The sequence below is a fragment of the Adiantum capillus-veneris genome, chromosome 26 (genome assembly GCF_014529385.1).
Source record: "Adiantum capillus-veneris isolate H3 chromosome 26, ASM1452938v2, whole genome shotgun sequence".
Taxonomy (NCBI): domain Eukaryota; kingdom Viridiplantae; phylum Streptophyta; class Polypodiopsida; order Polypodiales; family Pteridaceae; genus Adiantum; species Adiantum capillus-veneris.
The window spans coordinates 127948605-128020693 of record NC_140956.1 but is presented as its reverse complement, the minus strand read 5'-3'; the positions used below and the strand labels follow the sequence as shown (position 1 = coordinate 128020693).

Genomic DNA, 72089 nt, shown 5'->3' with positions numbered 1-72089 from the left:
ACTACGTTTACATCAAAAGAAAAATTATAGTCTATGAGAGGTAGTATGATGGGATCCGGTGATAGAAGTATTTCATTGAGCCTTTCAGGGCCGAAGAGAAACACTATACGTTGGTGAAATTTTATTTTACGGCTAATCCATACATTAATTCTAATAGATTGTACAGAGTGAAAGCGATAGAAATGATCATCATGTGGGTTATTCATCTAGGATAGTATGTGAGAAATGTAGATATGAGAGAAGTGACGAGATGATAAGTTTCCCTCCCAAGCCCTATCCTTATCCGTAGGCAATAAGGATACTGCAGGGAGAGATGTACCTGTAGCAAAGAGAACCTAGAGAGGATGAATTACTAAGAATGAGAGAGATAGGTTTGGTTAAGTAGATGAGATTAGATACATATATATATATATGTTGGATTATAGATGAAAATGAAAACAACAAGAAATCAAGAAAACATCAATGTAGAACACATCTTACTTGAAACCCTTCGGCACCATTATTGATGGGAGAGAGAAGAAGAGGGGAGAATTCAACGTTGATTGATACGCCAAGTACAACACCTTCTTTGATTAGAGTTGATCTTCCAAGGATAGCGTACAAGAATGTCTAGTCTTCCTCTAGGAGAAAGTGTAGGCTTGGGCTTATGTTAATGGGGCTAAGTACAATTAGGCATTACTACTCACTCCCTCAAGAATTCCTCTCATCAATGGCTTGAATGCTTGAGTTCCTTTTCAAGGAAGAAGAGGTCCCCTTTTATAGGTGAAGGAACCCCCAAGTGTTTACACAAGAAGAGAGGAGCCAATGTGAATAGGAATTGGAAAAGTTGGAAATGAGCTGTCCCTGCATGATGTGGGCAGACTAGGGTCCAGTATTTTGATCATATCTCCTTAACCGTGGCTCCAAATAAAAAAGTAAAAATATGGACACAAACTTCAGCTCATTAGCTACGATTTTCATTTTAAAATCATTTTCCAATTCGGATTGGAACCTTGTGTTAAAAATTCATCAAAATAGGATCCATTTCTGGCAGCAAAAGTCTTCCCGTGGTCCCCTTAGCTTAGACTTTCATTTAATTCCAAAGGACACCTCATGCCATATGAAAGCATGACATTGCTCATTGACAAAGTTTTGTAATCATGCTTGCAATAATGCATTAAAATAAGTGTATCTTTGAAATCATGCCACCTAGTGTCCCACTAGGATTTGATTCCCTCCTAGTAGCTATTTAAAAAGAAATATAAGAAAAGTATAAAAAATACATAGAATATATATATATTGGAGTTTACCCTAGATATAGGATCTAGCTAGGGTGTGAGATGATAATGAGATAGTAGAAATAAAGAATCAATGCTTTTTGCCCCAAGTTAAAGAGGCGGAGCTATTGAGCTTTTCCCATAGTATTTTCTGATGGTAAAGTAAGGATCGGTTATCCTTGAGAAAAATAATAGGATGAGATAGAAGGCTTATTATTATACTTAAATATGCATATATACATTATAGGAAAGATAATTATGTATCTAAAAAGTTACAAGATAGATCTTGTAGCATGCGTTCCCACTATGTACGTGTCACAGCACGACAACGCGTAGGATGTCTATATGCTCAGAATTTAACAAAATTTGGTCCAGAGACTCCCCTTAAGTCCAGAAACACAATGGTATCGTCAGATTTTAATTTGGACCTAAAAATGGCCTTGAGACATCCTACGCGTAGGATGTCTTTTTGCTCTGATTTTGTCCAAACTTGATCTGTAGCTTCCCCTTGATGTGTTGAACTCATAGCTATTTTTACTTTTTGATTCTGACACCTATAGGTTGGTCAAATAATCCAAAATCTGCTCCAGAAGCCTTATGTCTGTTCTGATGAATTCCCAAGTCAAATCAACTCCAAATTGGACTAAATTTTCCTAGTAGGCTTATCTAAGGCTATATGACAGCATGGTATGATCACATTAGAATTTTGGTTTCAGGATCATGCATTAGACATACTACGCGTAGGATGTCTTTTTGTTCAGAATTGCCCCAAATTTGAACCACAGACTCTCCTTAAGGTTCTGATCACTGTGGTATGCTCAGAATTTTGTTTAGAGTCCAAAATCACACAGATGACATCCTACGCATAGGATGTCTTTTTGGCATGTTTGACCTTAGACTTGTCCCACAGCTTCCCCTTGATGTCAGCAACCCAGTGATATGCTTAGAATTTGGTTTGGATTTCAAAAGTCCCAAATTTTAGCTGCTCTTGCTTTTTTTCAGTCATAAGTGCTAAAGTCCGCTTTGAACCCAATTTTCTCACCCAAATGAGGTGAAACCCCTTTCAGTCAGTTAATATATCATTCAAGACATGTTCATGCAGCCATATTATGGTTTTGGTCTCAAAATAATGCTTTGGCACAAATTGGGTTGGATGTCTGGCAATTTCAGTCTATCTGGCCTTATCCTGTCAAGATATGGTCAAATTTCCACTTTCCAGGTGAAAATAGGGTAAAACCTACCTTCTGAACACACTGGTCAACTCAGAATTTCAAAATTTCCACCAGATCACCCTATAGACATCCTACGCGTAGGATGTCTACTGCTTATTTTTTCAGACTGAAGTGTCCCTTATGCTTCCTTATGCTCTCAGCAAGTGCAAGTATGCTTCACAATTGCAAGAACATGCAAAAAAATCACTCAATTTAAGCTATTTTTCATATTTTACGTTTTCTGACTCCGCTTGTTGGCTTTTGGTCAACAAAAATAGGGAAAAACACCCAAGTCAATATGTTATTAGGGTAAAACCTACCCTTCAAACCCACTGGTCAACTCAAAATTTCAAAATTTGGTCTCTAGAACCCCCTTGAGACATCCTACGCGTAAGATGTCTATGTTTACAGAATTGCAGGTTTTCTTCACATAACCCTTGCAAATGCTCTTTTATATGCACAGCATCAGTCAGTCATGCAAAACCATCCACAAAAGCTTATTTAATGCATTTTTACCCTCAAAAGCATACTTTTCGGTGATTTCAAATGCAATCAAGCACTTTAGCAAATAATTCAGTGTTGAATAGATCTAGGTCAGAATCGGATCACTTACCTAAAGCTACTCCTACAAATCATATGGGGTTTTGCATCTATGAGTAGAAAAACGCTTCATTGCCACACACGGACTAGTAAACGCTTTTATCACCTCACAAATCACTCGACCACCAACAACTACTCTAATCCACATATCCTAACTAAACCTATCTAGTCGCAGACCCTCGGCAAGACACACGCTTCCAGGCTATCCACTTGATCGCGGAATATCCTCTTCCGGATCCACTTAAGAAAAATGCTTTCTTTAGCCGAAACTAAATCAAGCAACCATCACACGAGTGTTATTAGGAAACCTACTTAGGTCCTTTTGTCCCCGGCAAGGGCGCCAATGTTGGACAGGAAGCGACTCACACACCCATGAAGTGCATGTAAACACTACCTAGATCAACATAATGTCAATCGAGGACATAGATGACACGATAGGCACACAGAGGAAATCTCTTTAGCTTGTCAGGCTGAGACCATCCTACACATACAACACTCAGAAAGGCCAACTAAACCACAATCAAGAACCTCACTACCCTCAACTACACCACCTAGCCACATACACACATACGGAAGGTAACTCACCTAATCATGCTAGATTCATACGAAACTTAAGGAACACCATCCCCTCACTAGGATACACCTGTCCCTAATCTTCTACACTCAAAACCCTCACTCTAAACCCATCTACGGAAAACGCGTAGGATGAAAGAACACAATTTTGAAAGTGCCTGAAATTGAAATTTATGAGTACCTATGCGTAGCTTATGTCGCCACGATTCTATAGACTACTAGCACGTAGAAAACAGACATTGTTTGATACACTTACGGCCACAAATAGCTCGTAGATGCGTCAGCGTGTGCGCTTCGTCTCGCGTGGAATGCTTGGCATCGTCGCGTAGCTCTCCTCGAGCCTACAGCAATGGTGCAGTCGGATCTTCAATGTGTTGAGTGAGCCGGGCGTAGCGTGAGGATGAAGCTCACGCTCACTCTCTTTCTCTCTCACACACAGTAGAAGGCAGCGCTAATTAACTTTGATTATGAAAAAGTCTTTCTTACAAAATGACCTAGGTACCTTATATACTAAGGCTACCTTAGGTTTAACCAAAAATGGGGTTGAAAGGGTCAAATGGCTTTGTATTTACAATCTGGAAGTGCCATTGCACCCCGGCTTCTGAAACTAGAATAACTACTCATTACAAATGACATTTATAGCCATAATCCGTAGCATTTCATAAGTCGCAAAAGATAAGACTTTGGTACGAAACTTGAGTTATGTTGTGTTGTTGACCCAACGGTCAACATACATGGATTGCGATCCATGTTGGGCAACATTTTGGAAAACTGTCTGCTGATACCATCTGGTAGGGTTCATCTTGATTATGACTTGGTCCAAAAAGTTTGGGATTTGGATCAATGGTTTGACACTTGGGCTAAATTTTGAAAATTAGGTACAGATTCAGAGATTTTGGCTTTTAAAAGTGAATTTTTAGGATTCAAATGGCTTGACACTTCATGGCTTGGCTTTAATTTCTTGATCATCCTGTTCATCAAATGGCATGGATTTTACTTATTTTGGATAGAAAGGTACATGGATCGCGATCCACGTTGAGAAGCATTTGAACACAGTTTTTGTGCACATTGGTTCCTATATATTTTCCTAGTACACTGGTGAAATTTTGTCAACTTTGGATATGTTTTTCCATAGTTTGTCCCATTTCTTAGTTTATGGCCATGTTTTTTCCGTTTTGATCGAATTTGTTTCTGGCCAGCACTTTTGGAGTCATGCTTTGCCTGAAATCTCCCCTTGTATTGATTTTTGATGGTTGAGGTCTGAAGTTCATAGCTTTGCTTGGTTCCTTGGCAAGTTTCCCCAGACTTTGAATTGTTTTGGGAAGGCACACTGAATCTTGCAAGTTTCACCATTTTGCAAGTATACTTTTGCTTGATTTTGATCCCATCACCCTTCTTAGGTTACCATTGCTTGTTGATAGACTTCGAGGAAAGGTTGAAGTTTTTCAAATTACTTTAGCAGTACTTTTGACCAAAAGACCATTTACAAACTGACTGTAGCAATTTAGGTGGATCTGATGATCTTTAGAGCATTGTTTGTGATCATTTTGCAACCCCCGGACTATTGGTACATTGTCCAGCTAGTGAACCTCTTTGATCCTGATTTTGGCAAAAAGGTACATGGATTGCGATCCATGTTGGGAAGAATTTTGCAAAAAGAGTCATGGGGTTTTGTTCTTAGGCCTCTATAGTTGCTCCTGTACGAGTTTCCATGATTTTAGGGTTTTGGGAGCATGGATCACGATCCATGTTCCAGTACCTTTTCCTACTATTCTTAGTTTGGTTGATTCTACCAGGTAGTTGGGGTCTACTGATGAAGTTTTTCTTGTTTTTGATGAGTTTTGGACTCCCACATTGGCCCTGTGAGTTTGCCGATTTTGTGACCTTGTACAGCTTTGATTTGTTGTTTTGGTATTGTTGATGCAATATGGGTCACACACACATGCTCTTGCAGGGTAAATGATCATACCTCTCAAAACTAGTGTAGTGAGATCCACCGAGGTGGTCGTAGAAGGCAGAAGCAATTCCAAAAACACTATGCTCCTGTGGCTCTCTCTCTCTCTCTCTCTCTCTCTCTCTCTCTCTCTCTCTCTCTCTCTCTCTCTCTCTTTGAATGCAAATGAGCTCTTGCTGCCCTTTTTTCACTATATGATCCCAGTCTAGCCGCAATGCCCCATTTATACTTACCTTCATTGCTCATATCTTGCTGAGCACATCACCTATGGTTCGAACATTCGTCATTCTGACACTCGGTTTACAAATGGCGTCTGATCTGCAGTGTTGATCCTTCAGAAGTTGGTCCAAAATTCATTTTGTGTTGAATTTTTCCATATTTGCCATGGTTGTAGTCCTTGCTTTGAACTTTCGGCGTTTGCTTCCAGAAGTCAATTTTGACTTCCCTGGCTCGACTTATCAATTTTTTCTGATTACTTGTCATTATTTGCATTTTTGTAAAAGAAAATTATTTACAATGATTATTAGCCGGCCAAAATTAGCCAGAATTAGTGTCACCTCCCTTATATACATACTCTTATTCTGGTATTAGATCGTGACGGTATGGCTCATGATTATGCCAACTAAGAGTCTATCAGGCTCCGAAAAGTTGTGTTTTTAAGGGAACGGGAAAGAAAGGAATTGAAAAGAAAAGAAATAGGATGATAGTACCGGTATATACAAGTGGTACTCCAACAGCCTTTCCCCCTTCCTTAAGTGAGTCGTCCGCGACGAGCTTGTTTTAGAGTGCATGGGAATAAAGCACGTGTCTATGCATAGCCGTATAGTGTGGCTCTATGATGCTTATGGAGGATATGCATGGGAAAACAATTTGTTGTTCAAGAGATAGGTGCTGAAAAATATGTGCAGTGGTTGCTGGTGGCGAGGTTCCTTGGAAGCTGCGTGGCCCAAACAATAGTAATTGTAGAAGGCGTGCTCTGTGTTTGACTGTGAATTGCAAAAGTTTTGATGTTGCCGATGGTGTCGGTTGTTGGCACTTTTTGGGTTGCCAGTGAAGTTCCCTAGGGGTGGATCCACTAGAAGAGTGAAGGCAATGTTGTTTCTGTTGCCATACCCATTTGAGTGTGGTTGGATGTCGAAGAGAGTGGTCTTTCGGCTTAGGCCGTTTGACAACAGCAGTAGGCAATTCATGATGGTTTAAATTTTTTGTAGGCAATGTAGGTTTACGGGTATTGATTTGGGGTTTAGGTATCCACAATTGCCTGGGATTGGTTTCCATTATTGATTTCTTGACCCATATTTTTATAACCTTGGTGATGGATGATTACCGAGCTGTTGCATGTGGCGAAGGTAGAGGTTCCCATTCATAGTCTATTTGTACAAATGGCGTGGCTAAAGATTGGCCTCATGTTCGATGCGTAATGTGTTGTCCTGCCAGTTTGGTGTTGCCTGATAAGTGCGCATCCATAGCACACCTAGAATAACCGCTTCATTGAGATGATGATCTTCAACCACATGAAATTGATGTGGATACACTGTTCCATCAATGTTGATTGGCAAATTTATGTGGCCTAGATTGTCCATAGTACCTTTGTTGGCGACCTTGAACCCCATAGTCTTTGGCATTAGAGGTTCCTCTGTGATTTTTCTGAAAGTGGAGTAGTTAACCACATTAGCTCTGGCCCTTGTATCCACTAACGCTCTTTCGGTGGTACCGTCGGCAAGTTGTAACTGAATACGTAGATCCATTCCTCCTAACCATGTAGTTGACGTTTGTATGGATGCTATCGGAGCATGCCGATTAGCTATTGCCTATTGTTCTTTCCTTTGAAAGTTTGATTGTTTCTTGTGTTTCAATAGTTTGAGTTTGGCCTCCTGCTGTGCTTGTTCCCGAATGTCGTGTGCTTGACATCTGCGTTGAGCTGCTGCATGGAGTGTTGTGAGCTCGTCTGGTGTCATCGGAAGAAGATATTTCTTTAACCTGCAACCACTCGTCTAATTAGGCATCTCCTCTCCTGCCAATGTTGCAAGTTTAATGGCAACACTTTGCGATATATCATGGATCACAAAAGGCCCCATTCCTCGCTTTTTGAGTTTCTTGGAGTGTTGTTTCAGGGTGTACATGAGAACGTAATCCCCTTTCTGGAACTCCTTACCAATCACGTGTCGATCATGAAAAGATTTCATTTGCTTTTTTTGAGCATATATTCTAGCTATCTCTTTGAGTCTAGTTTCATCTAACTGTTCTAGGGTGTCTAGTCCCTCCTGTAGCTCATGGACCGTCCATCCTAATTGTGTTGCCACCCTGAGGGATTTGACTAGGAATTCCAATGATAGTATCGCATTAATTCCTAAGACCAGGTTAAAGGGAGTCGTGTCAATGGAAGTCTTAAAAGCTACACGGTAAGCCCATAAAGCGGGTGTAATTTCTAATCCCAATCATTTCTTGAGTCACTGACTATTTTGGTGAGCACGATGCATAGGATTTTGTTAGTGCTCTCTGCCTGTCCGTTAACTTGCGGATGATAGGGTGCTGACTTTCGATGGCCACCATGAATTCCTCAAGGAGAGTCTAAATGACGTCGTTCACTATCGCTTACTATTTTGATTGGTAGTCCATACTGTGTAAAGACGTTTTCAAAAAGGAACTGAATTGTAGTCCTTGCATCATTTTTTTGAGTTGCTTTGGCTTTCGTCCACTTCGTCATGTAATCCGTTGCTACAATAATGTATTGTGCGTGTGTCCTATATCGTGCAGGATTGATGGGACCAACGAAGTCAATGCCCCATTTGGAAAAAGCGCGAACTCCCATCATCGGCCTTAGTGGCATATCATCTCTCCATAAAGGTGGTTTCGTGTGTTGACATTCGTCACATCGTTTGACGTATGTTTTTGCATCCATGAATAGGGTCGGTCACCATATACTTGAGTTTAGCACTAGCTTTGACGTTTTATCAGCGAAGAAGTGTCCTTCGGGTTGTCCCGCGTGTGCGTGATCGAGGATGACGTAATATTCTCTTTCCATAGCACACAGCCGTAATTGTTCGTCTTTCCCTGGCCTATACAGTTGGTTGGAAATGAGTAGATAGTGTTTGGCCTCTTCCTCAACAGTTTTCCTTCTTGATTTGTCCCATTCCTTTAGAAAGGTTTTGTTTTTCAAGTACTCAATGATGTGAGAACTCCATTTTGGTGCTTGTACTACTCGAAACATTGTGGCATGTTCCACTGATGGCTGTATTATACATTTATTGTAGGATTTTACATATTTATGGACATTGTATTCAATGTTTGGCCAATAGACACCCCATCTTTATAACCGTTGGCCTGTTTGTATTTCACTAGTGTGAAATCCCGTGTTTTGTATATGAGCTTGTTTGAGGTAGTAGGTGGTATCTTTAGGTTTGTACACATAGTCTCAGTATTCCATCCTTACCGTGTTTGTACAACCGTCCTGCTAAAAGGATGAGATTTTGTGTTTGATGGATCATTGATGGTTGTCTTTCTATCTACAAAGAGCCGATTGTGAGTAGTGGCATGACCTCTTCGCTCCATCGCGGCACTATTTCTATGTTGAATAGATATGAATCAGGAAGTTCATCATCGACACCCGTAGGTGCTTCCCCATGAAATAGTCGTGAAAGATGATCTGCTCTCTAGTGTGTGGTCCCCCTTTTTACAACCACCGTGAAGTCAAACTCAAGCAACAGTATAAACCAGCGAACAATTCTTCCAGTGTTGGAAGGTTTGTTTACTAGATATAGCAGTGCTTGGTGATCCACGAAGAAGACAAACTTGTTTGCTAGAAGGTAGTGTCTAAATTTCTTGACAGCATAGATCATTTCCAGGCCCTCTCTTTCCGTAGTGGTATAATTTTGCTATGCATTGTTTAGTTGTCGACTGGAGTAGCAAATGGGAAAATCCATTTTCTTCTCTCCTTGCTGGGCTAATATGCACCCAATGGCATAGGTTGACGCATCCACATGGACATGGAAGATTTTGCTCCAGTCGGGGCTTGCAAAATTGGAGCTAAAATCAAATGTTGCTTCAATTTTTGGAAAGCCTGCTCACATTCCTCCATCCATTCAAACTTAGTTATGAGGGCGTACAATTGCTTGGCTATACAGCACACATATATATGAATCGCCGGTAATATCCGCAATGCCCCATAAATGCTTGCACTTCTTTTATCTTCATTGGTCTGGGTAGTGTATCAATTGTCTTCACCTTTTCTTGATCAGTTGAAATGCCGTTTTTTGACACTATGTGGCCCAGAATTCTACCTTGTCTCACCATGAGGGCACATTTTTCCAAGTTTAAGCAAATACGATACGTTCTGCATTTTTCAAAGAGTTTACCCAGATGAGTGATGTGGTCACTTCGTTGGCGGGAATGAACACAAAGATCATCCATGTAGATCTCTAGAAATTGTCTGAGATATTCTTTGAATGCGTGGGTCACTAGTCTTTGAAATGTGGCCAGGGCATTGGTCAAGCCGAAAGGCATTACCCTATATGCAAATATACCCCACTCTATCGCAAAAGCTGTCTTATGCTGATCTTCCACCTTAATCGTCCAGCTGGTTGTAGCCTGAGAACCCATCCAAGAAACTATAGGCCTCTTTCCTTGCTACCCTCTCAATAACATGATCAATTATTGGCAGTGGATAGTTATCCCTAATGGTGGCTACATTTACTTGCTTGAGATTTACACAAACCCGCAGTTTTCCATTGTTTTTGGGTATCACCACAATCGGGGACACCCACTCTGTGTGCTCAATCTTGTAGATAAACTCGGCGTAATTTGTCTATTGGGTAGAAGCATGTAATGGTGTCTACATAGCTGGTGTCCATGGACACTTACTATGAAAGTATGGTGCTATTTTTTCTATATAAGGATACAATGAGCTCACATCATGTTATATATTAATGGATAGGTCTTGAAGAGTAGAATTTAAAAATATACACTCCGCTAAGTTTTGAAAAATTTTGTAAAAAATTTACCATGTCCCCATTTTTGTGCTATGCTATATAATAGTAGAAATAGCTTTCCACCTATACATGCTTTTACCCTATTTCCTCCTTGATTTTCTGTGCAAAAGTTTCATTGTACGTGTAAGGACGTTGTCTGCATGGTCTGGCATTGCTCTTAAGGGGAATCGTGTGCTAACATATCTTAGGATCTATCCCCTTTAGATCTTTGTAAGACCATGCGAAGACATCTTTATATTGCCTAAGCGTATTGACTATAAGTTGCTCTTCCTCTTCAATAAGGTCCGTGGCAATATAGGCTGGTTGAGGCTCCTCTCCGGGTTCTGCTAAGTTGATGCGTTTCATGTTTTCAGGTCCATCATATGAAGTTCTTGGTTCTTTGCGATCTCATTTGGGTTTTTGCACCACTATCTTCCTATCCTAAATGGTATACTTCTTATAGTGGGATGGTGCATCGAATTTATCATCATTTGATTCCTCGTCATTTTCCATTTAGGTTGTCCAAACTTCTTTCAGTGCCCGTTTTAAATCATTGTATTTGACTTTACGTTCCATTTTGGACAACTTAGACGGTTTTTCGGTATGTTTCTCTTTTTTTGGTTTATGTTTTGATGATGTTTTCAATTGTTTTTTTTGTGATTATAGTTCATTTGTCGAGGGATGAAATCTATAAAGAGTTTGTATAGATGCAAATTTACATGGAGAACCTAGCACAACTTTATAACCATGTTTTTCGAGTAATTTAGATGGGTCAAAATTGGACGAGTAACCAGACTGCAGGCTGTTCGGGCACATAGTTTGAAAGTCAAAATAGGACACATTTGAGGGTACATCTAGTTATCAACAGAAGTGGTTCCTTAGTACGTTGCCAGTCAACTATGCTACACACTCTTTGACTAGTTTTACTTAGTTAGATCATGCGAGACCTAAATTCTTTTATGTAAGATAGGGGTATAATAGTTTTCTTCATTGATTGTCGTATAAGCGTAGAAAGGGGGATCATATTCCCTAATGTGAGCCATATATAGGGGTTTTATCAAAGTTGTCCGCTTTTGCAAGTGGCATCTTGTTTTGTGTATATAGTGAATCCCCCGGGGTACCCATCTGCTAGTTGAAGTTTCATTCTCGTTTTTCTTAGAGCAGGTTTTCCCCATTTTTTCCACATTGCTTTGGTGGCTATGGAAATTCCGGCTCCACTATCCAATATTGCTATTGATTTTACATCCTTGTACTCTACCGATAGGGTAGTATTTCCTTCTTCACCTTCACAATAGTCCCCTACTTTGTTGACTGGTACTGGATGTTTATTCTGCTTCGAGGGTTGTGTTTTTAATGTGTTTCGAGAAACCTCGGTTGAAGGAATTACAAGCCCTATTTTTTCCAAATTTTTCACGCCCTCTTCCCAAAGATGCGGTCTAATGTTCAACAACGCTGACAAAGTCAGTGTACAACGGATAGGTGATGACATCAACTCGTGAAGAGTTTTAGTGTCCATCATCTTAGGATTGGCTTTCCATTGAGATGGAACTTTCCTTACCTTTGATCGAGTTTCAGGGCTACCAATAAATGAAGGTAAAGTCTTCAACAACTGTGGTTTACTATCTTTCAATATCGATGTGCCTGCATCTCCATACAATGATTGGATGTCATTTGGGTAGAGCTCATGCTCCAAGTGGATTTCTGGGATAGGAGTTGACACAAGTGTGGCACTCCTGTCCTTCCTATTCCTGATCTATTCCCATAGCTCTTGAGGCCAATGTTCTTCTACCTCTGCAATTGGTGGTGGTACCTGAGAATGCGTTCCATGTGTTGTATTGGCTACTACACTCGTGTCCAAAGGTGTTTCTTCGACCAAATTGGGTAGGTTATTCACTTCAATTCCCCTCTCATCTAACTCCAAATATTTTCTCGTATGAGTACCTCGATTTTTGAGTCGTAGGAATTGATGGTTCCATAAGCGCTTGAGCGGCTTGAATGAGCTCTTTGCACATCTTTAGTCTCTCTTTCTCATACCCTGGATGAGGGTACGTTAACCATCAATCCTCTTGGGTCTGGTTAGGCTTTAGCCTTGCTTCGTAAGCTTTTAGAATTGCGTCCAAGGGTTCAACCACCTTGTCTACTAGGACTGACCCCCCGAATGGTAGTTCCGACAGTTTCTTTGTCTCATTGTTACCATTAAGGCCTCTTTCCCTTTGAAGTTGTTCCTTCGTTTTCCGCAATTTGTTTTTCAATGCCGTTTTTTCCTTTTCTCTTTTGGCTTTTATCTTGTTTTGTTTCGCCTTCCAGGTTTTTCTAGGGGCTCAAACAGACAAGTTGTCTATCTCTGTTTGGTTGGCCGGGACACTCTTTGCTACCTCATGTGCTTGAGCGCTAGTGAACGCTTTTATTGGAATATTCCATGGTGTTTCTGATCCACTTCATCTTGGCACAATTCCTATTTTGTTCACGGTTGCCTTTCCTTTATTTTTTGGGTTTGATGGGCTGTGTGGAATAAGATGGTCCGTCGTCCATCCATTGCAGAATCCAAAAAATTTCACCCGCTCTCCTTTCTTTGGACACACTCTAGCCGAGTGGTCCCCACCGCATTCATAGCATTGTCCTATAGGTGGTGGAGAATCTTGAGGAGCTCCCATTGGTTGTTGGTTCTAGGAGGGTAGCCTCTACGTTTGTATCCTGATTTGCCATAAACATTAGCATATTCTCATCGACCAGGTAATGATTTTTGGTTGGTGTGCTATGTATGAGGGCTCGGGTATTTCTTTTGGAATTATCCATGGATTATATCCCTCTGGAGCATATGAATTCCTATCACTTTTCCTTTCATAAGTATTGTCTAAATATTCTAGGTGTGAGATTACCTAGATCATACTCTGATCAAATGGTGGTTCTATGGGTTGAGAAATTCTTAGCATAGCCCTATTTTCCTAGGGTAAAGGAGGTTGATGTCCCTACACCGGTTGAGATTTTCTATGACCCAAGATTGCGTTATTTGGCCCCACTTGGTACCTTGGAGGGGGTGGAAGTTGTTGTCCTCCAGGTGGTCCGTATTGTATCTCTCTAACATAGTTCCAATTGTAGAAACATTTGTGAGTTTCATGGTTTGTCCATTTTTTTCTGTAGCACACCATTTCAATATCCGTCGTGTGTTAGCTCCTGGCCTTTGTTGAAGATTGCACCAGTGGGTTGGATGGTCACCTCCACAAGTATCGCATTTTTGAGTGGGCGGTTGTCGTGTGTTTGGGTTCGTCCTTTTTCCTTGGTTCCTCCTCCTGATCACCTCCTCGATCACTCGATCAACGTCCGGTACAGCTGGGTTTTTCCCTCCCAATTTTTCCGTGGACTCACGTGTAGTTGAAGAGGTGCTACTAGCCCTCTGATATCTATCTTTGGTCACCTCCCCATATGCTTTGCAGTTATCTACAAGATACTGCCTCTTTCGTGACTTGCTCAAAGGTGACACAGGATTTCAGGTGCAAGTCCTTCTTGAGTGTGTCATTCCGCAGTCCCTCTATGAAGAGGACTGATAGTCGCTCATCCTGAGGTAGTTCTCGAGCAGGGCATCTTTCAATGTACTGCCTGAAACAAAGCTATGATTCTTTCACTTTTTCCTTTTCCTTTTGCCTAAATGCATAAATCTGGTAGACAGTGTTATGCTTGATCCCTCTTTTTGAGAATTCCTCAATGAATTCTCAGAGAAGTTGCTCAATACTTGGGAATTCTAAGCTGTTTAATGGTTGAAACCAAGTCAGGGCATTACCTTCCAATGTCAACCCAAATCCTTCATACTGAGTGTGAAAATCAGTCACCTGTTCCGCTCTCAATACTTGTTTGAAGGTTGAAACATGGGCATACGGATCGCCATATCCATTATACTTTTTGGGTAAGCATTTTTCCACTTGGGACGATCGCATACGCCTGGCCTCTACAACCATTCTAACAACTCTTGCTCCCCCTAGGATGGCTTATCTTGGTTCGTAATCGCCACTTGGTACTAACAGTGGTATCCTATCCGCCCTACGTTCATCAATTCGATCTCTTGTGATAGTCGGAGGGATTCCAGTGGTGTAAGTGAATTCAGGAACAGAGCTGCCCCTATGTGTATTCATGGAAGCCCTAGTCACCGTCGACCCTAAGGGTTCTGTTCTTGGCACTTGTTCATGTCCATAAGAATCCTCCACTCTTGTTCTCAAGGGACTCTCAAGTACAATCTCAAGTTTGATGTGAGTGGTCGTGGTTTTTTCAGCTTCCAGATTTACATAGTATTGGTGGAGTGGTCCTCCAAAATATGTATATCTTTCTAACTCCTTCTGGTCCATTGGAGAGTACTTTCGGCCATACTTGTCCATTATGACCACCTAAATACTTCTACCCTCCGTGTAAGTGTAAACATACAAGTTTTTCCGGTCGGTCAATTCTTTGATGCGGGGCTCGTCACATCTGTAATAGAGTGTTTGGTCTTCATTATTGAACTTATAAAGCCCCATGTATGTGTTTTCTGTGTTAAGGTGCTCAGTCTCATTGGTGTGTCTGAGTATCGCATTTTGTTTCTCCATTTTGGGTGGTGCATCGGCCGGTTCATTATCTACTTTGTCCTTGGTGCCCGTCATTCCCCATTTATCCACAATATACGGGTTATGAACCACTAAGTACATCATTCCCTCTCGGTCAAAATACCTATCCTAGCCATAATCAACATCTATAAGGTCTCTGAACTCACTCAGCCTATCTTCCAACTTAACACAATAGCGGTCCATTCCATCCTTATAGATTTTGGCTTTAAGCACATTTTCAAATTGAGACTTCAGATACAACAACTTTACATCAGATGTGGGCTGTGAAGGACCTGCACCCATCAAATATGTTCCCTTAGGGTTTGACTTGTTAGAATCTTCAGTCATGAGTCCGTATGATCTCTCAGACAAAGATTCAGAGAAATTATCCTCCAAAATGGATTCCTGAGGTGGTAGTGGTGTGTGATTCACACTCTCTTCTGTTGAGTGATTACTCCCTTGATCAAAGATGTTGTGGTTCCTATTCTGGTACAATCTTCCTGATCGCAGATTCATGAATAATTGGTAACAATAAAAATCCAAACCAAGTTACCTCATTAAATATTTTGAATCTCCCATTTGTTCTTGCTAGCTGGATAGTATCTTCTACTACCTATAACCTGCCAAAAATGTGCTTGATAGCTATAAGCTTACAACTGTCCTTGTCAGTTCTTGCTTTTGTTTGACAAAACTTGGCACACAATTCCCTACTCAACCTCAACAATTTTGATCAAATTTCAATTTTGAAAGAAGCACCTGGCTACTATGGCCTAGCTCCTTGTGTGGTAAGTTTTTGTCCCTATTCTGGCTCAAAGGTACATGGATCACGATCCATGTTGGGAAGCCATTTGAACTTTTGTTGATACCCTCACCTTCAACATGGTTAAGGGATCTTATGGTATCAAAATTTTCAGAAATGAATCTCTGGAGTGGAAGCTAAGTTGATTTTGTCACTTTGCCTGAGCTCCTGTCAGTTCTGAGCTTTTGGAAGGGTTTCTTGCACCCAATTTCAACTCTCGAAGGACCACTAGACTCTCTATGATAATCTCTAGCTATGGTACTAGTTTAGTGTCAATTTGTGTCAGAAGAACATGGATCGCGATCCATGTACGTTTGTGTCAAAATACACTGAATTTTGTCCTACAGCCAGTCCTTGGCCTATTGATGCTGCCTATATGGTTTTTGAATGTTTTAAAGCTTTTTAGGATAGGCAAAAGTCAGTTTTAGGGTTTATGTCAGTGGTTTCCTCCCTTGACCTGCTTTTTTCCACCTTTTTTCCTCTTTTTGAGATTTCCTGATAAGAGTCCTTTAGGAGAAAGTGCTCCAATTATTATCAATTCCTTGCTTGTCTTTTATCAGCTCAAACTTCCAAAAAGGTACATGGATTGCGATCCATGTTCGGCATGATTTTGGGCTGACACTTTGTGAGCTGATCACACAAGCTATGATGATGCTATTCCCCAAGTATTTTTGGATTTGGTCAGTTTTAAGTGAAAAGCAAAGTTTTGTGTCTGTTTTGCGGTTTTTTGCAAACCACTCCTTTTATGGTATTTTGACCAGCTTTTTTCACTTTTTGTCTATGGATCCTTTTGGAAAAGTTGTTCAACTAATAATCAGTACACTGGTCAAATCTTGATGTCAGATGCCTACCTGGAACATGGATCACGATCCATGTTGGGAAGCACCTAGGCATGAAATTTGGTTCAGTGGATTCCTTGTTTCTAGTTGGTCCCAATTCTCATCTCTTTTTGGATTTGGCCAATTAAAAGTTCAATTTTTCCTTGTTTTCCCCTTTTCTCCAAGGTTTTTGGTCTGATCACCCCAATCTTGATTTTTATGATCTTCTGGTCCTCTTCTTCTCACCAAACTCAATGTTCTGATGCCTGAGAGCTTGTTCTAAGCAGAGGAAATAATTTTAGCACATTTTGCCAAAAAGGTACATGGATCGCGATCCATGTTGGGCAAGATTTTTGATAGGTTTTTGTAGAGTCTTTTTCAACAAGTGTTTTTATCCCCTTCTTGAAAGTTTTACTGGGTTTGGTCCAGTTTTGAAGCTATGACCATCACTTCTTCAATTTTCCCGAGTTATGGTCTTCAACACCAAAATAAGGTTTTCGATAGTTTTTCCCTCGATCCTTTTGGCCACAAATGATGGTCTAATTTTTTACCTAACCTACTCCTACAAATGAAATGAATATGCAAACATAACTGAACTTAACAGTACAAAAATAACAACAATGTGTGTGGTGGAACAGCCCTTTCTAAGCATGTGAAAAATCAAAGAATGAAATACTATCTTGTACCTCACTCACAACTTTCTTTGATCTTAAGGAATAGCACTGGCTAGTCTCGGACTCTAGTCACTATTAGGCACTAAACCTACGTCTAGCTACTTCACTATCTATGGGTAAACGAAACGGGTATCAAAAGCTTGAAGGGAGATTTCTCTTTTTGTTCTTTTGTACACTGAGCCACTCACCACCTAAGGATCTCTTTCCCTCGGAAACGGTGCCAATGTTACCGGGTCGCCGCGAGACGGACGTCTACAACATAGCTCTTTTGTACTAACATAATGTCAATATGCAAGGAAGCGACTCAGGGTGGGGCACGGAGACTTAATGAGAGTGTCGATCTCACCAAAGTGAACTTGAAGACTACTCATTCTTACAACAAAATCAAATCAATCACTTCCTAGTCAGACAATCAGTATGCATCCATTCTCAACACTCAACACAATCACACCGTTTCGGTATCCAAGCGGATCCATAATGTCACGAAACTTAAGGAGAGGTATCACAACACTTATGTGCTCAATCCTACCAAGTTCTGTCACCATCTAGGAAGGTACATAAATCACGATCAATCACAAAAAATGTGCAGAAAACAAAAACAGAAGTACTTGGAAAGATCCTCCTTAAGCATAGAAACACATATCCATGGTCGTGAACCACAACAAATTTGGAAATGATTACACTTAGATTAAAGAGCAAGAGACAAGGAACACAATGTACTATTCGGAATAGAATTCTGATTACCCGTTCAAGAGAAATGATGATTACAAATTGTAGTCACAAGAAGCTTTAGCAGCGCACGTTGTCGTGCTGTGACACGTACATAGTGGGAACGCATGCTACAAGATCTCTCTTGTAACTTTTAAGATACATAATTATCTTTCATATAATATACATATGCATATTTAAGTATAATAATGATCCTTTTATATCATCCTACTATTTTTCTCAAGGGTAACCTATCCTTACTTTACCATCAGAAAATACTATGGGAAAAGCTCAATAGCTCCGCCTCTTTAACTTGGGGCAAAAAGCATCGATTCTTTATTTCTACTATCTCATTATAATCTTACACCTTAGCTAGATCCTATATCTAGGGTAAACTCCAATATATATATATTCTATGTATTTTTTATACTTTTCTTATATTTCTTTTTAAATAGCTACTAGGAGGGAATCAAATCCTAGTGGGACACTAGGTGGCATGATTTCAAAGATACACTTATTTTAATGCATTATTGCAAGCATGATTACAAAACTTTGTCAAGGAGAAATGCCTCTGCTTTCATATGGCATCAGGTGTCCTTTAGAATTAAATGAAAGTTTAGGCTAAGGGGACCACGGGAAGACTTTTGCTGCCAGAAATGGACCCTATTTTGATGAATTGTTTACACAAGGTTCCAATCCGAATTGGAAAATGATTTTAAAATGAAAATCGTAGCTAATGATCTATAGTTTCTGCCCATATTTTTACTTTTTTATTTGGAGCCATGGTTGAGGAGATATGATCAAAATACTGGACCCCAGTCTGCCCACATCATGCAGGGACAGCTCATTTCCAACTTTTCCAATTCCTATTCACACTGGCTCCTCTCTTCTTGTGTAAACCCTTGGGGGTTACCTTCAACTATAAAAGGGGACCTCTTCTTCCTTGAAAAGGAACTCAAGCATTCAAGCCTTTGATGAGAGGAATTCTTGAGGGAGTGAGTAGTAATGCCTAATTGTACTTAGCCATTAACATAGGCCCAAGCCTACACTTTCTCCTAGAGGGAGACTAGCCATTCTTGCAACAAGCTAACCTTGGAAGATCAACTCTAATCAAATAAGTTCTTGCACTTGGTGTATCAATCAAAGTGGAATTATCCACTCTTCTTCTCTCTCCATCAATAATGGTGCCGAAGGGTTTGTCAAGTAAGATGTGTTCTACATTGATGTTTTCTTGATTTCTTGTTGTTTTCTTTTTTTATCTCTAATCCAACATATATATATATATGTATCTAATCTCATCTCCTTAAGCAAACCTATCTCTCTCATTCTTAGTAATTCATCCTCTCTGCAAATTCTAGGTTCTCTTTTCTACAGGTACATCTCTCCCCGCAGTATCCTTATTGCCTACGGGCAAGAATACGGCTTGGGAGGGAAACTTCTCATCTCTTCACTTCTCTCATATCTACATTTCTCACATACTATCCTAGATGAATAACCCACATGATGATCATTTCTATCGCTTTCACTCTGTACGATCTATTAGAATTAACGTATGGATTAGCCATAAAATACACTTTCAACAACGTATAGTGTTTCTCTTGGTCCCAGAAAGGCTTAATGAAATACTTCTATCATCGGGTCCCATCATACTACCTCTCATAGACAATAAATTTTCTTTTGACGTAAGCGTAGTTATCTTGCTATGAACCAAGAGGATTTGTACACACAATTAATCCCAATCACTAGACAAAATATATATATTATGGTAAGCACAAAACTACAATTCCAAAGAACAATTCGTAGCCTATTTGGCTAGCCAAGATTGAATGCCATTAACTCATCTGTTAACCCTTTCATATTACCCATGATACGATATGACCATAGCCTTGATGTTCTCATTTTCGTATTGTTTTGACATTCTCTTTTGTGTTCATTCTTTGTGTGTGTGAGTGCAAGAGAGAAAGAGTGAGTCTTCTTTGATTGCACTTCTTTCCAAACCCTAGTCTTCATGGCATCTATGGTTTAACTCCTTCATATAGTTTTTGTTGAGTTCTCTCACAAACTCTCACAGCCATAAGCCCGGTGCTTTCCTGGCAAGACCACAAATTTCTCAACATATTTTTGGTGAACTCGACGCGAAACTGCCAGGGTGAGATTTTGTGGATAACCATGGGTGATCATGATGAGAAATAGGGTATGCATTTTGACCCAACAACAATGCAAATGTTTTAAGAATTTGCAATGTTCATGCAACAACAACATGCCATTGAAAGAAGGGAGATTTCAGCAATGAAGGCCATACAAGCAGTCATGAATAGAATGGATCAGTTCAATGCCAAAGATGTAACCAAGTACTTACGTGAGTATGTGAAGGAGATGGAGCTGCATCGTGTGTCAGAAGGTGAGATGATTCAAAGATTTGAGCTAGTTGTTGCTCCAGAAATTAGAGAGCATGTTAGGGTAATTAAAGATGGGCATGGGAGAAATTGGGAAGAATTCAAAGTAGCTTTAAAGGAGGAATAATTCATGGAGGACTCTGAGAGAGTGACCAAAAGGACATTCTTAGAATGGGTAGTCAAGCCAAAGCAAGGACTATCAATAACAGAGCTACTTAGGGAATTTGAGTGGCGCTATGCACAACTCACCAGGACAGAAAGGGCCACACTAGATGCAGAGAAGACAGATCTTTTCTTACAAGCTGCAGGTAAAGAGTTTCAAGAAACTTTGGAGCTTCTTCTTGAAGATAAAGATGAGCAAGGACTAAAGACCGACTGGAATGAGGTTGAAGGTGTTGTCTCACTGCTTGCCAAACGACAAAGAAGAAGGGACAAGATGGTAGTAAACACTAGAAGTCCTTCCACCTCAACTTCTGACAAAATGGTAAAGCCTACTTTTATCGCTCCTAAGTTTGATGAGTCCATGCTAGATGAGCTTGTGAAGGGAATGCGTGACTTGAAGGTGAAGTTTGCAAAGCTTGAAGAAAAAGGCCAACCATCAGGGCCACTTCCTAGGCAAAGACAATAGCCCAAAGAAGGGTTTGTTAATAGATGTATTTGGTATGATAGTACAGACCATGTAAGAAGGGATTGTGATGATTTTAGTGATGCTTTGTCAAAAGATGTTGTCTTTTTTAAGGATGGTAAAATTCACTTAAGAGAGACAGGTCTACCTTTGAGAACTAACTTTGGGAAGGAGGAAATGCAAACCTTAGTTGAAGATATGGCAACTAACCGTGCTAGCTCTTCAGTTGAGGTAGCTACTTATGGAGTAAAAATTGAGCATTTTTGTGATGAAGAGGTGATTGACCATCATGGTCAAATTTGGCCAAATGTCATGCAATTAGCTAAAAAGGGAAAGCTTACAAAAGAGATTCTACATGAAGCAGGTGATTTCATACGTCTAGAAACAGGATGGAATGATCCAGTGGACTCATTGTCAGTGCATGCCTACATTACAAAATGCCAACAGAATGAGGCAATTGTAGAAGAGAAGCGCAGGCGTGAGAATGCTAATGAATGACCATCAAAAAGAGCTTCTAGAAGTGGGGGAAGAAGCGACTCAATGCATTCTCAAACACCCTCAACACAAGGAGCATCTCCACCTGAAGTACTCATGGAGGAGTCTACAACAGGAAAGAAGAAAGAGCCAACGAAAGGTAAGACAAAAGGCCCAACTTATAAACTACAATCTGATATTGAGGTTGCTACAGATTTAAAGAAAGTCTTGGAGGAAAGGATCTTGAATAGCAAGATTGAGTTTACTATGGGAGAAGTTCTTGGCATTGCAAAGCGTGAATTCCATGAGGAGATCATTGACATCATCAAGAGGAAGAGGCAAACCCTTGCTGAAGTTTCTCGTCCACAGGTTGAAGGGGAAACCTCAAAGACACAAGGGATGCAACTGCAAAATAAGGAGAATGATGGAGCTGTTTTAGGATGCTACCAATCTAGTGGGAGAGTGAAGCAAGTGCATTTCTCAAATGATGATGAAGAAGTTGAAGATATTCCTAGGAGTTACTATTCACGAAGTCATTGGGCAAGGGCTACTACAGAAACTTTGGTCAAGGTAGGTGATCTTGAAGAGCCATTTGTTGCCTTGATTGACCATGGTTCAGAAATAAACATAATGTCAAAGAGTCTCTACAACAAGTGCAAATGGTCGATGGACACAGATCACGGCTGGATGGTAAAAGTGGCAAACAATTCATCCGGTGAATTGTATGCAGCATGTCCAGGTGTGAAGGTAACAATAGATGATGTAAAGATTGACCAAAACTTCTTTGTACAGGATACATCTTCATATCATCTCATCCTTGGACAGCCCTACATTGTGGGAGTTTGAATGGAAACAAAGGTAATGGATGATGGTTCAGCATATGCTAGGATACGTAGCAAAGATGGTAAACGAGCTGTCCAATTTCTCACAGTTTGTGTGAACCATGAAAGAAATCATGACAACCTCACAGAACGTCCTCTACCAAAGGTGAGCAAAGAGTTTCATGATCATAGAGAAATGATGGGTTTTGGCCAAGTACCATTGTAAAGCGGGATTGCAGTGGTACAAAAAGAAAAAGGGTCTCGCCTAATCCAAAAATAGGTGAAGCGTTTTCAACGAGCTCCTTGGTAACAAAGAATGGATCAGTATGTTTTACAAAACTTGAAGATTTGAAGAGATGTGAGAGGCAATATGTGCATAATGTACAAATAGGCATGAAAAAGAGTGGGTTGCTAGAGCCTACTGAAAATGTTTTGGGTTTGTGTGAACAAGTTTCTTTTGTAGATACTATGGGTGAGCTTGATGCTATAATGGGGTCTAATTTGCATCTTGAAAATGAAGCTGTGGAAGTTTGCTCTATGGAAATGTATCAAGTAATAGAAGCCTTTAAAGAAAGCCAAACAATTGGCCCAGAAGTCCATGTTGAAACTAAATACAAGAGTGTAGCAAATAAGGTGAAACCAGTAGCTTCATCCTTACCACCCAACAACAGGGAAAAGATTGAGCAGGCTTCTCTACAACCAAGTTTGAGGAATCCTAAAAAAATTGGGCATACCTTCACAAAGGAGTCTTTCCAAGACTTGCAGATTGGTCGCGAGGAGTTTCTAACACAGGAGGAGACAAAGTGCTTCAAAGAAATGCTTTCAAAGCATGGTAAGGCTTTTGCATTTGAGCCACATGAGATAGGATGTGTTGATCCTTCTATTGTATCTCCTATGGTAATTTTCACAATACCTCATGTGCCTTGGAATCTGCGGCCTATTCCAGTTCCAAAGGCTCATTTGCCAAAGTTAGTAGAGCTACTGAATGAGAAAATCAAAATGGGAATCTTGGAGCCTTCTTGTGCTCCATACTCAAACAGGTGGTTCACAGTTCCGAAGAAGAATGGTTCTCTACGCTTCATCCAAGATATGCAACCAGTGAACAAGGTGACAATTAGAAATGTAGGTACAGGTCCAATTGTGGATGAGTTTTCAAAGGCATTTGAAGGGAGGGCAATCTACTCAATGGGGGATCTCTACTCGGGGTATGATCAATTTCAGCTTGCAATCGAAAGCAGAGACTTGACAACCATGAGGACACCTTTGGGTTTGGTAAGGATGTGTACCTTGCGACAGGGAGCAACCAACTCGGTTGCACATATGATGAATGGGATGAACAAGGTCTTACGTGACTTTATTCCTCAAATCACTACAAGAGGATATTCATATTAGCGACGCTCACACAGCGACGCTCAAAAAAAAATTTCCCGGCGTCGCTATGAGCGTCGCAAATTTACAACGAAATTTGCGATGCTCATAGCGATGCCGACCGGGCTAAAAAAATAACAGAGAGCGCCCAAAAACTCAGATCTCAGATCTCAGATCTGAGTAATTCGGCGCCCTCAAGCAAGGAGCAGGTAACGCTCTCCCTCTCTCTCTCTCTCTCTCTCTCTCTCTCTCTCTTTCTTCTCCACACACACACACACACACACACACACACACGAGGAGAGGAAAGAGAGCCAGGTATGCTCCTTCCCTCTCCTCACTCTCATGTTCCCTTCCCCTCTTTCTCTCTCCCTCTCTCTCTCTCTCACACACACACATACACACACACACATAGTGTTTTTGAGAGAGAGAGAGAGAGAGAGAGAGAGAGAGAGAGAGAGATAGAGAGAGAGAGTACAAACATAAACAAAAACGCACACACACATACATAAACAAAGAATGCACACACACATTGAGAGAGGAAAAGAGAGAGAGAGCATACATAAACAAAAAACGCACACATTGAGAGAGGAAAAGAGAGAGAGAACATGCATAAACAAAAAACGCACACATTGAGAGAGGAAAACAGAGAGAAAACATGCATAAACAAAAAAACGCACACACATTGAGAGAGAAAGAGAGAGAAACTAATTTAACGTCATAGGAAACTAATTAAAATTAAAAGACCTAAAGATCTAGCCGACGAGGAGTTGAACTCAAGACCTATTATTCAAGAGGGAAATGGCATAACCAATCTATCATACTTGGCATGGGTGATAGAAAGGTAATACCATTTATCTCTTTTTATTGGCACACACATCCACACACGCGCACACACAAGAAGAAAAGAGTTATAACGTCGTAGGAAACTATCCTAAAAGACGTTAGAGATTAGGTTAGATGTAGACTTACGTTAAATTAGATTTAGGTTTATTTAAGTTAAATTAGATTAGATTTAGGTTTATTTTTAATTAGATCTACGTTTATTTACGCTAGATTTAGATTTACGTTATATTATATTAGATTTAGGTCTCCATAGACTACGATTCCTGCATGAAGCGGGTGAAGAAAGCCCTCAATGGAATATAGGGTATTGCTGCCTTCACTCATGGTGGGCTCCGTCGATCCAAAAGTACTGATGAAATGTCTTCAGAAGATAGGGAAGAAGGTGGATCTTCATGGCGGCAAGAGTCACAAAATCCCCGACACAATAACCATCTAGACAACCTCTAGTCATTCAACAGCAACTTCAAAGTTAGTAACAAGAGCAAGAACGGTCTAAAGGGCCAATTGCTGTCGTCAGATGTGGATGGAGATGAGGCAGCGTCACCGCCGGAAGTTAACTCTCACATCTTTAGTGATGAGAATGCCAACTCTTGCCGAGTTATGTGTTAAATCAGTTTTAAGGTTCTTATAATCCCTGTTAGTTTAGTTCTTTGTTTTTAATATAACATAATTTACGTTAGATTTAGATTTATGTTATATTAGATTAGACTTAGGTTTATTTAGGTTTACCCACACACACACACACACACACACACAAGAAGAAGAGAGTTTTAACGTCGTAGGAAACTATCCCAAAAGACGTTAAAGATTAGGTTAGATGTAGACTTACGTTAAATTAGATTTAGGTTTATTTTTAGTTGGATTTACGTTTATTTAGATTTACGCTTATTTACGTTAGATCGAGTCCACACAAGAATTACTTACGGTTTAGGGTTTAGAGTTAGACGAACAGTGAAAAGATCTACTGTGAAAAGATGTTAAGATGCTGTGAAGTGCTACAGCTAGAGAAGAGGCAAAGGGGTTTTGTCCACTACATGCAGTATCATGTAGACGTGGGTCTGTAGATTTCTTGTACCCACAAATATAGGTATTGACCAATAAAGACGAGATTATAACCCGATGGTTCTGATCTACGTGCACCTCTAGACCGAGGTGTGCAGGGATTGGACATGACTAGAGAATGTGAGGTAAAGAGAGAGAGAGAGAGAGAGAGAGAGAGAGAGAGAGAGAGAGAGAGAGAGAGAGAGATAAGACGAAGAATGCCAATAGAATATTAAATTTGTTGTCCAGGTTATAAGATTTTTATCCTCATTATGAGTAGTGACGAGGATGTGGGACCGTCCAACCGAAACACCTATCTCTCAACGAGGGTCTTATGTCCTTGTAATCAATACAAGCATGCTGTGCGACGGACAAGACGTGTTTCTTTGCAACACGTTCGCGAATTTGGCGAGTTCGATCCATCTATTATAGATCGAGTTGTTGCCAATTATAATTCGTTGGACTCTGACGTTGGCCAACAAGCAGCAATCTTGCAACCCAATAGACGTGTTCGCAGGCGCTTTGCTCAAGCAGCATATGTGAGGCCACAAGATGTAGCCTCTGACAGCTCAGGGGATGATCATGCAGAGCACATTCCCAACGAGGCAATGTTTGAGCCCGAGATTGATGAAATGATCGAGACGATCATGGATTTAGAAAGGCTTATCTATGATGATATGAAAAGTGAAGCCGATACGCCATTGTATAATGGAGCACGTATGTCTAGATTGAAAGCACTCCTGGTTCTTCTCAACATGCAGACAAAGTTTGGATGGAGTGACACTAGCGGCACAACGCTTTTCAGGTGATCTATTACAATTAGTTTACTTTAATAAAACTCTAAATCCGATAGATTTTTACACGACTGTATCGTATTTTTATGTTGTGTAGATTGCTTAAAGAGCACATACTACCAGCTGACAATGTGATGCCAGATTCCCGAGATGAAGCAAGAAAGATTTTGCAAAACTTGGGGATGGATTACAATTCTATCCACGCTTGTCCTAATGACTGCATTATTTTCAGAGGGGAATACATAGACATGGATAAGTGTCCGAAATGTGATTCCGAAAGATATCGAGTAGATCTCCACGGGACAAAAATTCCACAAAAGGTTTTGTGACATTTTCCTCTGCTTCCTCGCATCAAGCATTTCTTCGAATGTAAGTCCATGGCCGCCCTAGCATCATGGCATGAGGAGAATAAATCTTTGGATGGTGTGCTACGAATTCCTGCAGATTGCGCAGCCTGGAAACATATAGATGGAACATGGTCGATTTTGCCAGGGAAGCACGAAATTTGCGCTTAGGCCTGGCTATGGATGGCGTAAATCCATTTGGTCAAAGATCAACATCTTACAGTGTATGGCCCGTTGTCATCGTCAACTACAACATTCCCTCGTGGTTGACTACGAAGAAGGGGCACCTATGGCTAAGCTGGATTGTGCCAGGGCGATATAAAGTGGGGAATATGGATGTGTATCTTCGTCCACTATTGGAAGAGCTACAACAAGTGTGGATTGGCATAGAGGTGGTGGATATGAGCCGACACACAGGACAACGGAATGCTTTGATCAGAGGCATTCTAATGTGGACCATGCATGACTATCCCGGGCTAACAAAATGCTCAGGTGATCTATTGACACTCCTCACTCAGACACTGTAAATCTTGTTTTTTCCCATAGTTGATCTATTATCATGTGTATACATGCAGGGCTTCAAACAAGCAGATACAGAGCATGTGTCACATGTGGACCTAGACTGAATGCACGTAGGGCGCCCTCACTGAAAAAGCAAATCTACGAAGGTCATCAAGCGTATCTTCCAGAGAATCATGTGTTACGCGATGGCTTTTTGGGAAGAGAGCCACCAAGGATGTCTCTACAAGCATGGTTAGAGCAGAAGGAGATGTGCGATGATGGATTGCCTCCAGGGATGAAGAGACTATCTCTATGGTACGAGTTACCATACTGGCCCCGACTCATGATCAATCACTTGCTCGATCCAATGCACATATTCAAGAATGTGGGTAATCTACTATGGGACCATCTAACCGGTAAGAAAGATACTTTGGGAGACAGAGTTGACCTTAGAAATGTGGATCGTATGGAGCAATATTGGCCGCAAACAGCGTCTGATGGATCGATAAAACTCCCTAAAGCACCATGGATTTTCACAGGAGCCCAAGAACGCAAAGTAAAAGAGACCATTCGATCTTTGCGGACCCCCACTAGCGTAATGCACTCGCTCCGAACGTGTTTTACTAAAGAAGGAAAGCTTACCGGTTTGAAGTCACACGATTGGCATAAAATGTGTCAGGTACGTTCATAGTGGACTTTAATATCATTGCATAAAATGTGGACTTTAATATCATTGCTGCACATACTTTACAGTTTATTTTACCGGTTTCCATTGAGGGATGTTTGTCTTTCGACATCCGTAACACAATCTACAAACTTGCAAAGCTGGTGCAATGGATCTCACAAAAGGAGATCAACGTAGACATTTGAGGATCGATTACAGAGGATTTTTTGTCGACTTGTTCGACGTGCAATGGTTCAAGATAATCATGGAGGGTCGCAACGCTACTGTGCGTAGAGGAGAGTCTGGTTTTCTTGAGGTGGATTCTACTAAGAAATGGACTGACCTAAGAGAAACTTTCGTACTACCCGAGCATTGTGAACAAGTAAGTATGTAAATAGTTAACATCCCCCTTTTCCAAGTCATGTGCTTGAAAGCTCTCATGTAAGTTATGTGACTCTGGCAGGTAATATTTCATCCTACAAAGTCTACATCAAACTGGTGGTACGTCATAGAGGTAGCCCCTCGTAGTGCAAGGACGTATGAAGGCTACCATGTGCCAATCACAACGGCATCAATGGAGGAGATCAGAGAAGATGATCAATCAGAAGCCGCTGCGGTGGTGCCAGACGAGCATCAAGATGCTACTACTCTATATGGGGTGCATGCAGAGGAGCTACAAAATGAAACACAGGATATGTGTTTAAACGGAGAGCTCTATATAGATATAGGAAGTTATGCTGAGTTATGCGAGGATGAGAGAGAGATCTCTTAAAGCCACAAATATTGTATTTGAACAATTTTGCTCCGTGTTGTAAAAGCTATGGCTCTCTAAGTACCTTCCATGGTGTATAACGCTCTTTTCTACTCGCGCTCACATCTTTTGATTGAAAATTCTGAATTTTCGACTTGCCTCTTCTATCACTCAATTCATTGCGTCATTGTATTTATATGCGTTATTACGTCATTGTATTTAATGGTCTTTGCGTCATTGTCTACTCTATTCATTCAATATTAAGTTTAAATATTCGTGTGTTTAATGCAGGTATGGATAATGAGGAGTTTCTTTCTTCTTTGTCACCGCAGCAGAGATAGTGGTACGTGGAGTGTCATCGCTCTGGCGCATCATCGCGCGTTCCTACTCCATCCGCATCTCCCTCTATTTCGGAGCTCGACGAGACGAGCTTCACACTCGTCTAGACACCGGCGCTCTAGTGGTGGCGGTGGAGGTTGTTGTGGGGATTCCGCCACCGATGCCTCCACACCGCCTTGTGTTCGATGAGGCTCTTTACCCTCCCCTTCTTTTCCCGCCCCCACACCAGCCACAACATCGCCATCTACGCCAGGTTTTGCACGGCTGACTGTTCCTAGCAGCTACACACCTCTACCTACTTCGCCAGGAGCCACCCCACTCGACACTCCTCGCTTCGGGGCCCAGACGTCGGTGGAGACACCTGACGTCCGTACCCCCATCGACACGCCGCTAGAGACCCCTGCCGGGACACCCAGGTTCACGCGTCACCGGCCAGAGGGCTTGCCTTACTCCGTCGACTTCAGCGGCAGCATCATCATGGATGATGACGGCAAGAAGGTGATCTCGCGCATGCGTGGTCATTGCTCTCAGCTGTTTAGACACTACATACTAAACAAATGGAGTGAAGTACCAAGTGATTTAAAAAACAGAGTCATCAGCATACTTCATGATGAGTTTCCCGTTCCAACACGGGATCAGCGCTTCAATGAGGACCTGATGAAGATTCGAATGCGCGAATACTGTAAACACAATCGTTCCGAAGTGCAAAAAGCAATCAAGCATGGGTGGAACAGGCCAGATTGGCTGGCCAAAGAAGATTGGAAGAATGCGAAGAAAGCAGCGCGCGAGAATCCCGACAAGTGGAAGCAACAAAAGGATGCAGCCAGAGCACGAGTAGAGGCAAGGAGCTCGCACCACTTGGGGAGCGGTGGATGGGCATCATTTGAGGCCGATTTTGTAAGTGCTTTCGCATTGCTCTTTATGTTTGATAGTTTAGTGTTTATGAGTTTTTTAATTCTAACATAATGAATTCTTTGTATGTTTTGACAGTGGTCGATGACAGGACGTGATCCCACACCGTACGAGCGCGAGTACGCAGGCAGGAAGGGCTTAAATGCCCTGATGGACATTCTCAGTTCTCGCGGCGGCATGGTTAGTATTATGGTTTACTCTTTTCTATTTTTTGTATTGTTTTATAAATGTCGTTATATGTTTATACTTACTGAAAGCTGTCTTATTATCTTTTTTTGCAGAATCCGACAGATACGCCGCTTGGACGCGATGAGACGTTTGACTAAACGACGTCAGTTTAGCCATAGCTAGATAGCATTAGTTTAGGGTTTCTCATAGCTTATGTATCATGAGACGGATTTTATACGTCTTTTTGAACCATGTATATTATTACATTTGTCACCGCAGTTCATTTTGCCAATCAATTCTTTATGCCTATGATGTTGTACAATTGTCATTATTACATTTGCCAATCAATTCATTTTGCCTATGATGTGTACAATTGTCAATTTTACGCTTGTCAATTTTGCAAACAATGCATCTTGTGGGTGACTATTTTGGGTCTATTATCTACCCTTGCACTTTTTTTAAAAAGTGAATCAAGTACAATATGGTTGATGGGTGGCAGGGCATTCAATGCCCTGTCACCAAAAAAAATTTCTCTCGGGTGTCGCTATAACCGTCGCTATTTATGGCTCTGTAGCGTCGCTATAGACTTCTGTGTAAACGTCGCTATGACCGTCGCTATGAGCGTCTCTATATAGCGACTCTTATAGCGACGCATGTAGCGACGCATATAGCGACGCTCTCTTAGCGACGGTTTTAGCGACGCCGGGGGTTATAAAAACCCAGTGTATTTCCATCGCTAACAGCGTCACAAGAGCACACAACCTCTTGTAGTGAATCACAATGCCTTTCATTGATGATTTGCCTATCAAAGGATGTGAAGAAAGTGACAAAGATGAAGCTTTGGATCTCAAGGGATGTTGCAGGTTTGTGGTAAATCACATAAATGATTGTGATAAAATTTTGTCTAGGTTGGAAGAAGTGAATCTTACATTGTCAGGGAAAAAGTGTATGTTTGGTGTCAATGAAGTGCTTATTGTGGGGCACATGTGCGGGCCATATGGTAGGAAACCTTGTCCAACAAAGGTAGATGCCATCCAAAGAATGAAAGAAACGTGCACTAGCATCACTGAGGTTAGAAGGTTTCTGGGAGCATGTGTCTTCTATGTTATTTGGATTCCACATTATGCACATGTAGCTGATCCTCTTTATCAGCTGCTTAGAAAGAATCAGAAGTTTAAATGGACAGAAGCACATGTAAAATCCATGAAAAAGCTAAAGGAGTTGCTCCAGTCAGCAACAACTTTGAGAAAGGTAGACTATGAGTGTCAAAGGCCAGTAATTGTGACAGTAGACACCAGTCCTACAGTGATTGGATGGGCAATAGGGCAAGATGACAAAGAAGGACACAGGTATGTGGTAAGATTTGGAGCAAAGGTGCTAAGTGCTTGCCAAAGAAACTATCCACAGATAAAGAGAGAGTTATGGGGTATGGTTACAGCCTTGAAAAGTGGGAAAGAGTACCTAATTGGTGCATGTGTGGTTGTAGAAACAGATTGTCTACAACTTCTTGGGATGATTACAAGCTGCTCAACTCCAGACATTGCTATGTTGCGGCGGATTGCCTACATTAAGTCCTTAAATCCTGAGTTTAACCACATTGCAGGTAAAGACAATACAGTGGCAGATATGCTATCAAGGGCAAGGTATGAAGATAAGTCACAAATGATTGATGAGGGAGATGATGTAGGTACAAAGTTCTATTCTATCTCTCATATCAAAGGTATCAATGTCTGCATGACTAATCTACTTGAATCATTCTTGAAAGAGCTTTATGAAGGTGATTGGCTTCTTATTGGAAGCTACTTGAGTACTCTAACAAAACAGGATGATTGGTCTGAACAAGAATTCAAGAGGATACACAGGAAAGCATATGGGTACTTTTTGAGGGATGGTTACTTGTGGAAGCATCCTAAACAAAAGGGTGCTACACCACAAAGGGTTATATGTAAAAAAGAGACTCAAGTAAATCTCATGCAAGAGTTTCATGAGAGTCTATGGGCTGGACACAGGGGTGTATGGGCAACCTTCTCCAAGTTGAAAGAAAAATACTGGTGGAAGGGTATGTATAAAGATGTATCTCAATTTGTAGAGACATGTGTAACTTATCAAGTGTATTCAAATTTTCGACATCGTGATGGATTGCACCCAACATATCCACTAGCCATGCACTATAAATGGGTTGTGGATCTAGTCACAATGCCTCTAGGACTCTGGCAGATAAGATACTTGGTTCTTGCACGAGAGGACCTAACTAACCAGGTTGAAGGAAGAGCATTAAGAGATAAAACCACAGAAACTGTGTGCAAATTCCTTCTTGATGAGGTGATTTGCCGTTATGGTTCTGTGGGAAAAATCACTGCAGATAGAGGTGAACTGGATGCCGAAGAAGCAAGGGAGTTCTTTTCTAGATTAGGAATTGATGAGTGCGCGTATGCGTGTACGGAGTGTGTGCAAGAGAAGGGAAGAAGAGAAATGGGGAAGGGGGAGATACACATGCAGCCTGTGTGGGTTAGTGGAGAAGAAAGAGTGAAGTCAACACTTCCTCTTTCTCTCCCTATATTGAATAGGTGAACTTAAGTGTACAAGGGTGGTTTCCCACGGCCACCTGGCCTACACCCCAACAACCTCCCACTTGAAGGTCATGGTGGCCAATAGTGGCATTAGTATAGTTAGTCTATACAAAATTGATGAAGCATTGCCGAGGCTTCATCCTACACCCATAAGTTCTATACAATGTGTAAATCGCTCCGAGGCTAGGCTCTTTGTGAGAGCATCTGCGGGGTTGTCATCAGTGTGAACCTTGACAAGCTCGATACGCTTACCACCCAATGCATCTCGTATGACATAGTATCTGACCTCTATGTGTTTCGACTTTGAGTGAAACACTGGATTCTTTGCCAAAGCAATGGCACTCTGACTATCACAATGTAGTACTGGAACCTCGTGAATGCCCAAATCTCCCACTAGACGAGCCAACCATATGGCTTCCTTGTTGGCGTCAGATGCAGCAACATATTCTGCCTCAGTGGTAGATGAAGACGTACAATCTTGGAGACACGATCTCCAAGAGATAGCTGCTCCAGCAAACATGAACACATAGCCAGATGTGGATCTTCTACGATCCACGCAACCCGCATAATCCGCATCCGTGTAAACTACAATAGATGCATCACTGTTTCTGAAGCGTAAACACTTGCTAGCTGTATCGTTCAAATATCTGAGGATTTTCTTCACTGCTTCCCAATGCTTCTTGCCAGGGTTTGCCATGTACCTACTAACCACTCCCACTGCATGTGCAATGTCTGGTCTTGTGGCTACCATAGCGTACATCAAACTGCCAACTGCTGAAGAATATGGTACTTTCGCCATTTCCTCTTTCTCAGCCACTGTCTTGGGAGAGTCTTCCTTGCTAAGTTTGGAGTATGCTTGCATTGGGGTACTCAATGACTTCCCCCCCTGCATACTAAAACGTTGCAAGACTCTGTGAATGTACTTTTCTTGAGTTAATTCAAGAATTCCACGTTGCCTGTCTCTCTTGATGTGCATACCAAGAAAGTGATTGGCATCTCCCAAATCCTTCATGGAAAACTGAGTGCTTAGCATCTTTTTCAGCTGATTGATTTGCCTGCGATAAGCATATCATCTACATACAAGATCAAGATGATTAAAGAACCATCGTTCAACCTTTTTGTGTATAAGCAGTGATCCTGTTGACTTCTAATGTAACCCTGAGAATACATGAATTTGTCAAATTTTTGATACCATCTGATGGCTTCGATTTGCCTGCAAAAGCTGCAAAGCTTCCCAAAGCTCTCACTCCTTGTTGTCCTCTGCTCGACTTCAAAGACTTCGATTTCCTTGCTTCTCCAAGCCAAGCTCGCAATTTCGGATCTGCTGCACACTGCCAAGCTCAAGCTTGAGCTCCGAGCTCCGCCATAGCCGGCGAGCTCTGTCGCTTCCGAGTCGATTTTCAAAGAGCGGTCGCACGTACGGTTTGCTGTCGTAGCTCTGATACCAATTGATGAGTGCGCGTATGCGTGTACGGAGTGTGTGTGTTTGCTTGCTTCAAGCCAGCTCGCTGCACTCTACCAGTGCTGCTTGAATGCATTAAGTGTGTGTGTGTATCCGAGTCTGCTCATGGCCATGCTGCCCGGTTCTACCCAGTGCTGAGAATGCCCGGCTCACGGCTCACGGCTCACAGCCCGGCTGCCCGGCTCACGGCTCGATTCCACCTACTGCTGCCCAGTTATGCCCAGTGCTGAGAATGCCCGCTGCCTAATTGGCTCAATGTCAAGATTGTCAGTGCTTTGGCCTCTCGGTGCTGCCCTGTGTGTGATCCCTGCCAAATCGACGAGCCGGCCCGATTATGCTTCGATTTGAAGCTGTCGATTCCTGCTATGCTTTCCTAAGCTGCACCTGATTGCTCTCCAAGCTCTGCACAGTTCTCAACAGACTACCTCTGATGTCGATTTCCTACTATGCAGAGCTTTCCAAGCATCCAAAGATTCCTCTCAACAAGGAGAGCTACACACACGGGGTAGTCGGGGCTCGGGATCGGGGTGCCTTTTTAAGTCTACAAACCAATTCTGACCTCGTTGGTTTTTGGGTTTCACATACGAATCCCTCTGGTTGTTTCATGTAGACATCTTCATCTAGATCCCCGTGAAGAAATGCTGTGTTCACATCCATTTGGACAAGTTCCATGTTTTGGATAGCAACCAAGCCAAGCACGGTGCGAAGTGTAGTCATCTTGACTACTGGAGAGAAAATCTCATCAAAATCCACACCTTTTTGCTGCTTGAAACCCTTGGCAACTAGATGAGCCTTGTATCTAGGCTCGGTATCTTCCGCTGTATACTTCTTCTTGTATACCCACTTGCAAGGTAAAGCATTTTTGCCTTTTGGTAATTCAACCAAATCCCATGTCTCATTAGCCACAATTGAATTGTATTCTGATTGCATAGCCTGCTCCCACTTAACGCTATCCTCCATTTGTATAGCTTCTTTGTAGCAGGTTGGCTCTCCACTGTCAGTGACGAAAATGTGGTGTATACCCGGCTCAAACCGCTCGGGCGCAGGTGATACTCTCTCAGAGCGTCTCAGTGCCTGACTGCTAGACTCGGCTCTCTCCGGAGCAATAGTAGTATCTTGCACTTGAGGAGTGGGTGCATAACTACTGAACTGAGTTGGTTCGGAGGCTACATCCTCAAAATGAACACGTCTGTACTCAACATCTTTGATGGGCTTCTTGTGCATTTTTGATTCATTGAAAATCACATGTGAGCTACGAATGACTTTGTTTGATTCTGGGTGCCAAAGACGATATCCCATCTCTCCGTGTGCACCATAGCCAATAAAGATGCATTTGTGTGATTTAGGATCTAACTTTCGACGAAGTTCTTTGGGCACATGTGCATATGCCTCACATCCAAATACACGTAGATGCTCATAGCTTGGCCTTTTGCCATTCCATAATTCCTATGGAATTTTGAAATTCAAAGGAGAACTAGGTGACCTGTTGATGATGTGCACTGCTGTTAGAACAGCTTCCCCCCAAAATTATGGAGTAAGCTTTGCCATAGACATCATAGAGACAACTCGCTCTTGAATTGTACGATTCATTCTTTCAGCTATCGCATTTTGTGCAGGTGTGTATGGAGCAGTAACCTGCCGCCGAATGCCTCTTCTATTGCAAAAATCCTTGAACTCTATGGAGACGTATTCTCCACCATTGTCCGTGCGAAAAGCTTTGAGCTTTGTTCCTGATTGGTTATCAACCATGGCGAGGAATTTTTGGAATGTCGAAAAGACTTCTTCCTTACGCTTAAGGAGATACACTCACACCTTTCTGGTAGAATCATCTATGACTGTGAGAAAGTAGTGCGCCCCCCCTAGAGTTTTATGTGGCATTGGACCACACAAATCACTGTGCACCAAGTCTAGAGGTTCGCCTAGTTTCTTATTCAATGGCGAAGATGTCAATCTAGTCTGTTTTCCATACAGACAATGCTCACACAATGGAAAGTCCGTGTAATCTAACACAGGTAAGTAGCCAAAACGCTGAAGTGTTTTCATTCCCTTTTGGATAATATGCCCTAGCCGGCTATGCCACAACTCAGGAGACGGCGGCTCGGCAACATAGATAGAGTGTTCGTCTACACTCGAAACAAACAAAGAGTACAGGGATCCGGTTTTATTGCCTTTCATCATGATAAGGTTGTTCTTGCGGATCATCCAAGAACGATTACCAAAAACTGTAGTGTAGCCAATGTCATCCAATTGCCCTATAGAAAGCAAGCTTTTCGTAAGCTTGGGCACATGTCTGACATTCTGTAGCACAAAAGTAGTGCCATTATGCATCTGAAGTTTTACATCACCAATGCCAATAATGTCAAGCTCATAGGAATCACCAAGCTTGACTATTCCATGCATGGATGCATAAGAGGAAAACCACTCTCTATGCGGTGTGACATGAAAACTTGCACTAGAATCAAGGATCCAATTCTGTGCATAACCCTCATCCTGTGCAACCAAAGCATCTGGAGTGAGATCGGAAGTGAAAATGAGAACATCGGAGGCATCTGCTGTCACCTCAGCATGAATCTCTGTGGGCATAATGAGCATCACTGGAGGAGAAGCATCCTCTACTGCAGTGGTAGGCATGGGAGACTCAACAATATTGAGCTCCTCAATCTTTACTGTACTTTTTCCTTTGCCAGAATTATCCTTTTGCATGTTTTTATGATCTCTTAGGAAATTGCGACAATTCTTTTTGTAATGACCCTTCTTGTGGCAATAGTAACACTCGACATTTTTGGTAGTGCGGTCTCTACTTTGGTTTCTGTGTCTGCTAGGACTACGAGGATTCCGCTCTCTACTTTTGCTTTTGAATTTGTGCCTGTCACGGCCTCTTGGCTTTGTTGAACTGCCAGCCATATATGCATCTCCATGACTAGCATTATCGAGAGATTTACGACGAATCTCTTCAGTGAGCAACGCATCTGTGACAGCATTGAATTCTAACTTGCCATTCGGAGCCGAATTGCTAATGGCTGTTCAAAAGATATCCCATGAACTGGGTAGAGAGCATAATAAGAAGATAGACTTGAGTTCATCGTCAAACTCCTTAAAGCCCTGAGATGTCAGCTGACTGAACAAGGAGTTGAACTCATTTAAATGACTGGAAATTGTGCTACCTTCTTTCATGTTGAGCTTCATAAGCTTTTTCACGAGAAAAACTTTGTTGGATGCACTTTTGCTTTCCCATGCTGAACATAAGCTATCCCAAAGTTCCTTGGTTGTTTTCTTCCCTATGATAGTGAAGAAGACTGACTCGGCTAGATGTAGACGTATCGTAGCCATGGCTTTTGCATCCAAAAGCTCCCATTGAGCTTGTGTATAATCATCATCCTCTACGCGCTCTTTCAACAGTTCTGAGAGGCCTTTGTTTATCAAAACATCTTTCATGCGCTCTTTCCACATGGTGAAGTTGCTGCCATCGAACTTCCGAATGAAATACTCCTCCTTTTCTGAAGAAGAAGCCATCGCTGATAAGAGGGTTTGAGAGGTGCCAAACTATGGCGAGAAGCTGTAGAAATTTGGGCAGAGTAACCTTTGTATCGGGAGTAAAATCTCAACCGAAATAGACTCGAAAATGCCAACAATGGAAGTCACAACTCGCGGGAAGTAAATCCGACAGAGTTTCCTTTGTATGAGGAGTCAAAACTCAACTCAAAATGCATATAAATGTGCCAACTGCATTAACTGGGCATCTGCTGCACAAAACCACTGCTATGTGAGTGCTAACTCGGCGTCAAAAGCATAAATAACCGTCCAGATACATATCATATGACGAGGGTACCGTAAAGGGGAACTCCAGCTACCTGTATCACCGAAAGTGTCTCAACATTTGAGCACACCCCAGCTCAAAGAAAACCTCACGCTATCGACCCTCCAAAGGCTAATGCAGACACAAATGGACTAGCCACAGTCTCAGAAAGGGCTCTTCCGGTTTGAGTCTCAGAAACGGCCAGGAAAAACTGCCAAAATAGCCAAAAAATGGCTCCATACGTAGTACATTGGGCAGTGTCTGCAACTCAACGTACATGAGTAAAATCGTGCTCAAACAGGCGCCAAGAACTGCTGCATGTAGTGAAAGTGATCCCTGCGGGGATATTTGCTCTCAAAAGAGCTCAATAGCACTAGGTGTGCTCATGACAAAATGCATCTATCAATGCATGTGTCCGCAGAGAATCTGCTGTCGAAATGACTGCAAAATCGCCTGTGAAAGCGCAACGTCTGTGAACCTGGAGAATCTGGGAGTGAATGGGCTGAAAAACCCCCCTGTAACCTGTAACCTGCGTGTCGGCGTCGCTATGTGCCGATTTCTATCGTCGGGCAGAAATATGCTTGTCGAATAGCAGCCAAAGGTGTCCTATCCGTAAACTGTGTCGTACAGGGCGATCGATGCGCTCGGTGCCGATGCCGCGTGTCACTCCTCTATGATAGAGGTACCTCACCCGCGCATGTCGCAAGCACGGTCGTCGATCGCGGGAACGCGCTCGTGTGGGGAAGCGCCTCGTGTGTGGTCGGATGTCAAAAATCCGTTGCAATGAGGAGTGTCGAGCCGGTGCGCATGAGCGGTGTCGATGTCAATGTCGCCTTCCGTCGCCGGGCGGAAGTGGCTAGCCAAATAGCCATAAAATGCCAATGCTCGAGCGATCAATACCGAGTCGGATTGGTATCGATCGCAGATCTCGCTTGATCTGTCAAGATCGCTCTCAAGCTTGTCGGATTCGGGTGCGGACGTCGAAGTCGGGTGACGATGTCGAAGAAGTCGATGACGAAGTCGGAGAATGGCTGTATGCCGATGTCGGTGCACGTCGCTCGTCAAGAGCAAGATCTGTAATGGTCAACTTACCAAACCCCTACTTTTCCTCAATTATGCAAGCTAAATGCTCACCAATTCAGCTTTGTGCTCGATTCCTAGGCAAATGGACTCGCTGCAACTCCAACTCCTGAGAGTGTGTGTGTGTGTATACACTACCACACACATTCACATGTAGCATGTGAATGTTCTTTGATGTGTGGCTCACCACTACTTGTGGGAACAAGTGTTTGCACACACTATAGTGTGTCAAACAAACAAGCAAAAAAAAATCGAATTTAAATTTTTGTTGCTTTTTTTTTTTTACGACTGCCTGTTGCAGAGAAATGCAGACTTCGTTTGTGTGAGCATTGTCTGTATGGACTACCCCAAGCCCGAGCCCCGACTACCCCGTGTGTGTAGCTCTCCTTGTTGAGAGGAATCTTTGGATGCTTGGAAAGCTCTGCATAGTAGGAAATGGACATCAGAGGCAGTTTGTTGAGAATTGTGCAGAGCTTGGAGAGCAATCGGGTGCAGCTTAGGAAAGCATAGCAGGAATCGACAGCTTCAAATCGAAGCATAATCGGGCCAGCTTGTCGATTTGGCAGGGCTCACACACAGGGCAGCACCAAGAGGCCAAAGCACTGACAAGCTTGACATTGAGCCAATTAGGCAGCGGGCATTCTCAGCACTGGGCATAACTGGGCAGCAGTAGGTGGAATCGAGCCGTGAGCCGGGCAGCTGGGCTGTGAGCCGTGAGCCGGGCATTCTCAGCACTGGGCAGAACCGGGCAGCATGGCCATGAGCAGACTCGGATACACACACACACTTAATGCATTCAGACAGCGCTGGTAGAGTGCAGCGAGCTGGCTTGAAGCAAGCAAACACACACACTCCGTACACGCATACGCGCACTCATCAATTGGTATCAAAGCTACGACAGAAAACCGTACGCGCGACCGCTCTCCGAAAATCGACTCGGAAGCGACAGAGCTCGCCGGCTATGGCGGAGCTCGGAGCTCAAGCTTGAGCTTGGCAGTGTGCAGCAGATCCGAAATTGCGAGCTTGGCTTGGAGAAGCAAGGAAATCGAAGGCTTTGAAGCGGAGCAAAGGACAGCAAGGAGTGAGAGCTTTGGGAAGCTTTGCAGCTTTTGCAAGCAAATCGGAGCCATCAAATGGTATAAAAAATTTGACAAATTCATGCAGTCTCAGGGTTACATTAGAAGTCAAGAGGATCAGTGCTTATACACAAAAAGGTTGAACGATGGTTCTTTAATCATCTTGATCTTGTATGTAGATGATATGCTTATCGCAGGCAAATCAATTGATGAAATCAATCAGCTGAAAAAGATGCTAAGCACTTAGTTTTCCATGAAGGATTTTGGATATGCCAATCACTTTCTTGGTATGCACATCAAGAGAGACAGGCAACGTGGAATTCTTGAATTAACTCAAGAAAAGTACATTCACAGAGTCTTGCAACGTTTTAGTATGCAGGGGGGGAAGTCATTGAGTACCCCAATGCAAGCATACTCCAAAATTAGCAAGGAAGACTCTCCCAAGACAGTGGCTGAGAAAGAGGAAATGGGGAAGGGGGAGATACACAGGCAGCCTGTGTGGGTTAGTGGAGAAGAAAGAGTGAAGTCAACACTTCCTCTTTCTCTCCCTATATTGAATAGGTGAACTTAAGTGTACAAGGGTGGTTTCCCACGGCCACTTGGCCTACACCCCAATAGGAATCAAGCTTTCTCTTACTACAGCTTACAACCCTGAAGGCAATGGAAAGAGTGAAAGAGGGCATCCTCCTATCATCAAAGCTTTGGACAAGGCTTGCGAAGGAAGAGTTGGTGAGTGGCCAAAACTGTTACCATATGCTTTATGGGCTGATCGTACAACACATAGCCCTTACTTTACCATCAGAAAATACTATGGGAAAAGCTCAATAGCTCCGCCTCTTTAACTTGGGGCAAAAAGCATTGATTCTTTATTTCTACTATCTCATTATAATCTCACATCCTAGCTAGATCCTATATTTAGGATAAACTCCAATATATATATATTCTATGTATTTTTTATACTTTTCTTATATTTCTTTTTAAATAGCTACTAGGAGGGAATCAAATCCTAGTGGGACACTAGGTGGCATGATTTCAAAGATACACTTATTTTAATGCATTATTGTAAGCATGATTACAAAACTTTGTCAAGGAGCAATGTCATGCTTTCATATGGCATGAGGTGTCCTTTGGAATTAAATGAAAGTCTAGGCTAAGGGGACCACGGGAAGACTTTTGCTGCCAGAAATGGACCCTATTCTGATGAATTTTTTACACAAGGTTCCAATCTGAATTGGAAAATGATCTTAAAATGTAAATCGTAGCTAATGAGCTGAAGTTTTTGTCCATATTTTTACTTTTTTATTTGGAGCCACGGTTGAGGAGATATGATCAAAATACTGGACCCCAGTCTGCCCACATCATGCAGGGACAACTCATTTCCAACTTTTCCAATTCCTATTCACACTGGCTCCTCTCTTCTTGTGTAAACCCTTGGGGGTTCCCTTCACCTACAAAAGGGGACCTCTTCTTCCTTGAAAAAGAACTCAAGCATTCAAGCCATTGATGAGAGGAATTCTTGAGGGAGTGTGTAGTAATGCCTAATTGTACTTAGCCATTAGCATAAGCCCAAGCCTACACTTTCTCCTAGAGGGAGACTAGCCATTCTTGCAACAAGCTAACCTTGGAAGATCAACTCTAATCAAAGAAGGTATTTCACTTGGTGTATCAATCAAAGTGGAATTATCCACTCTTCTTCTCTCTCCATCAATAATGGTACCGAAGGGTTTGTCAAGTAAGATGTGTTCTACATTGATGTTTTCTTGATTTCTTGTTGTTTTCTTTTTCATCTCTAATCCAACATATATATATATATGTATCTAATCTCATCTCCTTAAGCAAACCTATCTCTCTCATTCTTAGTAATTCATCCTCTCTGCAAATTCTAGGTTCTCTTTTCTACAGGTACATCTCTCCCCGCAGTATCCTTATTGCCTACGGGCAAGAATACGGCTTGGGAGGGAAACTTCTCATCTCTTCACTTCTCTCATATCTACATTTCTCACATACTATCCTAGATGAATAACCCACATGATGATCATTTCTATCGCTTTCACTCTGTACCATCTATTAGAATTAACGTATGGATTAGCCGTAAAATACACTTTCAACAACGTATAGTGTTTCTCTTTGGCCCAGAAAGGCTTAATGAAATACTTCTATCACTGGATCCCATCATACTACCTCTCATAGACTATAACTTTTCTTTTGACGTAAGCATAGTTATCTTGCTATGAACCAAGAGGATTTGTACACACAATTAATCCCAATCAGTAGACAAAATATATATATTATGGTAAGCACAAAACTACAATTCCAAAGAACAATTCGTAGCCTATTTGGCCAGCCAAGATTGAATGCCATTAACTCATCTGTTAACCCTTTCATATTACCCATGATACGATATGACCATAGCCTTGATGTTTTCATTTTCGTATTGTTTTGACATTCTCTTTTGTGTTCATTATTTGTGTGTGTGAGTGCAAGAGAGAAAGAGTGAGTCTTCTTTGATTGCACTTCTTTCCAAACCCTAGTCTTCATGGCATCTATGCTTTAACTCCTTCATATAGTTTTTGTTGAGTTCTCTCACAAACTCTCACAGCCATAAGCCCGGTGCTTTCCTGGCAAGATCGCAAATTTCTCGACAACGTTTTCTTCTCCAAGCTAATGATAATAATCCTTTCAAAACTAAGGTTTTTGACTTTAAAAGTTAGGGGGATTTCCCATGGCCAACAGGCCTCTTACAAGCAGTAGACTCAGAGAACATAAAAAAGAATATGGTTTAATCTTCTTCTGATTACAACTCATTTTAGGCAGAATTAGAGGGTTTTTTGACGAAAAAATAGAGTATCCGCCAAGTTTGGTGTGCATACACCTACTCGCTCATATCCACCAAACAGATTCTTCTTGAATCTTCTTCTTGTGAATATTGTGGACGATCTATTCATTCCACTCATATATGCTATAAGCATCGATTTGACATAGATTGTAATAGAGCTTATGCTAGTGAACAAAACAATATTGTGCCAGAAGCAAGCTGCGTCCTATGTTTAGTTGCTCTAGACATAATACTTCAACAGGAAATATGACATATCAGTCTAAGTGGCTCCATAACTATCATCCATTACCTGCTCAACGTGTTGTTTATCTTGCCGATGATATGACTTGTCAAGTAAAGGGTATTGAAGATTTATATCTTATTACCTTATCTTCTTCCACTCAAATTTTGCGAGGAGTATTACATGTCCCAGATATTCAACATAATCTTCTTACAGTTGCTAGACATGTTGATCTTGGTCTCTTTGTCTGATTTGATCATTCCAAAAGCCAAATTGAGAAAGATGAATAGACTATATCCACTCCTCCTCGAAATGTTAATTTCTTTGAAATCTCTCTCAGTGATGTTTTAGAAAATGTTGTCACTACTCCAGGTGATCATGATTGCAAGATATGGCATCACCATTTTGTTCATGCTGATTTCTTAAAAATCCTTGATCTTCAGTGTTGTGATCTTGTTCATGGTATGGATTTGAAATCTCAGCCCCATATGAGACTTTGAGTTTTGTGCTCTTGGAAAACATAATCGTAAACCCTTTTCTGTCTCAAATACAACTCATTCCCATGACATATTAGATCCTGTTCATACTGATATATGTGGACCTCTACCTTCTTTGAGATCACAATATTGCTACTTCATTACCTTCATTGATGATTTCTCACAATATATGATTGTATTTCTACTTTTAAAAAAATATGAGGCCTTATCTATTTTGAAAAAAATTCCACAAGGCTGTGGAACTTCAAACTAGTCGCCGCCTCAAGAAGCTTCATAGTGACAATGGAGGCGAATATGTCTCTTGAGAGTTTGTGAGTTAATGTGCTGAGAGTGTAATTCATCATGTACACACTATTCCATATTCACCTCAACAAAATGGCTTTGCTGAACAAAATTATATCACTATTCTCAATGTTGTAAGATGAATGCTGATTCATTCTGGGTTACCTCGTGTTTTTTGGGCTAAAGCTACTTTGACAGCAGTATTTATTCAAAATCATCTTCCTACTACTGCACCCTTTGGTAAGATACCCATCATCGCATGGAGAGGTGAAATTCCTTTTGTATCTCATTTTTGAACCTTTGGATGTACTGCTTATATTCATGTTCCCAAAGAACACGAACAAATCTTGATGCTCCTAGTCTTAAAGTTATTTTTATTGAATATTCTGACACTTCCAAAGGCTAAAAATTCTAGGACCCTTCCTCCAAGAAAGTAATTGTGATTTGTAATGGTACTTTTAACGAACATCTTATGGGAGGCTCATGGCCCATGGATGATTCTAATGATACTAAATCGTTGCTTGAGGCTTCTCCATTTCTTCTAGATGATGAAACTCTTCCTATATAGAAGCTTTCCTCTTCACAACCATCCCTTCTAAATGTTGCCAACGATGATATTGATATTTTTTTTATTTTCCTATTGATTTTGAACATGGTTCATGTCATGTTTATGATGACAATATTGTTGATAATGCTTTCTCTACTTATGAAGGTCCCGTTACTTATAATGAAGCTATCTCTTCACCACAAAAGAATCAATGGCAAGAGGCTATGGAAGCAAAGTATGATTCTCTTATCTCTAATGGTACATGGATACTAGCTGAACTACCTCTTGGTTGCACCTCTATTAAGTGTAAGTGGGGGTATAAGACAAAGGTAAAAGAAGATACATCTTTTGAAACGTTCAAGGCATGGTTAGTTGAAAAAGGTTACTTACAAGTTGCTGATGTTGATTATCAAGAGACCTTTTCACCAGTTGTTTGTATTAAAAGTGTTCAAGTTTTATTGGCATTTTCTATTCAATTTGATTTAGAATCTCCTCAAATGGATGTGCGAACTGCTTTTCTGAATGGTGATTTGGAAGAGGAAATTTATATGGAACAACCAGAAGGGTTTGATATTTCGGGTAAATAAGACCTTGTTTCTCAACTCCATAAGGCACTCTATGGTCTCAAACAAGCTTCGCGGAGCTGGTAACAAATTTTGATTTTTTTCTCACCTCTAAAGGATTCATATCTTGCTCTTTAGAACCCAACTTATACATAAAACGCCAAGGTAGTGGTTTTGTGCTTCTTGATCTTTATGAGGATAATACCATCCTTGTTTCCAATGATTTGGGATTTTTTTATCAAGTGAAAAAGTTATTGTATTCTGCATTTGATATGGTGGATCTTGGAGATATTCACTCATGTCCTGGTATTTAGATTCAACGAAATCGTACAAAAGGTATTTTATTCCTTCAATAGACAAAGTTTATTATGGATACTATTCAAAAATTTGGTATGGAATCTGCACATTTGGCCAGCACACCTTGTCTTGTGAGTTCTACAAAGAACACTTCTTACAGTGGCGGTCAACTTGTCACAAATCAACCTTATGCTAACTTGATTGGATGTCATCTTCAGTTTGTTGGCATGTACACTTGTCTTTATATTTTGTTTGTTGCTAATTATCTTGGACAACATCTTGCATGTACTTCTCTTAAGTTACTTCCTTTTTTCTTTAGTATTATTAGAGCTATCTAGTTATATTTCAAGCAATCACATATACTTCTCCATGCATATCCTTATCCTCATCCCAGAACTCGGGTATCATGTCTCCTCCGCCACGTGTGAAGGGAACACCTTTACATAATTTTCATTTTTTTTTCTTTATCTTGTTTGGGAATGTCTTGCAAAGTAACCTACCTTAAGTTCCTTTTTGATAATTATTTCAAGAAGTAGAGCAAAGGTCCAACTGATAAGAACAATTGTGGGATAGCCTATGTAGGTTCCCAACCTTTCCAAGGTTCCTTGGTATCAATAAATCAGATGAGTTTCTTAATTAAATCACATATTTATCATTATCGAATCCCTCCTTCCTAGACCCATTTTACTTCCTCCATTCTTATCAACATCAAGCCTATCTAGACTAGAACGATTTCAAAATGCATCCACGGGTCTCACTACCCGACTGAGAGTCACTTTCAATTAATCCCCATTCGAGGACATTAGATGAGGCCGCACTCAAAATATAGATCAACGATTATCCGTCCTAGCCAGAAAGAACCATCACCTATTGCATCCACATGGAGACACACCCATCGGTCTTTTTATAAATATATAAGATATATTTCACACTTAAATCTTCTATGTTATGTTAGGAATATCCACGTCAAATCTTCTCGGTAAAGTTTTTTATCCTAGTTGAAATTTGCATCAGGTTCCTTGATTTATAATCTCTTAGTTCCTATTTATTTTTAATGTATACTTCAAACATGACCTTAAGAAAACAACGAGTCTCTTGGGAGTTAAGACTTTGTCTCGACCTCGTCTTGGACGAATCCCATTTGCTTTCTTGGCATCATTTTCCATCCATGGGGAATCTCCATGGAAGTGATGGGAGTTTTATGTTCAAGAAACACGGTCATCACTTTCCTGAAGCTATCCCCTTACTGGTCTCCCTTTGTAATCGCAAAGAAAACTTGAAAATAGACAAACATGAAATGAACAATGCATATGCTCTCTACAATGACCTTTACTTTAGTGTGAACCAGTAGTAGTAACACAAACATATAGAATGCATCAACTTGCGATCTTAAGACAAATAACCTAAAACTTCCTTTAATTGATTATGCAAGATTTAAATGATGGTTTATGAAAGAGTAGAATCCTTTGATGAATGATAGTGTAAGAGTGATTTGAGAAATTACTAAGAGTGGACATTGTAGTGTCGTGCAAAATTCTCATGCAATGGAGTATGAATTATCAACAAATTCTTCTTAAGATGGGGTTTGGGCTTACCTCTTGCTTTCGTGGAGAAGATTAATCATGTAGCTAGGATAGGCTTAGAGTTTTGGGATTTTTCCAATTGACAAGATGGAAGATAACCTTACTAGGAATGGAGAAAATCCTTTGATTATGATAAAATTGCCCTTAAAAACTCAACTTCCTCTTGAGAGAATAAGATATTAACTTGATAATATCACTAAAAATCTTACACACATAATTTATGCAAAATCAAGAAAAAGTTATGAGCCTTTCATGAGAGCATTTTGTTTGGAGAAATTATAATTTCTCTTTTGAAAATTAAGGTTACTTCTAGAAATTCCAATACTTAGCTGCCTTTGATTTATGTCATTTACCTTTATATGAGTAATTTAGGTAAGAGAATAAAAATAGCTTAAAATCCAACAAAAAGGTTTATGCAAGAGATTAAGGGATAATTAAGGATATTAGTCACCAATTATCATGCATACTATTTAGGTAATTACAATCTCCAATCACCTATGGTTAAAGAGAGTACTTTCTACTCTCTCTATGCCATATTAGTCTAGTAATCTAAAGGAGCTTGAGATAATAGAACTTGAAATAACATCATGGTTAGTTGTTAAAATATGGTTAGTTATGAACCATAATTAGAAAGAAGCAACAAAATAAATAATTTTTTCTTCTTCCCAAAGTAAGAAAGGGAAAGGCTTGCTTATGGAAACATGAGAGCTTAAGCATGCTTTTAAGTAAGCATAAAGGTAAATCACTTTCAAGCAAGTGCAATAGCATAAAAAGAACGAGAAAACATTACTTAGTGTGTGTATGGTATATTTTTCTCCTTGCTTTGGGAATTATCAGAGAATCTTGGTGGCATATTTGTCTCTCTCCCTCTTCACCTTCACTTGAAGACCACCACTTTTGCTACTTGGATTGAGAGAAAGGAATAAGATAAATGAGATTCAAGCAATGGAAAGTTTGAGGGTTAGGAGACAAAAGAGGGAGAGTGTAATGCGCAGAAGAAGATCAAGTTTTGATAATGTGGATTAGGGTTTTGGATATGTCTTCTCTTGGAGAGGGGTGTGTGTGTGTAGGAGATGCGTCTATAAAAAAGGCTTAGCTATGGCTTTCTCAATATTACTCTCAACTTTGCACCTTGTGAAATGGAGAGAAGTGTAAAATGAGAAGAGAAGCCCTATTTTTATGCACATTTTATCGAGATAAGTTCTTTTTACTTATCTTGATAATGTATCATCCTTTTCAAAACTTTCTCAGCAAGCTACTTATTCAACAAGTTACTTACTTATCTCATCCTTATCTTCTCTTTTATTTTTTCTTATCGTTTTATTTTTTCTTGTCTTTATCTTTTTCTTTTTTTTTCTTGATCGTATTCTTCTCCATTTTTATATCTTATCTTTATGCTATTTTTTTCAAATGAAAAGCTAATTTCTCATTCATTGGCTATGCCCATGTTCCCATGGTGTAAACTTAAAGTGTTGCATGAGTAAACTTTGGTGCTTTGATTTAGTCCAAATTTTCTAGAACATTTTTTGTTTTGATTTGATGGTTTATATGCATTGCTTAAGAGTACGGGCTAGAAGGAGGCCCTTACAAAATCTCCATCAGAAAGAAAGATATTTCCTCAGCTTGAAAAAATAAGGAAGCTGTGGTAAACCTTAATCTTCAAGTTACACTTAACTTCTAGGTTATGCTAACTCATTCATCATATTTTGCTCATCTATACAAGGCGCAATCTCTCTATTTTTCTTAAAGTATTCCTACCTCCATCTTTCTATGTTATCTTCATCCTCTTGACAGAAGCTTATTAGAATTATCTCCTTCAATCCTTTAAGGTGTCAATTTGCTCATTACCTTACTGTATGGACCGGTGGTGGTGGCAGGAACTAGTTTTATATGGGGCCATTTCTCATCTTCAACATGCAAGTGTAAGGAGAGATTTTGTAGAGCTATATGAGTGCGTGAGCTTCCTTTACTTGGGAGCTTCAGTAGCACAATCAAATGATGGATGTTTTGAGGCATAACAAGGGTACCACTTTGGGGTCGGGATCACTTTCACAATAATGTTCGCCTGGCTATGGCTTTTGAAGCTATGGATTTGGGCCCTTTAACTTCTACCCGCATACTCGACAAATCATTGCAACAATTCACAACAAATTCTTGCTATGGATGAAAGGCCTAACATGTTCCCTGCTTGTGATAGTTGCTTTTGTAGTCATGTGATAGATGGGCTTATTGAATTGCTAAAAAAATATATCATTATTGTATCTCTTAACAAGTTTATTGTATTTTAAGTTCTTGGTTCTTGTCTTGAGTCCTCTTTCTTAGATTCCACTTGATAAATATAATTACATGCATTCTTAGCTTCATATATTTTCTATTTTGGAAATATATCTTCTAGATTCTAAGCCTATTGATTCCTTCTTGGGATTATTTAGGTTGACATTAACATTAACTACTCATAGAGGATCCTTGTCCATTTTTCCTTGTACTTGTATCTTGTTCCCTTTAATTGTATGCAAATATTACATTCCCTTGAATGTGATAACTTGTTTATTTTTTCTCAACCACTCCATCCTTAAAAATTTTGAATATATATAATGTTTTCATCTTGCATACACAAAATTGAATGAGAAATAGAATGGCCTTTAAGTTGAAGGGAAGGTTTATGCCTACAATGTCTGCAAAAGTAGTGGACTTACTAGCCAATGACATTCTCAACTCCGTCCGAGCCTTGAGTTGCAATCTCTTTGTGATGAAATTAGATTTGAACTTATATTGAATAGTCTTCTTTTCTTTTTGTGTCTCTTTGTTCCTTATAATCTTAGTTTCCAAAATGGTCTTATTAACTTCGATTTTTGTTACAATTGTTTTTTACCAAAGCTCAGTGGTTTGAGTACTTTCAAGGGAGCTTCTCCTACTCTACCTTGCACTAAAACTTGTTCAACATTTTTTTTTTGAAAAGAAAGAGTCCCTTTTTAGGAAAGATGAGGTGGAGAAAATGTTCTAGGATGGTCTCTTGTAGAGTTTCTATCTCCATTTCCTCTTGCACAATTGTGAGAACTCCTTCTTCTCGAAAGTTCCTTTCCATTTTCTATTTTCATTTGCTCCTGCACAATGTTCTTGATAACTTTTACTTTTTTAGAGTTCCATGCCAAAAGAGAATTGATAACTTACTCTCTTCCTATAAAACCAGCGCCTTGCATGAGTCACATTGTCAAAAGGAAGAACTATTGCACTACTGAAATCATCTGTGATAACCACCTGTAAATATTTATTAAAAACCCTTTCAAGCATGAGACACACTTGGAATTAGAAGAAACCAAGGACATCATGACGAAGCTTGTCTTGTGGTGATGTCCGTAGAGTATCCGTAGGCAAAAAACATATGGAAGATGAAAGAGTTTTGGCCACTCGAAACCAGGGGTGTACTCTTTCTTGCTAAAAAATGAGCTCTCTGGAAAGTGTGGATGTGTAGCAGTCATTAAAAAGGGCCTTTTTTATATAAATCAAATTTTCCTCTTCTCTCTTCTCAGCCAACATGGCCTTTTGGGGTCTCTTTTTAATTGGCTTATTTTAAGCCTCTTCTGGTAAAGTTTGGAGCCCAAGTCGGTGACTTTCTGCACATGGGAAGGGGGGGGAGGGGGGGGGTCCAGAGAATCAAAATGGGGGGAAGCACCTGGGCAGGCAAGTGTGGACAGTTGGAAAAGGCACCCCCATCTCCCAAGAGCCCATGATCCCATCAAGCCAAGCCTCTCTCCAAGTGATAGAAATAATGGGAGATCCCCCTTTGCCATATATACCCCCCATTCTCCCCTTATCCCTTCTCTTGCGGGATAATTCCCATGCCACATGGCAGTTCCTCCCCAATCCTCCCAACTCTCTCATGCCCAATTAATTTCCAGCTTCTCCCCCAAGTAGGAGAACTTCTCGGACAACCTTCCCAAAAGCATAACTTGCTGCTCTGGTTACCAAATGACACACCGTAAAGTAGGGCTTGAAGCCCATCATCTTACTTCTAGAAATATTAAATCTCAAAATTTCCAATTTCAATCATCAAGTTGGCCCAGTTGCCTTTGTTGCATGCACCTGCAATCACTTTCTAAGTTGAGACCGCCCACTTTGGATGCTCAAAACTCATAATGTACAAGTTTGATTCACGAGCTATAAATCCCGATTAAAAATATTTATTAAAAACCATGTCTTCAAGACTTGAAAAACCCAAAAAATCAGCACCCAGGCTTGGAAAAACCACACCTTTGTACATGAATTTTTACATGGTCACTCCAAGACTTGGAGGGCTATGTCCACAAATATACATGAGGCGAGTGGGCAAGGTTTTTGGCATGATCTAATGACTTTATGCTCATCCAAAAAAATGCATGAAAATGTGATGGCATTAGCCTCACATGCGTGTGCAAGGGTAGAGACCTCAAAGTATATAGCATGAACCGTGCTCTCCTCTTAGTGTATCACTTGGGAGTGTAAGGAGCTTCCTTGGCTTTGCATGGCTATGGCGTGTGCCCATGGAGGTCTTTTGGGCATTGTTGCACACTACATCGGCATTTTGACATGGTCCTCTAGGTGGCGATGGTCCATGAGGATGGTGATGTCAAGGAAATTCTATTGGGGGCCATGCCCAGGTGCCTCTAAAGGCCAACATTTTTATTGGAGAGAAGGCATGCATCAAAAGGATTGTCATTAATGGGATCAAGTAAGTGGTCATCAAGTGCTGAAGAGAGAGAAAGGGGTAGAGGTGTCGAAACCCTATCCAAAGTGCTAAAAGTGGGTCAAATGAGCCCCAATTCAAAAAAGAGGCTCTATTGACTTAAACGGGCAAAGAAACCCAACTTGTTTTTATTGTTTTTGTATGTGAAGCCTCCATATAAGAAGGATTATTGTAAAGTGAAAGAAGATTTTTGTCAAGCAATGTTTTGGCGCAAGTAAGAGGATCTTTTCTCTATGTAGTCCATGGGATCTTTGTTAGATTTTGTAAGGATAATCTCGCCTTTCCCCCCCTTTTTTGGTGTCAATTCCCGCTTCCCCTCCCTTCTTTTGCTCGTGTACTTTGTCTATTTTTTCGGTGTCATTCTGGTTGAGTGCAACCCCGAATGGATGTCTGTGTATGTAGGAAAAGAGAGAGAGAGAGAGAGAGAGAGAGAGAGAGAGAGAGAGAGAGAGAGAGAGAGAGAGAGAGAGAGAGAGAGAGAGAGAGAGAGAGAGAGAGGGAAGGAAGGAGTTTTGTGTGAGTTTGTGGTGTGGAATGAGGGTTGTGTGGGTGTGGAATGTGCTTGAGCCTTTTAAAAAGTGTTAATGCATGCTGGTGTGTCAAAACGGGTGTGTCTAAGTGCTTTTTGTGTGGATTTTGAAAGTCATCCTAGTGGATTGGGGTGATGTGTTTACCCTTGGCTGTAGAAAGGTGCACATTTTGTGTTTTTGGGTGTGTACCCACTTTCCCCTTTCATCTTCTAGTGCCCCCACTGAGGAGCATGTTGATTGCTCCTGATTTGGTCAACAAGAGTGGGTTTTTGCATTAGTGGAGATGGCGTCTCAAAGTTATGGTTCAATTTTCACAAGTGAAGACAGTCTCAATGAGTGGATTGTGGATTTGGAGTTATATATGTTGTCACTACGCATGCGGAACGAGGACAACAAGATGAAAACTTTGTTGTTGGTGATGCACAATAAAGAAAATGTGTGGTACAACGCATTGGAGGGCGAGTCCAGATGTGTGGTATAATCCCTTTGGCGAGTAATTTTTCTTCACACACGATGGATTCTCCTCATAAAGGGGGCCTTACAAATGTGTGTTGTTAATACAAAAAATTACAAGGGGTAGATCAGTCTCCATACTTAACAAGATGGATAGAGGAGAGCCAAGAGGAGCAAGGGGTAGGGCAATGTCGTTTCCTGGAAGGTTCTATAATTGCAAAGAAGAACAGAATTATGAATCAGATTTCCCTCATCTACAGAGAGAAAGAGCTGGTATCTACCTACTGTTTGGTAGAGGGAGAGGTCAATCTCAGTTTAACTATCTGAGAGAGCGAGTTCTCAAGAATCTTGTGAAGCCAGCTCCTTCAGATTGTGGTGAAGTACCTAGGGTGAACATCATTGGGGTGGATCAGTAGGATATCGAAGTGTTGGAAAAAAAAAGGGCAAGATCTTAAAGGGAAACAGAAAGCAAGCGAGAGACTAGAGCGTATAAAGGCAAAGAGAAGGTGTAAGAGGGTAGAGAGCATCCAAAAACTAGCAAGAAGAGTAAAATCAAGCAATCAAACTTTCAACTAGGATGCGGCTACCCCAAATATGATCTGATAAGTGATTTGGTGCAAGGCCAAAAGGCTAACATAACTTTTGGTCAATTGTTGGATTTGAACCTTAAAGTGAGGAAACTTGCTATATGAGTCCGGGGAGGTCACCTAATAAAAATGTAACCTTTCACGTAAGTTCAACAGAAGGGTATTTAAAATTCTTGAAACTTACAGAAATATATATACAGAAGGGCATTATTTTTTCAAATTTGAAAAAAACTTACTGATTTTAAAAGAAAAGGGTACATTATATTCTTAACAAAATTCACAGATAAGGGGTTTTACAAACATGTCTTGAACGCACGTGATATGGTAGTTTTACACATAGTGAACCCCCCCGAGTATATGAGTGTGATAACAAGGCTACCAAAAGCTAAAGGCAATGTGAATGCAGTGCAAAACATGGCATTAAGGGTGGGTATTTGAGCTGACATTCTTCCTTTGGTGAATACTCTCATTGAAAAGAGGATGTAGGTGTATGCCTATATAGATGGTGGTCCATGGAGCATAGGTTTGCTTCATGATAAAAACTACAATGAGAGAAAAATGTGTTAAGGTGTTAGCCAAATCAAATGTACACATCAGAATGGCTAACCATGCTAAATCTACGTGAGAGTAAAGGTGATGGGCATTGAGTGCCTAATTGACTTCTTTGTGATGAAAGTAGGTGATAATGTGGAACCTACCATCTTTGGTAGCCTTTAGATGCTTGCAATAGGCACTAAAAAATGTTGGAAAAGCCGAGTGTTCACCTTCTCTAAAGAGAGAAGAAGACATGTGGTGCCAGACTTGAAGATTAGGGAGAGTCATTTCCATCCTATGGTGGCAAGAGAGAAAGATGATACAAGGAGCCATGAGTACAAGATCGAGATGGCCTATGATGAGGACTATAGAGATACAGTTGAAGAGGAAAGCAAGGATGATATGCTAAAGGTTGATGCTGATTTTTTTGGAGTCATTATTGAAGACTCTCATGTAGAAGACAAAGTACAATTGCACGTTCATGGAATAGGTGCGGAAGAGGTAGCCAATATGCTAAGAAAATATTGAACCAAGCAAGAGAGAGAAGGCTATGTCCAATTGTGTGGCTCCTTTCCAACTTTTTTTGCAATGGAGTACAAGGATCTGCAAGGAGCAAAAGGTGTTGAGCACAAGATATTTGTCCAATTGTGTGCCTCCTTTCCAAAATTTTTTGCAATGGAGTACAAGGATCTGCAAGGAGCAAAGGGTGTTGAGCACAAGATATTTCTCAAAGAAGGATACAAGCCAAAAGATCAAAATCTAAGGAGATTGGGAGAAGGGTGTTGAGCACAAGATATTTTTCAAAGAAGGATACAAGCCAAAAGATTAAAATCTAAGGAGATTGGGAGAAAATTAAAAGCCTAGCCTTTTGGTAGGAGATCAACCAACTTTTATATGTAGGTATTATATATCCAGTGAGAGAATCTAAGTGGGTTTCCATGGTGGTTATCACTTCTAAGAAAAATGGGAAATGGCGGGAGTGCGTTGACTATAGACTTGAATGCCGCGACCAAGAGTAATCACTACCCATTGCCATTTTCATATGAGGTATTAAATCAAGAAGCTGGCCATGAGAGGTACTCCATCATGGATGGGTTTTCAAGGTACTTTCAGATAGGGATTTCTCTTGAAGAAAAGACGACATTTATCTCTCCATGGGGATGTATTGCCTACCCACAGGATGCCATTTGGATTGGTAAATGTGTATGACACTTTTCAAGATTGGATGAATAGGGTATTTTGTCCCTACTTGGGCAGGTTCATTAGTGTGTTTATGGATGATATATGATGTTATAGTTCAAGGGAAGAGCATTTTTAAAAGTTTCGGTATGTTTTAGATGCTTAATAAAGAAGGAAGTCAATTGAATCCTAAGACACACAAGTTAGAAAAACCTTGAGCATCATTACTAGACCATGTGCTGTCACAAGATGGGATCCAAGTGGATTAAAAAAAGGTTTAAGCTCTTGTCCTTATGGAGCTAATCTTGAGCATCATTACTAGACCATGTGGTGTCACAAGATGGGATCCAAGTGGATCCAAAAAGGTGAAAGCTTTTGTCCTTATGGAGCCTCCTTCTAGTGCTTAAGCTTTGGCATCTCTCATGCATGCGCGTGCATGGATTTGAATGGGATGAAGAAGCTCATGAAGTTTTTAGAGGGTGAAGGAAATCTTGTGTCAACTTCCAAGAATGCATCCTCCCAATTGAAAAGACGATTTCTATGTTGCCATGACAATAGGTAGTGTGGCTATTGGAGCAATGTTGCTGCAAAAGGTGGGAAGGATCTATGAGCCTATTTTACTTTGAAAGTAGGGTAATAAGTTCTTGAGAGGCAACCTACACCAAAGTAGAGCAGTGGGTCATCAATTTGGTTTTTGCTTGCAAAAAGATCAAAGTGCATCTCATTGTACAAAAGTTTTATGTGTTGATGGTTGCTTCCTGAGGTGGTGTTGCACTTGAAGTTGGGGAAGTAGATTATGAAATGGGTGATAGAGCTATAGGATTTTGAATTTGAATTCAAGGTCATCCATATGAGTCGATCTCATTTGATGTATATTCCGATCAGTACGGTGACTGATTTACCGATCTATCCAAGGGTGGTACGAGATGAATCCAAAGAGGAGCCTAATTTAGTAGGAGCTTTTACCATGTGGTTTGATGGTGTGTAGGGTAGAGGTCCCAATTAAAAGTTGGGGCGCTTTTTAGAAACAAGACTTTGAGACACGTTTGTGTGAAAAAGAAAAGATTAGAGGCTCAAATCTGGGACAATTACAAGACTTGGCTCAAAAATTAAAAATACATTTCCACCCTTCCCAAAAACACTCCATGCCCTCTTTAAACTGGCGCCACCTCTCTCCAACATTGGCTCCACACCTGCACACAAACAGAGAGAGAATATCTCAGCAATCATGAATCACAGACACAAAAATACAAGTTCTTAGTGAAAATCAAAAACATTTACAGCCACTACGAGAGATCACTCATACACTTATGACCTCCACTCGTTCACTCTCACTCTCACTCTCACTCACTCTACAAGAGAGATCAAGTTCCACGTCCATGGAGCTTCATTCTCTGTAAAATTCCTCTTTTCTGCCCATTTTATTACCTTGGAGATCAAGTTCCACCTCTGTGGTGCTTCATTGTCTGTAAACTTCCTCTTTTCTGCCCATTTTATTACCTTGGAGTTTCCTCCTATCTACAATTTGATAGCCTCAACCCATCCAAATTGCCACCAGTTCTGCTTTTAACTTGCATTGTTATATCCATCCAAACAGCAACCATGCAAGAAACCCAATAAGAATAGACATATTCGCTAGTGTACAAACAATTTCAAGACAATTTGGAACTTGTTTTGATATCTGATATGCAATTCTACAGAGATGGGGTTCGGGGCTCCATGTGAATGTAAGGCATGTTTGCTAGAGAGACATCCAGCATTAGCTAATTTCTTGTGTACCGCTCAGCTAGTCCACAGACATGGTGACCAAGTTTGTTGTTGTGGACGTGTGCATGTAATGCCGTCCTTCTTGTGCAAATTTCCAAGAAAGAAGGCTCCTTTCATCAATGTGTTGTCCATCACCCTTACTTCAAACTAACTTCATATTCAGTTACATATTCACTTTCATATTTTCATTTAGGTTATGGTAAGAGGCACAAGGACAATCAGAAAAGGCAAAGCATGTGCAGCAACAAGCAAAACTTTACATTTTTCGTCCTCCTTTAAGCAAACTCATGGCATCAAGAAGGGAAGAACCAATGGACAAAAGAAGCCTAATAAGCCTCCTCTTGCACTCCAAGCAAAAGCTACATTTCCCAAACCAAGCATCGTTTTACAAATCCAACAACCAGAGGACTCCACTCCGAAACTAGCCACCAAGAAACAAAAGCGTACAAAGCTATCTTGGACAGAGAAGGACATGGAAAAAGCTCTTTTAGCACGAGAACAAGGACTTTCTTTGCAAAAATGCTCCATGCAATTTGGCATGAGAAAATCTGCAATAGCAAACTGGGAAGAAGGACGATCACAAAAGAGCAAGAGAGGGCCGGAAACCACACTCACCTTTGACGAAGAAGAAGCACTACTACATTGGATATTTCAAAAGTGCGAATCAAGGCATGGTCTCTCCATCTTGGATGTTAAGCTAAAGGTGGCAGAGATTTGTCAAACAAGACACACTCTCTTCACGAATGGAATTCCTGGAAGGAGTTGGTGGGAAGGGTTTCGAGGCCGGCATCCACAACTTGTTTTCCGTGTCAGTGAAGGTCTAGATCAATCCAGAGCAATAAGGTTTTGGCGACGGCCAGAAATTTTCAAGACTCTTCACAAGAATCTTAAGGCACTTTATGATGAAAATAAGTACCCACCTTCTAATATCTGGAATGTAGATGAGACCGGGTTTCAAGGGTCAAGGGACAAAGGCATGAAGATCCTTGCAAAGAAGGGAACCAAATCACTGTATGGAATCACATGTGATTCACGAGAATGGATGACAGTTTTATGCTGTGTTAGTGTAGATGGCCATGCAATCCCTTCATATTATATATTCAAGGGGAGTAGACTAAAAAACAACTACATCGAAGATTGCGAACCATGGGCTGCAATGGCCATGCAAAAGAAGCATGGATGACCGGCAAGCTCTTCCAAGCTTGGCTAGAGCACTTACAAAAGTTCATAATGCAAGATGTTGGATTTGATAACAGACATCTTTTAATACTTGATGGTCATGGAAGCCATGTTTCCCTGGAAGTTGTGGCGAGAGCACATGAAGCTAGCATAGATATTATCACTTTACCTGCCCATACATCACACAAGCTTTACCTGCCCATACATCACACAAGCTATAGCCCTTGGATGTCTCTGTCTTCAAATTATTAAAGACAAATTTTCAAAAGAGAGGGCAATATGGCAGCAACGGACGGCATCCAGCCAAGCAAGCAAGAGAGAGCTTGCAACCATTGTGGCAAGTGCTCTAAAAATGTCTTTAATAGAGTCAAACATTAAGGCAAGTTTCCGTGCAACAGGAATTTGGCCCCTTGATGCTTCAACAATAAAATTTGAGGGCATGCCATGCAACAATATACAGATCATACATGAAATGACAAATCAAGAAGATGAAATCCTCTCACAAGTCCCAAGCACCCCACCTCAAGGAGGTATAGAGGATGAAGCTATTCTAGCACTACGTTCGATGGTAAGTAACACACAAGAAGCACAGGTTAGAAGAACTGTTGTACCAAGTTTGTTGTGTGATCAAAGCAAATCAGCACATCAAATCATAGCAAATTAGAGCAAACCAGCACATCAAATAAGAGTAAGTGAATTAGCACATCAACTCAGAGAAAATCAAAGCAAATCAGTACATCATTCCATAGCAAATCAGAAAGAATTAGCACATCAAATTAGAGCAGATGAGAGCGAATCAACACAACAAATTAGAGCGGATCAGAGTGAATCAGCACATCAAATCAGCTTTATGAGGTCGCTAGAAGAAGATTGTTTTGTAGCTGATACTACCTTGCCACCCGTAGAAGGGTATGTTGACAAAGAGAACATTAACCTCTCTTCAAACAAGCAACCCATGCAAAGAAGCCGGTCTCAAAGTGATCAAGCCCGTATAATTGATCTCTTACAAGTGCCAATGTCAGAGGTATCAGTAAGAAAAGCACCTAGAGAGGCATTTGTGGACTATACGAACATCTTGATACTCACTTCACTCTAGTATATTGAGATCATGAAGGCTAAGAATGCTAAGAAGGACGAGATTTCTAAAGCTAGAGAGCAGAAGAAAGTGGAGAAAGAGAAACGAAGACTCCAATCACTTGTAGAAATAGAGGCACGTAAACAACGACAAGAAGAGGCAGCTCAAGCCAAGAGGTCTAAGAAAGATTGGGAAGCACAACAACTTGTTTTTGAGAAAAGGATGCGGGCCATTCTTTGGGAGGGTGGTTCCTTAGAAGGTTTGATTCTAAATCCATTGCATGTTGATCATCCATACCATGCCAATCCCAGGAGACGACAAATGGAGAAATTGCAAAGGTCTCCCCAACAGACCACTAGAAGTATACGAGGCATCACCACAAGTATGCGAGTCTAGAGGTCTTGAATCCCCAAAAAATGTCACTTTTTGCAGGTTTCATTGTATGGCCTCTTACTTACCTACAATCCTATTTGCCTGCCAATCGGCCATCTAAAATCATTTTGAAACTCAAAGTTTTTGTATAAGTCGTTGTTAGATACACTGTTGTAACCTACAAAAATGTCACCGGTTTACTGATATTAGCTCATCTTTTTTGCAAGTCTTGGCAATAATGCTGCCATCAATATTTTGCATGTCTTAATTTAACCTTCTATTGTGACTTGAAATCCAATTTGAAGTTCAGCAAAACAACAGCACATTAGACAATCATGCCATGAGTCACAATGTAGACTCATAAATCAAATCAGGTAACATTCAATTTGGCTAAGGGCTCAACAATATAATACACCTCACATTCAGGTGACGACGAAGAAATGCTAGCTAGTAAAAGATAAAATTGAGACATGATTGCTGAGTGAGATGATATGAATCTCACCTTACCCAGTGCTGATATGTCCAATCATTCCAGCATCGGCCCCCTCATCTGCATGTCCCTGAACGCTTGAGCATCTGAACACAAAAAAAAACAGAGTGAAACACCCACAAATTTAGAGGCAGCAATGATATGGCATGCTTTCTTTGAGACTTACCAAGCAATGCAATTACAAATTCGTGTTGAAGATCGAAATGTCATGCACGTTTTCTATCGCAATGCCGACATAGCAGGGGCTCCTCGGCACAGGTCATGCGCCCCAGGGCTTATTACAGTGTAGGCTCCTCCTACGATGCTAGGAAGCTTGTTGCAAGCTAGCGCAGTAGTTACACAACCAAGGAAACTCCCCCTTGGAAGCCTGTTGCAAGCAGGCGCAGAACCTCATGCCCTTGGAAGCTGGCTGCAATGCGCACAGGTCATCCTGTTGCAAGCTGGCGCAGAACCTCATGCCCTTCGAAGCTGGCTGCAATGCGCGCAGGTCATTCGAGGACAAAAAGGCAGAGAAAGCCCTATTGTCGACAAGCGCATGACAAGCACAGCACACGAAGGTGCATGTCCCTAAACTAGCATGCCCAAGAGCCTTTACGCAAGTGCTATAGTCGTGGTACTGGTATCTGTCACTACTTTCTTGGGCTATTATCGCGCACGTGCGAGGGGCAGGTATCATACTCCCACTCACCCCATAATTTGTTACACACAATTTGTGAAAATTGTCTGCCAGTCCACGTCACCAACTGAGTCCCACTTGTAGACAGCATCGTGGAGCTTCATGCTAGCCCCCTATCTTTGCAGTTTGGTCACATATCACCCCCAATCCATCACTCCCAATCTAAGTGTCTCTAAATAGGGACCTCTACCTTATAGGAGGGTGATACTGAAAGCTGGTGGAGTTGTGGTGATATGGGATCCACATGGAAAAATATTTTTTTCAAAGGCTTACAACTTGGAGTATGGTCATACCAACAATGTAGTAGACTATCTTACTTTGCGCTTGAGATTGAAGTAGTGTGTAGAGTTCATCATTTCCCAATTGCTAGGCCAATGGTGTAAGGTGTAAGCTTTGTCCTAGAGTCCTAGAGCATGAATCAACAAGAGAAAATGGTGGAATTATCCCACATGTATTGGTGCAAGGTTGTAGAGCTACTCAACACTTATTTCATGAATGAGTAAACCGAGTCTATTTTGCATAACATCTCCCTTATTTTTGGTGATTGTTATGGCTTACCAAATACTCAAGACCGTGCTTATGATTCCAAGTTAATTGATCTTGGAACCTAATTTTCTTGAGTGATAATCTAGCCAACACACACTCACTTGTGTGAACGATGTTTACCTTTTATCTAGCCTAGCTAGCATGATCCCATTCCCATCAAGTGGTATCAGAGCACCAGATTATGCCAGCCCCACGGCCCATGTTTCTCAAAAATGGCCATCATTAGCCTTCCCCTTCTAGCTAGAGGCATTCATGCCTCTAGATGTACTTTTGATTATCTAGTAGCGGAGCTGGAGGGTTCTCCCTCCTCTAGAATAGCTATCATGAACTCTGGATCAAACCTTAAGAAGTCACTTTTGAGCCTCCATCCATTGACTCTGGTCTTGTGAATTTGACTTCTGCCTCCATCAACTTGTAGCTACCATTGGTGTATCGCCTTTTGACAATGAATCGCCCTTCCAATCTGGGTTGAAACTTCTTATCTTTCCTAATGTCGAATTTGTTGTCGTATCTCAGTACTAACATGCCTTTCTTTAGACCCTTTTTCTTAAGCCCTTGATTGAATGTGAGTCAACGTCATTCCGCTTGCATTGTATAGTAGTTGATCGCTTCTTATGTGTCTAGTTGAAGCCTTTCTAGATCCAATATGTGGCTGCGGAGATGGGAAATTGGGAACTGTAACTGGCTAGCCATGACTCACAAGCTGGATATCTGTGCCTCGATGGGTAGAATGTCCTCTTTTCCATATACCGGATAGAAAAGGGTAAACCTAGTGATGTTTGGAATGTCGTGCGATAGGCCCAAAGAGCGGTCATGAGATGCTTATCTCAATCACTTGCATGGCTATTCACCTACTTTGTGATGATCTTACAGATCATGCCATTTACCTTCTCCACTAGACCATTGCATTGTCGATAGTATGGAGTGGAGTGTCGGTATGTGATGCCTAGCTTTTTCATCAGTTCTCCAACCAATTCACCTTTGAAACCTAGCCCTCTATCAGGTATTATCTCTAGAGGTGTGCCAAAACGGCAACAAATGTGCTCAAATATGAACTTCGCCACTTATTGAGTTGTAATGCATGTCGTGGTTGCTGCTTCCGCCCATCGGGTCATGTAGTCTACACCAGCTAGAATGTACAGTTTACCCGACTGGATCCTTGGTAAAGGACCCATTGCATATATTTCCCACTTCTCAAACATGTCATATGAGATGATAGGAGTCTGTGGCTCAAGCTGTGCATGTTTTACACCAATGATGTGCCTCCCTGTTCAGACTAGTCCAAGAGATTCTTGCCTGTAGAATCTTCCTACTAGTAATATCTAGAGAAAAGTGGCTGCTACAAACACAATCATGGAAACTTGAGATCACCTCCGTGATTTCACTGGAGATTGGCGCTCGCCTGAGAATCTGATCTTTGCCCTTGCACTACAAGGTGTTGTTTATAAGGTGGTATCTTCTTGCCTTCTAAACAAGCCATTATTTGTGGACCTTGGTATACCCCTTATGACATTGTCCTATATCTAAGAAGCTGATGATATCAGGCATAGCATCACTACCCTGAAAGAGGGGTAGCTTCTGTCTGATTTCTTCTATGGGAACACCCTGTATTCTTTCCTTGGCTAGAGAATCCGCTTCTTGATTTTCTTCCCTATGGACATGAAATAATTGCACTGCTTCCAACTTTCTTAAAATATCCTTAACTTGGTGTAATTGGCTAAGAAAAACCTGATTTTACAAACCCACGTGCCATTTATCTACTTTATCAAGAGCATGGCATCACCACTACACATTTAGGCGTTGAAACCCTTGCAAAACACATTGTTCTAATCCAAGAATTAGGGCCGCATACTCTGCTTCGTTGTTGGAGTAAGAGGGTAGTAGGTGCCTAATAGAGAAGACCTTTTTCCTTTGCTCATTGAAAATGACAATTCTATTTGCAGCCTGGTCGACTATCCTTTTGTAAGCTCCATCAAAGGAAAGAGAGTGAGCTTCTTCTAGCTTAGAAAATTCTACCATTGGTGTCACTCCTTTGCCTCCTGTGTTGACCTTTAGCTTCTTCTCATAGTGACGATGAGTAAGAATATCTCCTAGACTAGCTGTTGTGGAGTTCTCCACTTGCATAGTGTAATCAAACTCTTGTAATCTAACGAGCCACTTAGAGATTCTAGATGAGACATCCATATGCTGCATCACATACAAAAAGACCTCTTCCATTGTTAGAATTACAAATGGTCTAGGAAATAGATAAGAGCGAAATTTTGTAGTGGCAAACATCAATGCAAACACTGCTCTATCGTGGTGAATCCTTTTTTTGATGGGTTCATGATATGACTAGAGAAGTAGATAGGACGCATGAAAGAGGTCGGGGGACCTTCTACATTAGTACGGCCCAAAGTATATCACTTCCTACACTGGGGATAACATAAAATGGCTCGTCACATCTAAGGGGTGCAATCATGGGAAATGAAGCCAGGATCTGTTTCACTTCGCTAAACTATTGCCCATTTTCTTCACTCCATAGGAAGACATCTCTATGGGTGACTTGTTGTAAAAGAATAACCACTTGAGAGAGCAAGTGAATGAACCTCTTCAAATACCTTACCTTCTAAAGAAAAGAGAACAATTTCTTAGCTCTTGTGGGTGATGACAAAGATACTAAAGCTTAAACCTTGCTTGGGTGAGCCTCATGGTTGGGGGTACCATCGTTGCATAGCTCCAATGACCAACAAAATTATCAATCCGGAGGGATGAGCTACCCTGCTAGGGCATGGAAACACTGAAACGATTAGTGAGCTAACATGGCAATACGAATGGTGACTCTATGAGGTGACCTTCTCGACCTATGGAGGAGCTAAGCCACAATGATGGGCAATCTCCACATCCACTTTCCTTCACCTCCAATCAACCCAATCACACACACTAACGATTGCAAGACGCACACACCTCTAATCCTATCATGCAACACACTAATTGCAAGCACACACACAAAGATCTCTCGAGCACCACACTCCAATCAAACCTACATGCACACACAAGCAAGAGATGGCAATCACACAAGATTAGAGAGAGATTAACCATTAATTAGTTACCATCTAGCTAATCAAAGCATCATTAGCAATCACAAAAAGCATGAGAGAGGCATAGTGAAAGAGAATTAAGCATTGATTAGTGTTAACCAAGTCACATGAGCAAGGAGAAGCGCACGGAATCCATAGCCACACACCTCAAGAGCTCTCACCAAAAAGTCCCAAGTCACATGAGAAAGGAGAAGCGCAAGGAATCCATAGCCACACACCCTAATTTCTTTTACACACTGCCTTATATACCTAGGGTAAAAAATTTGCAATGTTCGGGCACTCAAGGCCTTTAGGGCTCCACCACTTATTGAATCTGCTACCTAGGCACACTAGCTGACCTGTTCTTCACATCTTGGAGCTCTCATTGAGCCTGTAACACATTCAAAAACTACAATGGCTTGAAATACATCGGGAATTTATAGTACATGACCATTTTGGAAAACGTTGAAAATGCGTAACTCCAATCTTTAGTGCTTCTTCCTGCTCATCTTTGATGTGCATCTGTGCGTCTTCAATCTTGAGCAGCTCCTGTTAACTGACGAGTTAAATGCACTTACATCAAGATTCACATTTCCAATTTTCTATGTACTTTGCTTGGTAGTTGATATGACCCTGTTGTCAGGATTTATTGGACACTCTTCAGAAAAATGTTCACCTTTTCGTCCACAATTTGAGCAATATGCCATGACTGGTGGTATTACAACTGGCTCTATCATGTCAAGCTCTAGCTAAGGAGCTTTTGTTTTTGTGTTTTTGCCAAGTTGTTGGCATCTTCTTTCAGAACACTAAGCATCAAGCTGTAGATCGATCCATCTAGAACCTTGAACCGTCTTTGGCTTGGTTCCCCAATTAGACTGGCTTCTATTGGTTGATCTGTTGGATCTTTTATTTTTGGTTCTCGACTATAGATCTGACCACTGTAATCCATGTACAATGATCCTGATTGAATATGCATCAGCTGTATGTTTTCTTGGCTTGTGCAAATTTTGGATGAACACTTGGGTTGACTTTCTGAACTTCTATCTGCACTTCATCTTTGAGCTTGCAATACCTGGCTCCACTGAAGTACGTGAATATCTGGGAGTTTTTTGAATCTGAATTCACTCTCATCAAAAGGATCTTGGCTCCTATGTTGCTTTTATTTCTCATTAAGTATATATGGCCTTTTGAATCTGTGTACAAACATTTATCCCAATTATATCCATATAGCTATACAATCTGCTCTATTACAGTTGTACTTGTGTTGTTATAGCTACTAGCTTGCTTTGATGTACTTGAACTCTCGGCTCTACCCGTACGAGCCTAATTTGCAATCACATGTGAGTTGTACCCCTGTTCGTCCGATTCACACCTAATTTGCAGTGCAATTACTTGCACTAGCCAATTTATAGCATGCATGTTCATTTCTAGCTTCTTGACTGAATTATGGTTGCACTTGCACGGAAATTTTTTTCTGCTGCTCATAGCTTTGAGTTGGCCGTTTTGCTTGCGTTTTTTGACTAATCTGGTTGCCTTTGCATTGTAATTTTCTCAGCTTTACTTTTTTTGACTTGCTTGCTTTTGTGCTATTTGCTCAGTGTGCGACTCTTCCGGTTTTTTTGCTTTTCTGCCTCTTTCTGGCACTTTCGATGACTTTCTTTTTATTTTTTAGATTTCTATGAAATTTTGAACTTTCTATTTTTTGAATATTTTTATGATTTTTTCGAAAACATTTTGATTTATAAGAAAATTTTTGTGAATTTTCTATTTTTTTGGAATTTTTTGAAGGTTTTATGAAATTTTTATGATTTAATGGAATTTTTTCTATCAGTTTTTGATTTTTTATGATTTTCTAAGAGCTGTTAAGATTTTTTCTGTCTTTTATTTTTGAACTTTTATGATTTTTAAAAATTTATCCTTGAATTTTTTTAATTTGGTTTTTGAATTTCTAATGATTGTTTCTTTTTTTGTGAATGTATGAGTTTTTAAAAAAAAAATTGAATCCCCCTGTTTATTTTTTTGTGAGTTTATGAGTTTTTTTAAAAATTTTTGAATCCCCCTATTTTTTGATTTTTTATGAGTTTTTTTGTCAGCTTTTTCTTTTTCTATTTTTGTGTGATTTTCTAATTCTCTTTTTTAAAATTTTCTTTTGGATTTTGGATTTTTCAATTGTTTTTATGGTTTACTTAAATTGATTTTAAAAAAAAGCTTACCTTCTTACCTGGCAAGCTGGCAGCCGTTGACCATCTGGAACTCAGCAGCGTGAAGGTGGGAGTGTCGTGCAGAGGAGAGAGAGAAGAGAAAGACGATGCATGACAGCGGGGTCTCTGGCGCACAATACGTAGCAACGCCACTGGGTTTGACAGTGTGCAACAACGTGAAATGTAGAGAGAAGGCAGAGAGAGATGAAGGGCAACAATGCGTTGGAGAGAGAGGCATCTGGTCCATGTGGGCTGAGCAGGGAGCAGCGTAATACACACATGGCAGAGAGAGAAGAGAGAAAGTGACGCACGGGCTTGGCGGTGTAGGGCCTACGCCAGGGAGCTGCGGCGCTGATGTGGCAGAGTTGACAGCGGGGATTGAAAGTGAGCAAAAGTGAGAGAGAAGGCACATGCTGATTGCGGTTAACAACGGGGTGCAGCAACCTAACACACACTACACGACAGAGGGAGAGAGGGAAAACGCCAAGAGGGGGGGGGGGGGGGGGAGGAGGAGGGTCCCGCAAGAGAGAGAGAGAGAGTGAGAAAGTGAGGGGGATGTACGGGATAGAGAGAGAGAGAGAGAGAAAGAGAAAGTTAGAAAGATAACGTTAATTATTGTGAGTTGTGGGAGAATTAGAGAGACAGTGAGAGGAGGAGGTGAGAGAGAGAAGAGGAAGAGAGAGGCTGTTAATAATCGGAGAGAGAGTCAGGGGGAGAAGAGGGAGAGTTAATAAACGTGCTTTTGGGAGGGAGAGGGGTTTTTTTAATTTTTTACAAAGTTGAGCCTTAGCACCACAAGGGGCTAAGAGGGCAGGGGGAAGGGTGCGGTTCATGTAGGAGAGAGACAGAGTGATAAAGTGAGGGGGACGTACGGGATAGAGGGAGAGAGAAAGAGAAAGTTAGAAAGATAGCGTTAATTATTTTGAGTTGTGGGAGAATTAGAGAGAGAGTGAGAGGGGGAGGTGAGAGAGAGAAGAGGAAGAGAGAGGCTCTTAATAATCAGAGAGAGAGAGAGTCAGGGGGAGAAGAGAGAGAGTTAATAAGCGTGCTTTTGGGAGGGGGAGGGGTTTTTTAATTTTTGACAAAGTTGAGCCTTAGCACCGCAAGGGGCCGTTCTCGCTGCGGCTCGCAAAAATAGAAACTCACTTGCCACGAACATCGACGTCGGACCGGACCGCACGCGGAGGTTTAGAAAGTCTCAGTAGTCCGCACCGAAACTCCAATCCGCTTATTTTTATATTTGAACGTCCAAAAGTGCCAGAAATAGACCGAAAATTAACCAAAAACGCTAAAATTCACCCAAAAATACAAAAGGCCCCAAGAATTGCCAAAAAAGTCCAAAACTTTCCCGGAAAATTCTAAGAGTCTTAAGCATTCACAATTGAACATTTTCGACACGCATAAGAAGACCAAAAAAGTAGTAGTTTTTACTAAAAACACCAAATTCGACAAAATCATCAACCCGGTCCTTGAAAATAGTAAAACGCTCAAAATTTGGCGAACGAAAGCCCAATTGTGCTCAAAATCAAGCCGTAAATACACATTCAAAACAACTAGTGAGGATCGCAAAATATCATTTTTAATGAAATTAAGCAAAAATTAATGCAAAAATAGTACAATAATACCAAAAATTTGCAAACATTATCCAACAAAATACCCTTTTATTTTTTGAAAATTCTCCACACATAGGGGATTAGTGCAGTCAAATAAAATCACAGAAAGCACATCAATTCAATTGCCAAACAATTTGATCAATAAGAGCCAAACTAGGCAATTAAATAGATAAAATTAGAGGCAAAATTAAGTCAAAATTTGACGCATTTGGAGTGTGTAAATCCCTGTTTTGAGCTAAAAAACTATAGCAATTAACCATTGCATTGTTTAGGCACACACACACACACACACACATACTAATAATTGGCACTTTTTAGGCACACACACACACACACACTAATAATTGGCAGTTTTTACCAATCTTTAGGTACGCACACAAAATGGTTAATCTTGTTAAAATTGCAATGTGATTCACAAATCATTAGTTGGGCATGACCACAACACAAATCAATCATCACAATTGAAAAATCATTAAGCACACATTGAGTTTTAGGTACACAATCAAGGGCAAAATAGTGTACACACACCTAAAATTAAGCATACACACACTCAATTAGAATACACACACACACACTTGATTTTAGTGCACACACACTTGCAATTGACCATTCAAACATGCAATTAACTCAATTAGGCATCCAAATAGCAATGTAAAATCATCAATTAACAATTGAACCTATCAATTTCATACACCACCAAATCTGGAAAATTTCGGTATTACGACGGTGGAGAGGGGAGTGAGCTAATCATGGCAACACGAATGGTGACTCTCTGAGATGAGCTTCTCGGCTTATGGAGGAGCTAAGCCACAATGATGGGCAATCTCCACATCCACTTCCCTTCACCTCCAATCAACCCAATCACACACACTAACAATTGCAAGACGTACACAACTCTAATCCTATCATGCAACACACTAATCGCACACACACATAGATCTATCGAGCACCACACTCCAATCGAACCTACATGCACACACAAGAAAGAGAGGGAAATCACACAAGATTAGAGAGGTATTAACCACTAATTAGTTACAATCTAGCTAATCAAAGCATCATTAGCAATTACAAGAAGCATGAGAGAGGCATAATGAAAAAGAATTAAGCATTGATTAGTGTTAACCAAGTCACATGAGCAAGGAGAAGCTCAAGGACTCCATAGCCACACACCTCAAGAGCTCTCACCAAAGAGTGCTCTCAACAAATGAACTTGAGAACCCTAATTTCTTTTACACACTACTTTATATACCTAGGGTAAAAATATGCAATGTTCGAGCGCCCAAGGCCTTTAGGGCTCCACCACTTACTGAATCTGCTACCTAGGCATACTAACTGACCTATCTTTATAGCTTGGAACTCCCATTGAGCCCGTACCACATTTAAATATTACAATGGCTTGAAATAAATCAGGAATTTATAGTACTTGACCGTTTTGGAAAAACGTGGAAAATTTGTAACTCCAATCTTTACTGCTTCTTCCTGTTGATCTTTGATGTGCAGCCGTACGTCTTCGATCTTTAGCAGCTCCTGTTAATTGACGTTGACTCAATTAACACTCAATTCTTTTAGCTAAAATTACATGGCCGAGAAGAGCGACCTTGCTTTCACTAATGTGACACTTATCTACGTAGAGCTGTCCACCCAAGGCTTGCAGCCTAGCCAGGCCATCATAGACCTTGCTCAAATGGAGTGAGAGAGATTTGTAGATGCAAAAATCATCTATGAAAACTTGTATTGACTTACCAAAGTATGGCTGGAAGACAAAATTTACATAGCGTTGGAATGTGGTTGGAGCGTTGGTGAGGTCAAAAGGCATCACCCTCTCTAAGCAAAACATCCCCTTGGTGTTATGAAGGTTGTCTTTTTTTGGTCTTCTTCTGCATGCTAATCTGAAAGTAGACTGAGTAGACATCACATACTGTGTAGCACTCATGACTTGCTACGTTGTTGAGAATGTCGTCTTGGAATGGGAGGAGAAAGTGATCCCTCTTTGTTGCTGCATTGAGAGGTTTGTGGTCTACACAAACTCTCCACTTACAGTTCTTCTTTGGCGTGACTACCATTTGAGAGACCCACTTTGAGTCTTCGATGGGGTAAATGAAACCTTCCTGTAGAAAATTCCTTACCTCTTTGAGCAATGCCTCTTACTGAACTACCCCAAGCCTTCTGAGATTTTGCACTACAGGCTTACTTCCTTCCTTCAACCTTGAGTCTTATGCGGTACTGCACCACTGTGATGCCTGTGATCTTGTCATAACCATCAATGAAAAGTGTGGTGAAGTTACCCAGTATAGATATGTATTCTTCTCTCTCTTCACTAGCTAACTCACTGGAGAGCATCCAATGTAGCCTACTTGTATCCACCAAGGGTTGCGTACCTGATGGTCCCTCTTGGTTCTTTGGTGGTGCTTCAGATTGTGTCAATCTCTTTGGATCTTTGAGGATGACTCCCATCACTTTGATGCTATTGTCACTCTCCTCAGTTGTTGTTGTCTCTTCTCCCGAGGTGGTCAAAGAGTCATTGGTGAATTCATCTTCCGATGCCTCCAAGATCATGTTGTGTAGTTTACCAGTCTTCATGTCCGTAGAGTATAGGCTTTCCCTTAGCATACTTCATCTAGATCATTCCAGTACTCTAGTCCTCCTTAGCCTCCATAGCCATGAGCCATGGTCTTTTGAGATGATAGGGTAGCCCTCCCCTTTGTGTGGCATGACAAAAATGTCTACCTCCACTTCCGTGTTGAAAGCCTTTACCTTGATTGCATTCACAATGCCTACTCATTTTACTTTGACGTTATTTTCCATTTTAGCTCGATGCTGGCCTACTTACCTCTAGGCTCACTCATGATACATGTTTGTGCACCATCATCTGTGTAGATGTTTGAGATATGTTGTCCCTTGATGTGGATATCCATGATAGGTAGAATGTCATTTAAATTTCTCCCAGAGATAGCCCCAACTATCCTTGGTCTTGAATTTCTAGTACTTACCATATTCGTCCATTGTCTCCTCATCCTTGGTGCAAGATGGAGTAATTGGGACCAGGTTATTTTCGAACCCTGCATCAAAACATCTTGAACTAGGTCATATGGTTTAGCATACTCACCCAACAAAAAATCCACAATGTCGATATTCCACCAAGGCTTAAATGCATGCTTTGCTAGACTCCCCTTTTCTTTCATATTTTCCTCCCTTTGAGAGGCCTCTTCGTGCCTAGCACGCTTCACTCCCATGGCATCCACTTCTTCTACTTTTCCTTTTCCTTTGAACTTCTCCTTGATGCGCTCTTCTACCTCTGCCTTTCCTTTAGCTTCAAGATTGATGACACTCACTACCTGGTTTCCAGCAGGTGGTGGAGGTAGTGGTGGAATGAGAGGTTGTGGTGGTGGTGGTGGTTGTACGGGGTATCGAACGATTTGGAACAATGGAATCGGATTTGGTTGCCTGGGTGGTGGTGGCCTCGACCTTGGTGGAGATATTTGATTCTTCCTTACTCCCCTATTGAAGTTCTTCCTTCTTGGATGAGGACAATAGTTCATGCCGTGGCTGTCCTCTCCACAGTTGTAACAATGGTAGGCTTGATTCTGTCTTCGCTACCCTCTTCCTTTCTCTGGATTTCTGGCAGGTGCATGCACTTGCTACACCAGATGTATTGAAAGATTTTGAAGCTGGTTGGTGATTTGGTTGAGCGGGTCTTTTTTATCTTTAGCCGGTTCCTATGGCTGATTCCTTTGGACGGGTGTTGCAGGTGCAACTAGGTATGGTCGAGTTCTACCTAGTTCCTCTTTCTTGGTAGTCCTTGCTTGTAGACTTAATTTCTTATCTTTAAGGTGATCTACCTCAACTGCTACCTCATACATAGCAGGAAACCTTCCATTCACCTTCTCTTTAATAATTGTCCATAAACCAACCACAAACCGGTCTTTCTTTAGGAAATCGGGTGCCCCTTTGCCCTCCCTCAGCGATGCAGCCCATCATCCCCATAGATCTACGAACTTTGATTTGTATGCTGAATATTTAGCCATACTTCCTTGCTTCAACTCCATCAACAATTGCCACAATTTTTTTAATGTGGTGCCTTCTCCAAAGATCCTTAGAAATGCTGCTCTCAACAGGTCCACCTC

The 72089-nt window shown here is 41.0% G+C and overlaps 2 protein-coding genes across 2 annotated transcripts; both read left to right on the top strand.

Annotated features, from left to right (window-relative positions):
• The first annotated feature begins 56950 nt into the window (after positions 1-56950).
• On the top strand, positions 56951-57937 carry LOC147424182 (uncharacterized). Its single transcript, XM_086502341.1, has one exon. It carries the CDS (start codon positions 56951-56953, stop codon positions 57935-57937), a length of 987 nt encoding a protein of 328 aa, XP_086358467.1.
• An 846-nt stretch (positions 57938-58783) lies between these two features.
• On the top strand, positions 58784-59404 carry LOC147424181 (uncharacterized). Its single transcript, XM_086501246.1, has 2 exons — positions 58784-58957; positions 59048-59404. The coding sequence occupies exons 1-2, from the start codon at positions 58784-58786 to the stop codon at positions 59402-59404; spliced, it is 531 nt and encodes a 176-aa protein (XP_086357372.1).
• The last annotated feature ends 12685 nt before the right edge of the window (positions 59405-72089 follow it).

Excerpts from the sequence above, each read along its gene's own strand:
- LOC147424181 (XM_086501246.1), top strand. The coding sequence starts at position 58,784 with ATGAGGTCGCTAGAAGAAGATTGTTTTGTAGCTGATACTACCTTGCCA. Across the intron at positions 58,958-59,047 it reads TACAAGTGCCAATGTCAGAG|GCTAAGAATGCTAAGAAGGA; the intron begins GTATCAGTAAGA and ends GAGATCATGAAG.
- LOC147424182 (XM_086502341.1), top strand. The coding sequence starts at position 56,951 with ATGGTAAGAGGCACAAGGACAATCAGAAAAGGCAAAGCATGTGCAGCA.